The sequence below is a fragment of the Callorhinus ursinus genome, unplaced genomic scaffold (assembly GCF_003265705.2).
Source record: "Callorhinus ursinus isolate GAN/ISIS: 27379988/994484 unplaced genomic scaffold, GSC_fseal_2.0 scaffold11, whole genome shotgun sequence".
Taxonomy (NCBI): Eukaryota; Metazoa; Chordata; class Mammalia; order Carnivora; family Otariidae; genus Callorhinus; species Callorhinus ursinus.
In genome coordinates, this window is record NW_027397073.1 from 50,225,800 (window position 1) to 50,297,888 (window position 72,089).

At 40.2% G+C, this 72,089-nt stretch overlaps 1 protein-coding gene and 1 non-coding gene across 4 annotated transcripts; one reads left to right on the top strand and one right to left on the bottom strand.

The window, feature by feature from the left end:
* The first annotated feature begins 28,285 nt into the window (after positions 1-28,285).
* Positions 28,286-38,982, top strand: ADCYAP1 (adenylate cyclase activating polypeptide 1). Of its 3 annotated transcripts, XM_073897982.1 has the most exons (6): positions 28,286-28,893; positions 31,595-31,798; positions 32,132-32,242; positions 34,465-34,596; positions 35,053-35,151; positions 36,302-38,982. In XM_073897982.1, the coding sequence occupies exons 3-6, from the start codon at positions 32,133-32,135 to the stop codon at positions 36,489-36,491; spliced, it is 531 nt and encodes a 176-aa protein (XP_073754083.1). In that variant the 5' UTR covers positions 28,286-28,893; positions 31,595-31,798; position 32,132; the 3' UTR covers positions 36,492-38,982. The 3 variants fall into 3 exon arrangements, with proteins under 3 accessions (XP_073754083.1, XP_073754084.1, XP_025742689.1); XM_073897983.1 differs by lacking the exon at positions 28,286-28,893 and having other exon boundaries at positions 31,191-31,812; XM_025886904.2 differs by lacking the exon at positions 28,286-28,893 and having other exon boundaries at positions 31,191-31,798.
* A 9,284-nt stretch (positions 38,983-48,266) lies between these two features.
* LOC112835405 (U6 spliceosomal RNA) lies at positions 48,267-48,370 on the bottom strand. Its single transcript, XR_003211213.1, has one exon. It is a non-coding gene; the product is annotated as a U6 spliceosomal RNA (small nuclear RNA).
* Positions 48,371-72,089: the final 23,719 nt, after the last annotated feature.

Sequence of the window (72,089 nt, forward strand, 5' to 3'; positions counted from 1 at the left end):
TTGGATGGTCTGGGAACTCTGGACCTTATAGCTGGTGTCTGAAGTGAAGATGCTCTTGAGGAGGATTGTGATCTCAACCTGTGAAGTCTGTACTAACTGCAGGTTGTTGGGTTGTTAGCATCACAATTGCATTGCAGAAGGAGTTTAGGTGGATGTAAGAAGAACATCCCTTGCCTGGTAAGGTAATAGACACTGGAATTTGCTACACACTGAATAGGCAATCATCTGTCTTATTCAAAGTTTTGTCTTGACTAGATCTAAGAGATATGGGCTAAATATAGTTTATTACGAATTTTTACCCAGTTACATGGTTCTGATAACTTATAGCCAGCTTTTTCTGGAGGGGGGCTAACACAGTTAAAAATTTACCATTTTGGGGAGGTGCCTGGGTGGCTCAGTAGGTTAAGCATCTGCCTTTGGCTCAGGTCATGATCTCTGGGTCCTGGGATTGAGGGCACTGGGCTCCCTGTTAGGCAAGGAGTCTGCTTCTCCCTCTCTGTCTGTCCGTCCCCCTGCTCATGCTTTCTCTCTCTTTCAAATAAATAAAATCTTTAAAAAATTTACCATTTTTTGTTGTTAATTAAGGATTTTAATAAAAATTCAGTATCTAAGATTGGTAATACATTTATGAAATTATGTTGAATGTTCAGAATGAACATCTGAAGATCTCTACAGTAGAAAGAGGTCTCTACAATGATTTTGAAAGGATCAGAAAGGTTGATGAAGCACTTATTAGCACTCTGTGTAAAGTAGAAATCTGGTTCCTGATCTTAAATATGACAAAGTTGCCATAGAGCTACTATTTACATACAATTTCCCTGATATTTGTCAGTAGTTCTTATAATGGAAAATGTTGCCCTTTAAACATACAGACCTTGTAACAAAAAAATTTAAAGAAATCTCATGATTTGAGTATTTGGACATTTAGATAAGAAAACAAATAATTCAGTTATTTTAGACTGAAAATAAAGTACTAAGAGCAGCTTATTAAATTCACTGGTAGCTAATATTTTCTCCACATAACAAGTATGGATAAGGAAATTACCACAGATGTTTTCCAGTTCCTGAACCCCTAATGTTGGGCTACAAATCACCACAAATCTCCAACATGGAGTATTTGTTTGGTATGCTTAAGTAATGGGTAAATACAAAGCACTAAAGAACCACAGGAACCATTGAAAACACAGAATCTCTAGAGATTGCCATGAGTGCTAAACCAGATCTAGACAAATACATGAAGTAAGTGAAGTTTGTCTTCAGTGCCATTTAAGCATCCTCTCTTCTCTCAATGCATCTCCCACCTCTTTTTGGTTTCCAAATGCTATTATGCTAGGTAGACCATATTTCCATCTCCAGAACACTCTCTGTCCCTTTCCCCATCAAGAATAGTTCTCATTTACCACATTGGGAAGTTCTGATAAATTTATTCTGCCTCAGTTGTTACTGATAAGTGTAAAACATTATTCCTCTGTAAGGGTGTTCCCTCAGCCTCATATGGTGTGAGTTGAGCTGTGGCAGGAAAATTTTCCTTCTTCACCACATGGTATGTTTCCTCAATCACACCATTAACCCGGTTCTTAGAGTCTTAAAGTTTTTTGGTCTTTAATAGATCTCTAATAAGGGGCGCCTGGGTGGCTCAGTTGGTTAAACAACTGCCTTCAGCTCAGGTCATGATCCTGGAATCCCGGGATCGAGTCCCACATCGGGCTTCCTGCTCAGCAGGGAGTCTGCTTCTCCCTCTGACCCTCTTCCCTCCCATGCTTTCTATCTCTCATTCTCTCTCTCTCAAATAAATAAAAAAAAAATCTTTAATAGATCTCTAATAAAATATACTTTAAAATGTGACCAGCCAAAGTCAGCTAGTTGAAGAGGTGGAGACAGAGTGAGCGGTAAGCCTGAAGGTTGGGGTTTGGGGAGGTTATAAGAAAGTGAGTTTCTGTTTAGCTGTAGGGTCTTGGAAGAGCTCTGGAAGAAGAGACAGAGGCTGCTTGGGGTGGGATTAATTTATAAAACTTTAATTTTAGGATTTAGATATGGCTATGTGAAAGGACATCTAGAGAAAAATATACACATAAGTATGTGACTGCCTCATCCACCTTGAAGAAGGTAGTCTTGGTCAAAATCCTAGAAATGGAAAAACAGATCAAGTCAATGTGTGATTCAGGAGGCAATGAGACACAAGAGGAAAAAGCACAGACTGGTTCTAATCTCACCTTTGCCATGGGGCAGCTTTTTAAACTTGGTCCAGTCATTAACATTCCTGGGTCAGTATCTTTCAGGGTGACATAAGGGGGTCAGACTAAATGATTGATTTCTAAGGCATATTCTGGCTCACATTTTCATCTAGAAACCCACTTGTTGATAATTTTGAATATTAAATGTGATTCACATCTTCTTTGTAAGAAGAAAGAACAACACAACACAATAAGTTTTGAGCCCCTACTCTACTGAAATCTCCCATTTCTTCTTTTTTTTATGTTATGTTAATCAACATACATTACATTATTAGTTTTTGATATAGTGTTCCATGATTCATTGTTTCCATGTAACACCCAGTGCTCCATTCAATACATGCTCTCTTTAATACCCATCACCAGGCTAACCCATCCCCCCACCCCCTCCCCTATAGAACCCTCAGTCTGTTTCTCAGAGTCCATAGTCTCTCATGGTTCGTCTCCCCCTCTGATTCCCCCCCTTCATTTTTCCCTTCCTACTACTTTTTTTTTAAACATATAATGTATTATTTGTTTCAGAGGTACAGGTCTGTGATTCAACAGTCTTACACAATTCACAGCGCTCACCATAGCACATACCCTCCCCAATGTCTATCACCCAGCCACCCCATCCCTCCCCGCCAACTCCAGCAACCCTCAGTTTGTTTCCTGAGATTAAGAATTCCTCATATCAGTGAGGTCATATGATACATGTCTTTCTCTGATTGACTTATTTCGCTCAGCATAATACCCTCTGGTTCCATCCACGTCGTTGCAAGTGGCAAGATTTCATTCCTTTTGATGGCTGCATAATATTCCATGGTATATATATACCACTTGTTCTTTTTCCATTCATCTGTCTATGGACATCTTGGCTCTTTCCAGAGTTTGGCTATTGTGGACATTGCTGCTATAAACATTGGGGTGCACATATCCCTTCGGATCACTACATTTGTATCTTTGGGTTAAATACCCAGGAGTGCAATTGCTGGGTCATATGGTAACTCTACTTTCAACTTTTTGAGGAACCTCCATACTGTTTTCCAGAGTGGTTGCACCAGCTTGCATTCCCAAAAACAGTGTAGGAGGGTTCCCCTTTCTCCACATTGCCGCCAACATCTGTCATTTCCAGATTTTGAGGGTGGAATTAATTTATAAAACTTTAATAAACCAGCCATTCTCACTGGTGTGAGGTGGTATCTCATTGAGGTTTTGATTTGGATTTCCCTGATGCCGAGCAATGTTGAGCACTTTTTCATGTTGTTGTTTTTGTGTCTGTTGGCCATTTGGATGTCTTCTTTGGAAAAATGTCTGTTCATGTCTTCTGCCCATTTCTTGATTGGATCATTTGCTCTTTGGGTGTTGAGTTTGATAAGTTCTTTATAGATTTTGGATACTAGCCCTTTATCTGATGTCATTTGCAAATATCTTCTCCCATTCTGTCGGTTGTCTTTTGGTTTTGTTGACTGTTTCTTTTGCTGTGCAAAAACTTTTTATCTTGATGAAGTCCCAGCAGTTCCCATTTTGCCCTTGCTTCCCTTGCCTTTGGCGATGTTTCTAGGAAGAAGTTTCTGCGGCTGAGGTCAAAGAGGTAGCTGCCTTTGTTCTCCTTTAGGATTTTGATGGACTCCTGTCTCACATTTAGGTCTTTCAAGCATTTTTGAGTCTTTTTTTGTGTGTGGTATAAGGAAATGGTCCAGTTTCATTCTTCTGCATGTGGCTGTGCAATTTTCCCAACATCATTTGTTGAAGAGACTGTCTTTTTTCCACTGGACATTCTTTCCTGTTTTGTTGAAGATGAGTTGACCATAGAGTTGAGGGTCCATTTCTGGGCTCTCTATTCTGTTCCACTGATCTATATGTCTGTTTTTGTGCCAGTACCATACTGTCTTGATGATGACAGCTTTGTAATAGAGCTTGAAGTCCAGAATTGTGATGCCACCAGCTTTGCTTTTCTTTTTCAACATTCCTCTGGCTATTCGGGGTCTTTTCTGGTTCTGTACAAATTTTAGGATTATTTGTTCCATTTCTTTGAAAAAAAGTGGATGGTATTTTGATAGGGATTGCATGAATGTGTAGATTGCTCTAGGTAGCATTGACATCTTCATAATATTTGTTCTTCCAATCCATGAACATGGAATGTTTTTCCATTACGTTGTGTCTTCTACAATTTCTTTAATGAGTATTTTATAGTTCTCTGAGTACAGATTCTTTGCCTCTTTGGTTAGATTTATTCCTAGGTATCTTATGGTTTTGAGTGCAATTGTAAATGGGATCAACTCTTTAATTTCTCTTTCTTCTGTCTTGTTGTTGGTGCATAGGAATGCCACTGATTTCTGTGCATTGATTTTATATCCTGCCACTTGCCTGAATTCCTGTATGAGTTCTAGCAGTTTTGGGGGGGAGGCTTTTGGGTTTTCCACATAAAGTATCATATCATCTGCAAAGAGTGAGAGTTTGACTTCGTCTTTGCCAATTTGGATGCCTTTGATTTCTTTTTGTTGTCTGATTGCTGTGGTTAGGACTTCTAGTAATATGTTGAATAGCAGTGGTGATAGTGGACATCCCTGCCATGTTCCTTACCTTAGGGGGAAAGCTTTGTTTTTCCCCACTGAGAATGATATTCGCTGTGGGTTTTTCATAGATGGCTTTTATGATATTGAGGTATGTACCCTCTATCCCTATACTCTGAAGAGTTTTGATCAAGAAGGGATGCTGTACTTTGTCAAATACTTTTTCTGCATCTATTGAGAGGATCATATGGTTCTTATTCTTTCTTTTATTAATGTATCACATTGATCGATTTGTGGATGTTGAACCAAACTTGCAGCCCAGGAATAAATCCCACTTGGTTGTGGTGAATAATCCTTTTAATGTACTGTTGGATCCTATTGGCTAGTATTTCGGTGAGAATTTTTGCATCCATGTTCATCAAGGATATTGGTCTGTAATTCTCCTTTTTGATGGAGTCTTTGTCTGGTTTTGGGATCAAGGTAATGGTGGCCTCATAAAATGAGTTTGGAAGTTTTCCTTCCATTTCTATTTTTTGAAACAGTTTCAGAAGAATGGGTATTAATTCTTCTTTAAATGTTTGGTAGAATTCCCCTGGGAAGCCATCTGGCCCTGGGCTCTTGTTTGTTGGGAGATTTTTGATGACTGCTTCAATTTCCTTTGTGGTTATGGGTTGTTCAGGTTTTCTATTTCTTCCTGGTTCAGTTTTGGTAGTTGATACATCTCTAGGAATGCATCCATTTCTTCCAGATTATCTAATTTGCTGGCATAGAGTTGCTCATAATATGTTCTTATAATTGTTTGTATTTCTTTGGTGTTGGTTGTGATCTCTCCTCTTTCATTCATGATTTTGTTAATTTGGGTCCTTTCTCTTTTCTTTTTGATTAAGTCTGGCCAGGGGTTTATCAATCTTGTTAATTCTTTCAAAGAACCAGCTCCTAGTTTTGTTGATCTGTTCTACTGTTCTTTTGGTTTCTAGTTCATTGATTTCTGCTCTGATCCTTATTATTTCTCTTCTCCTGCTGGGTTTAGGCTTCATTTTCTCTTCTTTCTCCAGTTCCTTTAGGTGTAGGGTTAGGTTGTGTATTTGAGACCTTTCTTGTTTCTTGAGAAAGGCTTGTATTGCTATATACTTTCCTCTTAGGACCGCCTTTGCTGCATGCCAAAGATTTTGAACAGTTGTGTTTTCATTTTCATTTGTTTCCAAGAAATTTTTAATTCTTCTTTAATTTCCTGGTTGACCCATTCATTCTTTAGTAGGATGCTCTTTAGCCTCCATGTATTTGAGTTCTTTCTGACTTCCCTCTTGTGATTGAGTTCTAGTTTCAAAGCATTGTGGTCCGAAAATATACAGGGAATGATCCCAATCTTTTGGTACTGGTTGAGACCTGATTTGTGACCTAGTATGTGATCTATTCTGGAGAATCTTCCATGGGCACTAGAGAAGAATGTGTGTTCTGTTGCTTTGGGATGGAATGTTCTGAATATATCTGTGAAGTCCATTTGGTCCAATGTGTCATTTAAAGTCTTTATTTCCTTGTTGATCTTATGCTTAGATGATCTATCCATTCAGTAAGAGGGGTGTTAAAGTCGTCTACTATTACTGTATTGCTGTTGATGTGTTTCTTTGCTTTTGTTATTAATTGGCTTATAATTGGCTGCTCCCATGTTAGGGGCATAGATATTTAAAATTGTTAGATCTTCTTGTTGGATAGACCCTTTAAGTATGACATAGTGTCCTTCCTCATCTCTTATTATAGTCTTTGGTTTGTAATCTAATTTGTCTGATATAAGGGTTGCCACCCCAGTGTTCTTTTGGTGTCCGTTAGCATGGTAAATTGTTTTCCATCCCCTCACTTTCAATCTGAAGGTGTTTTGGGGTCTAAAATGAGTCTCCTGCAGACAGCATATTGATGGGTCTTGTTTTTTTATACAATCTGATACCCTGTGTCTTTTGATTGGGGCATTTAACCCATTTACATTCAGGGTAACTATTGAAAGGTATGAATCTAGTGCCATTGTATTGCCTGTAAGGTGACTATTACTGTATATTGTCTCTGTCCTTTCTGGTCTATGTTACTTTTAGGCTCTCTCTTTGCTTAGAGGACCCTTTTCAATATTTCTTGGAGGGCTGGTTTTGTGTTTCCAAATTCCTTTAGTTTTTGTTTGTCCTGGAAGCTTTCTATCTCTCCTTCTATTTTCAATGACAGCCTAGCTGGATATAATATTCTTGGCTGCATATTTTTCTCGTTTAGTGCTCTGAAGATATCATGCCAGTCCTTTCTGGTCTGCCAGGTCTCTGTGGATAGGTCTGTTGCCAATCTAATGTTTCTACCATTGTAGGTTGCAGATCTCTTCTCCTGAGCTGCTTTCAGGATTTTCTCTTTGTCTCTGAGACTCATAATTTTTACTATTAAATGTCAGGGTATTGACCTATTTTTATTGATTTTGAGGGAGGTTCTCTGTGCCTCTTGGATTTTGATGCCTGTTTCCTTCCCCAAATTAGGGAAGTTCTCTGCTATAATTTGCTCCAATATACCTTCTGCTCCTCTCTCTTTCTTCTTCTTCTGGGATCCCAATTATTATAATATTGTTTTGTCTTATGGTATCATTTATCTCTCGAATTCTGTCCTCATGACCCAGTAGCTGTTTATCTCTCTTTTTCTCAGCTTCTTTATTTTCCATCATTTGGTCTTCGATATCACTAATTTTCTCTTCTGCCTCATTTATCCTAGCAGTTAGAGCTTCCATTGTTTATTACACCTCATTAACAGCCTTTCTGATTTTGACTCGGTTAGATTTTAGTTCTTTTATTTCTCCAGAAAGGGTTTCTCTAATACCTCCCATGCTTTTTTCAAGCCCAGTTAGTATCTTTAAAATCATTCTGAGCTCTAGTTCTGACATCTTACTAATATCCGTATTTTATTTAACAATAAAAATTGTTAAAAACTAACCATACAGGAATATTTATTAATATACTTAAAAAGTTTGTTCCCTGTGTTGAAGGAAAATACTTTAGCAACATCTTCCAGACACCATCTTTATAAAAGTGAAACTTCTAGATGCTGAAATGTACTATAGTAGATTCTATAGTTTACACTTTTAATCACAGGATTGAAAATCATTCTCCCTACTCCCCGTCCCCCCGAATGTGGCAGTTCTTAGACTTAATTAATGACATTCAATCATCTTATGTACTACCACAGATCCTTAAATAGAGTACACACTGCATGGTTACTAACGGAGCAAGTCTTCTCTATTTGTTGTCAAGAGGCAGTCGGTACTGCCTCTTGTTCTTTTTTTTGAGGTGTTTTTTTCCATCTTGTCATTTTGTCCAGAGTTGAATAGATGAATGAGAGAACAAAATGCTAACAGGGTAACAACATCCCCAGAAAATATACACCAAACAAATCAGAAGAGACCTGAAACCAGGGGAAAAGAAAGGGAAAGAAAGAAAAAAGAAAAAGAAAAAAATAAAAGCAAACAAACAAACAAACAAAAAAACAGAATGTGATCAAATATGATCAATGTGGTGCATAGATCAGTGCCGGTGTATTTTGGTCTGTTAGAAGAAAGTGCCTCCCAAAATTTTAAAGAAAGAAAAGCTTATATATGTACAAAAATAAGGGTTAATATGATTAAGGGTTGGAATATGATTGTAAAGATGAAAATTATAAAAGATTTTATAAAAGGAATTGATAAGATAAGAAGTTGGTTGAAAAAAGAAAGAAGAGAAATTAAAAAACAAAAACAAAAAAAAATGGAGAGAATGTGATCAAGCAGGAGACTAGAACAAAGCCATACACTAGAGATTTAGGGTATATTTTGGTCTGTTAGAAGAAACTGTATCCAAAAATTTCAGAGAGAACAAATTACATATATACCAAAAATAAGGTTAACTACTATGAAGGGATAGACTATGACTCTAAAAATGAAAAATAAAAAAAGATTTTTAAAAAAGGGATTCATAAGATGTTGGTTGCAAAAGGGAAAAGGAACATTCAAAAAAAGAAAAAGAGAAAAGAAAATTAAAAAAATTAACTTTGAAAGACTAAAGAATCATGGGAAAAAAACATGAATTCTATGTGCAGTATTCCCCTAGCACTGGAGTTCTGCCGTTCTCATTGATTGGTAAACTTGGTCTTGGTGTGCTGTTCTTGCTGATCTTCTGGGGGAGGGGCCTGTTGCCATGGTTCCCAAATGTCTTTGCTGGAGGTGGAATTGCCCCACCCTTGTCGGTCAGGGCTAAGTAATCTGCTCAGATTTGCTTTTAGGAACTTTTGTTCCCTTCAAGGTTTCCCTTCAGCTTTGGAGGACGAGAGTGAAAATGGTGGCCTCCCAATCTCTGCCTGGGAGGAGCGGAGAACTCTGGGCCCCACTCCTTAGTGCGCCCCCAGAAAAAAGCAGTCAATCACTTCCGTCTACCCGGTCTCCAGCCGCACTCCATGCTTACCAGGCCTGTGACGGAGTGTTTTTATCTCTGGCACACGACCCTGTGTGGAGTCTCCAAACCCAGCAGATCCCTGCGGCGCGCTCCCTCAGGGCTCCTCCCAGGGGAGGAAGGGGAGTCTCCCTGGATCTGCCGCTTGTTGGGTCCCTGCTGGAAGAGCAATGGCCTGACTGTGCTGCGGATCACAGTTTATGGCAACCCTGAGCTGAGAGCCCACTCCTTGGCTTGTTTCTGCAGCCGGCTTCCCCACTTTGATACCTGGGAGCTCTGCCGCACTCAGGCACCCCTGGTCTTTCTGTGACCCTGAGGGTCCTGAGACCACACTGTCCCAGCGATGGTTCCACCCCCCACCTAGCCCTGGAGCGACGTGCCTCAGTGGAGCTGACTTCTAAAAGTTCTGATTTTGGGGCGCCTGAGTGGCTCAGTTGGTTAAGCAACTGCCTTTGGCCCAGGTCATGATCCTGGAGTCCTGGGATCGAGTCCCGCATCGGGCTCCCTGCTCAGCAGGGAGTCTGCTTCTCCCTCGGACCCTCCCCCATCTCATGCTCTCTCTCTATCTCATTCTCTCTCTAAAATAAATAAATAAAATCTTACAAAAAAATTTTTAAAGTTCTGATTTTGTGCTTTGCTGCTCTATCACTTGCCAGTAGTGCTGACGGAGGCCCCCTTACCCCCCCCATCTGTCTTCCCATATATCACCTTGGATTCACTTCTCCACTTGTCCTACCTTCCAGAAAGTTGTTGCTTTTCTCTGAAATCTCTCATTTCTTAAAAAAAAAAAAACCTATCTCTGCCTTGTTATTAGTTAACATCCTCTTCAAGGGTCACCATACTTAGCACATACCATCTTTCTCTTCTATCTCAGTGATAAATTTCTTCTTAAACCTTTCAAATTCCACTTGTTATTTTGGTTTTAAATTCAGGAGTACAGCTTCCATAGGACTTTGGTCTGAGGCCATCTCCCCAGATAGGGAGATTGTGGGCAACCGTGGATCCTGGCAACAAGGTCAGAAGCAAGACTGAAATACAAAGGTGAGTCCTGGATTTAGTTTGAGAATAGATCAAGTGATAATCTTGTCTTAGAAGTCAAGAGCAAATACCAACTCAGGAGCAAGCACAGAGTCAGAAGAGCAGAAGCAGAAACAATATCTGTAGATCAAGAAACCTCTAAACCACAGAAAACTTCTTATATAATCCCAGATGCAATAGGACCCAGAGTTTTCCCTTTCCAGGGCATGGCCAAGACAATGTTTAAAGGTTGCTGTTATGTAGAAACTCATCACTATCACTAGATTTTGCGTCACTGAACTTGAAGTAGAATTTGTTTGTGTGAGAAGGGACAATGAGTGGTGAGTGTTGGCATAGAGGTCAACCAGTGCTGAATACTTAGATATTAAAATATCTTCATAATCATCTTGGATAGGTGATTATTTTATCATGACTATCTTACACTATTTAATCTTCAAAGAAACTTAGCTTTTATATAACAGTTTATGTTAAGATTGTGTCACCTGAGACTTTTAAATTTTGCATGATTTGATTAGGGAACCAACATTATCAGTTGTTATTAACTCTCACAATAATCCCATGAGATAGATATGGGGAATGAGGAAAATGAGTTTCAAAGAGGTTAACTAACTTGTCTAAGACCAATTATAGAGAACATAATGGGCCTGGAATTCAAATATAAACCTGTTAGATATTATAAAACCCCAGGAAGCCTCACAACTGCGTGTACCAGAGTCAACATGGAATAATAGTGGTTTATCTGTTAGAATATTCTCGCTATAGTGGCATGAAAGCCAGAGCCAAATTTCCTTCCACCTTCACTTTTTTTTGCCAAAACTCTCAATTCATTATATTGGTGAAACTTTGTTACTTTTGGGCAAAGGGTGATACAGCCAAAATAAAAATAATCTTTATAAAAATATCCTTACAGTTGTCCTTATAGAGACAGTAGATTAGCAAGAAAAGTCTCTGAATACTGAGGCAAGGGTCTGTGCATGTACTATTCCCACATCCAAGTGGATGAGCTAGTGGAAAAAAATAAATTTTCCAGTGATAGCTAAGAATAGAATTAATTACTGGTGAAAAGGCTCCCAGTGTCCTGTCTCCTTTCCCTGGGTTGTGTGTGTGTGTGTGTGCATATACATGTAATGACATTATACTCCAGGTAGGCTAGGAGTATGTGAGTGCATCCCTTCTCAAGTTAGGCCTGGGGAGAAATCTAAGCTTGATAAAGAAGCACCTCCCAACATATGGTTTAGCAGTGGCACATGCCTGGGGGGAACGTCTGGGCAGAGAGTGCTTGAGGCTGCCTCCAGAGTCACCTGAGGACCCAGAGGAGTGCAGAAGAGCCTTAGAAAGTTTCCCATGCTCTCCAGAGAGGGTTATGATTAGCTGAGAAAAGCCTGATGGATCAGAAGTGGTCTCAAGACATGAATGAAGGCACAACATGATGAAAGAAAGCAGTCGGCAGTTGCAGCATGGACCATTTGGATGAGAAGCCATAGCCGGAACAGATGCTCACCACTGAAGACCCAACAAGATAAGTTATATCTCTGCGGATACCCATGGAAGACAGAGAACCATTAAGAACCAGATACTTTGATTCAAAGTCCCAAAAGTTCATTTTCGCCTTTGTTTCCCTTGCCTTCGGGGACATGTCTTGAAAGAAGTTGCTGTGGCCAATGTTGAAGAGGTTACTGCCTATGTTCTCCTCTAGGATTTTGATGGATTCTTGTCTCACATTGAGGTCTTTCATCCATTTTAAGTTTATCTTTGTGTGTGGTGTAAGAGAATGGTCAAGTTTCATTCTACTGTATATAGCTGTCCAATTTTCCCAGCACTATTTATTGAAGAGACTGTTTTTACCATTGGATATTTTTTCCTGCTTTGTTGAAGATTAGTTGACCATAGAGTTGAAGGTCCGTATCTGGGCTCTCTATTCTGTTCCATTGGTCTCTGTGTCTGTTTTTGTGCCAGTACCGTGCTGTCTTGGTGATCACGGCTTTGTAATATAGCTTGAAATCAGGCAATGTGATGCTCCCAGCTTTTTCTTTTTCAACATTTCCTTGGTGGTTCAGGGTCTTTTCTGGTTCCATACAAACTTTAGGATTGTTTGTTCCAGTACTTTGAAAAATGTCATTGGTATTTTGATCAGAATGGCTTTGAAAGTATAGATTGCTCTGGGCAGCATAGATATTTTAACAATGTTTATTCTTTCGATCATGAACATGGAATGTTTTCCGTTCTTTTTGTGTCTTCTTCGATTTCTTTCATTAGTGTTCTGTAGTTCCTAGAGTATAGATCATAGGCAGTAACCTCTTTGACATCAGCCACAGCAACTTCTTTCAAGACATGTCTCCAAAGGCAAGGGAAACAAAAGTGAAAATGAACTTTTGGGACTTCATCAAGATAAAAAGCTTCTGCACAGCAAAGCAAACAGTCAACAAGGCAAAGAGGCAGCCCACGGAATGGGAGAAGATATTTGCAAATGACACTACAGACAAAGGGTTGATATCCAAGCTCTATAAAGAACCTCTCAAACTCAACACCCCAAAAAACCCAAATAATCAAGTCAAAAAAGGGGTGGAAGACATGAACAGACACGTCTTCAAAGAAGACATATTAATGGCTAACAGACACATGAAAAAATGTTCATCACCATTGGCCATCAGGGAAATACAAATCAAAACCACATTGAGATATCACCTTACACCAGTTAGAATGGCAAAAATTGACGAGGCAAGAAACAAATGTTGGAGAGGTTGTGGAGAAAGGGGAACCCTCTTACACTGTTGGTGGGAATGCAAGTTGGTACAGCCACTTTGGAAAACAGTGTGGAGGTTCCTCAAAAATTTAAAAATAGAGCTACCCTATGACCCAGCAATTGCACTCCTGGGTATTTACCCCAAAGACACAGATGTAGTGAAAAGAAGGGCCATATGCACCCCAATGTTCATAGCAGCAATGTCCGCAATAGCCAAACTGTGGAAAGAGCCGAGAGGCCCTTCAACAGATGAATGGATAAAGAAGATGTGGTCCATATATACAATGGAATATCACTCAGCCATCAGAAAGGATGAATACCCAACTTTTACATCGACATGGATGGGACTGGAGGAGAGTATGCTAGGTGAAATAAGTCAAGCAGAGAAAGTCAATTATCATATGGTTTCACTTATTTGTGGAACATAAGGAATAGCATGGAGGACATTAGGAGAAGGAAGGGAAAAATGAAGGGGGGGAATCAGAGGGGGAGACGAACCATGAAACTTTGGACTCAGAGAAACAAACTGAGGGTTTTAGGGGGGATGGGGGATGGAATAGCACGATGATGGGTATCAAGGAGGGCACGTATTGCATGGAGCACTGGGTGTTATATGCAAACAATGAATCATGGAACACTACACCAAAAACTAATGATGTACTGTATGGTGACTAACATAGTAAAATAAAATAAAAAATAGATAAAAAGAAAAGAAAAGAAAAAGAACCAGATACCTTACCTGCTGAAGCACAGGTACTTCCGTAAGTTCTCTGGCACTTAAGCCCTTGGGAAATGTCATTGGATTTTACTGGAAAAAAAAAATCCTGAATTGACTGACTGAAAACATAGAATGATTGAGTAATCATTCACTTGACTGAGTTTACCTAGAAATTATTCTATTTAACTTTCTGCTCTTAGGTAATATGGAAGCCCTGAGCTTTCATACTGCCTAGTAGCAGTAAATGAAGTAAATGAAATTTACTTCATTATAGGAAATTAACTATCAAAACCACATTGAGATATCACCTTACACCAGTTAGAATGGCAAAAATTGACAAGGCAAGAAACAAATGTTGGAGAGGTTGTGGAGAAAGTTATAGTTATATATATTTATATATGTATTTAAGTTCCTATAACTTCAGTTATAGGAAATTAAAATATAGTTTTGCATATTTGGGTTTATGATTAAAAATCCATTCCCTTCGATGGAATCAGAGTATTTTCTACCTGCCTCTATGTTTTTCATTGATTTCTCTTTTATTTCCTCCCACACAATCTGAATTGCCAGGCTATCCCCGTCAGCTTTCTTGGATTTAGGGGCCAGGAGCTCCAGGGAACTTGAAAGATGTCAGGTTGTTAGTTATTATTGTAATAACTGCTCAGTTAAATAAGAGCTCCATGAATTTGTGTGTTGAAAAATTTCAGACAGTTTCTACTTATTTTAGCTTTGTTCCTTTTGCAATAAAATCTTTCTATTTAATTATTAATTTGGCTGTTATTTCTGGCAATTCTTAGTTATAAATAAATGTCTTCAGAACATTATCTGCAAACCACTAATGGTTTTTTCCTGGTGGTAGAGCTGTTATATATGAAATTGGTGACTCTGTAAGTAGTGTTTAATCATGAATAAATACTATAATGTAAATTAAATGTAAGTGATAATTTCTTCATGATTTTGGAAGAACTGGAAGCAAAACATAGTTTAGACAAAATTTGCAATGTCTTAATTGTGATTGGATGACCAAAGGGATTGTGTAATTTGCTAATTATAATGAGAATAGAAGATGCTATTACAGATTGTGATAGTTTTATGGGTCTAGGCTATGGTTCCCAGTTATTCAATCAAACATTTAAGTCTTTGCTGTGAAGGTATTTTGTAAATGTGGTTAACATCTACAATTAGTTCACTTTAAGTAAGGGAGATTATCTTTAGTAATGTGGGTGGGCCTCATTCAATCAGGTAAAGGCCTTAAGAACAAGACTGCAGTTTCTCTGAGAAAAAAGTAATTCTGCTTTAAGACTGAAGCATCAGGGGCACATGAGTGGCTTAGTAGATTAAGCATCTGACTCTTGATTTTGGTTCAGGTCACTATCTCAGAGTCTTAAGATTGAGCCCTGTGTCAGGCTCTGTGCTCAGCAGGGAGTTGGCTTAAGTTTTTTTTTCTCTCTCTCTGCCCCTCACCCACTTACGTGCACTCTCTCTCAAAATAAATAAATAAATCTTAAAAAAAAAAAAAAAAAGACTGCAGCCTCAGCTCTTGCCTGAGAGTTTTCAGCCTACCCTATGGATTTCAGACTTGCCAGTCTCCACAGTCCCACAAGCCCATTCCTTGGAATCTCTGTCTCTCTATTTCTTTTATAATATATAATATATGTATCTACTATACATACATATATATGTACATATATATAAAAGATTGTTTCTGTTTTCCTTGACTGATACAGATTTCATACCCAGAGTAATTAGAGGAACAGAGTCTCAAGGATGAGTTTTCTGAATTTGTTTTGGGTTTTCTAGAATTAGTTCTGTAATATAATTGGATTTAAAGGCATGAATGACTCTATTTCCAGTGGCAAAGAGGCTACTGATAGTCCATGGCATGATGCAGCAATAAAGATATGCAAACTATTACCACTGGATACTCTTAATCAAATAGTTATAAGAAGTAAGATTCTGGGTGACCATATACTTGAAACCTTAGAATGTTGTCAAACTAACAAGCATAATGAGATTGGCTGGTTACTCCTAATTGCACTGGAGAAAGTGGGTAAAGAAAAAGGTGAGTTTGGGGTTTCAAGTTTCCAGCTCAAACTCTGCATAAATGACCTGAAAATTTCTGTGTCTGCTCTGTAACTGATGAATCACTAAAGTCTACCTCTGAAACTAATAACACACTATATGTTAATTTATTTTAAATAAATAAATAAAAAACTAAGCTGCCGCTGAATTCTGTATTCAGGCTATAAGGGAGGAAAATTTCTTCTTCCTTTCTAGGTTCTTTGGCTCATCTAATAATTCATCTGCCATAAAACAGATTAACAGAAAAACAAGTTTAATTTCATATGAACAGGAGCTCATAGAAATATGAGACTGAAAGTAGTGACCAAAGCAAACAGTTTTTACATTTTTTAGACAAAGAAACAATACATTTTTGAAGAATTGACAAGACGAAGTTTGGGCTTGGGGTAGTAAATTAGTGAAGAAGTGACAAGGTGTGTTTATACAGGCTTCTCAACCCTAAAGTCCCTACCTCTGGTGATAAGGATGCTTCTCTTTCTCCTGGTCTGTACCAGGAAGTACCTTCCACGTGGGAGATTCCTCCCTCATTTTCAGGGGGACGAAGGAGGTCAGTGTGTCCTTCTTGCACCAATTGTTTTTTAAAAATAAGTTTAATTCAGAATAATCAATATGCCAAAGTGGCATATTGTTGGGCAGCCTACCCTGAACCCCATCAAGGCCTCGAACAGGACTGAGAAACTGTAATCAGTTTTCAGCAGCTGCAGCATGACTGTCTGTGGGTCTCAGATTCCCAGGGCTAGACTCTAGAGATGAAAAAATTCTGGCATTCAACAGCAGTGGCCTTGGTCTACCTGTGTTCATTGTGTTATGTAACTGAAAAGAGTTAACTTTTAGTAAACAATTTTTTTTTTACCCTGTTGGTCCTTCAAATTCAACTACTGCCAACAAATAATTAGCTTTGGTTTTATGGATAATCCATATTCATGGCCATGTGGTGTATATTTAACAATTATATACATGCTTCAAGGAATTTCATGACTTTAAAAATGCAATAACTTTATTAGTTCTTGTTAATTTATTCATCTATAAATTATTATTTTATAACAACATATTACTGATTTTGATATTTGATATTTGATAAATTTGATATTACTAATTTTGAACATGATATGAATACACCTAACAGGTAGAAACAAAACAGATTATTGGGATGTCACTTGTAAAGTGCACAGATCTTAAATTCACAGCTTGTTAATTTTTACTGAAGTATAGATCCACGTAACTATCACCCAGATTAAGGGATAGTACATTTCCAGAAGGCTCCCCCCTGCCCCCACCTGGTCAATATCTTCCTCTAAAAGTAACCCCTGCATCTCTGTCATAATGGGGTGCTAACAGGTACAATTTTTGTGACCTTTAAGTATATAGATTTCTCTGTATCTTGCCACTTGTATGTTTTTATGTCAGAGTGATGTGGCGTTCATAAAAAACCATTGAAAACAAAGAAGTAGTCATAAAAATTTTCTTTAATATATGTGCTCATGTCCTATAAGACCTTGGAGCAAATCTAAAAGAAATCAAGTTGTAAGTATGATGACATTTAATTTCTGCCTCTTCTTTTTATTCTAATTTAATTGTTCATCTACTGGGCAGAATCTGCTATGTGCTATGAGAGCAATGTAAATGAGGAGGGTGTGTGTATGTGTGTGTATTGTATGATGTTTGTAACAGATATATCTGTTTTGTTGTCTCTATTGTGGGATAGGAAGAGAGAATGGTCTAGGTAAATCTGTCTTAGGACAGTATAAATTTTGTAGGTCAAGTAGTCTTTGTAAATATACCTTTTTTTTATACAATGCCATTTAATTAGAGTAGCTTGAAAGTGCAAAAATCATTCTTGAACAGTAACAGATAATTTTAACATTTTAAAAGAACATTTTAACACTCTAAAACTTCTTTTGTTCAGACACTGGGGACACTCCCTTTGGTTGGCTGTGGTGAATATGACCTGAATAAGAATCCCATGGATTAAAATTTTCAGACTCGGGGTGCTGTGAACTAAACCCCTGTAACTCCTTCACATCCATTCAGACATGCCCATTTTCTAGAACTTCAAAACCAACAGCTAAAAACAACTCTTTATTCAAATGAGTTTGGAGTGAGCTTACACATATTATGACTTAAAATAAAATAGAGTTTAAATTCTCCTTATAGACTTCCTACACTTTGCCAGGTCTAACTGATTTGAAACCAATGCACTAGTGACCAATGGTTCTCAACATTCTCTTCCCATTTTTAAATTTTTAGTTAATTTTTTTTGTTAGAACAGGTAAACATAGTGATTTTTAATAACGATTTGCAAAGTTGCTGTACCTTACATTCATGCCTACACAGCAGTTAATCTTGTGAGTGGCAATGCCTTACCTGCTAAGCCCATCTCCTTTAACTGAGATATTTGCTGGAGATTTCGAACAAATCGTATTTGTAGCAGTTGTGTGCTTCTGTAGATATTTTCTGACAGAGAGCAGTAGTGGAGAAGTAGAGAGCATCAAATTTCAGGAGCTGTCTTAGTTCAGGCTGCTCTATAACAGAACACTGTAAACTATGTAGCTTAAAAAACAGACATTTATTTCTCACAATTCTGAAGACTGGGGAGTCCAAGATTAAGGCACTGGCAGATTCAGTGTCTGGTGAGGGTTTTCTTCTTGGCGGGTTTGCAGATGGCTCCCTTCTCGCTGTGTCCTCACATGGCAGAGTGAGAGATCATCTCTCTTGTGTCTCTTCTTATAAGGGCACTAATTCCATTCATGAGGGCTCCACTTTCATGACCTAATTACCTCCTAAATGTTTCACCTCCAAATATCAGCACATTGGGGATTTGGGCTTCAACATATGAATTTTGGGGGGACACATTCTGTCCATGCCAGCAACTCAATAGACAACTTACAAAAATGCATTTTGATTCCAGTTATTTTGATTGTAAACTTCTCAGTGGCAGAGAGTTTACATGTCTTCGGCTTCTCTAGCCCTTTCCGTACATGACATTAATTGACGAATACTTGGTAATTTAAAAAAATTATTAAGTGGAGTCAGTGTGGAGACCAACGAGGGGCTTGAAGTCACGACCCTGAGATTAAGACCTGAGCTGAGATCAAGATCAGATGCTTAATGGACTGAACCATCCAGGTGCCCAGATTGGCGGTGTTTTTATTTTGATTTGGTTTTAGTAGATATGGTAGAGGTCTACTGACCATGACTGCACATACTGGGCTAAACTGTGGCCATCAAACTCCTGTTGCTTTATCTGCAGCTCTATGTAGTACTACATATTTAGAGTTTTATATAATTCTGAATTCCTTTAGCTCAAGAGTTGGGATATTTGCATCATATTTTAGGAGGGCTTGCTTCTAAATAAAAAAGTTCACTCAACATTAGGCTACAGTAAAAGAGAACACATAAAAATCTTTCCCACTCTAAAATATGTGTTTATCCCTATAGTAGAGGCATTTGGAGAGGGAAGATGAATGCCTTCAGAGTGAAGCTGACTTTATAGAGGAGTGCCTTTCACTGAATTGAGAACCCGTGTGTTTCAGGGTCTCCGGTGCTCTGTTTGAAAGGTCCTGTGGCCTCCTTCTTTTGTCCTCTGCCTATTACTCTGAGTTATGCAGTTTTTCTAAAGAGATTTTATTTATATAGTAAAACACTTGTCTTCCTGGCACAGTCTTACTTCTGAAGTGTCTGTTGTATGGATCTTTAGGGAGTGACCATCACGCCCTGTTGCCCTAGTGTGTGTAAACCACACAGACAGCTCTACACAGATTACCCTATCTGCATATCATGGATTAAGGTGGCACAGTAACTTGTTGTTTTAACACACTAAGGGAAGTATCATAAAATTGCAAGCCATTTATAAAGCATTAGATGGAGTTAACAATTGGCTTAATCTCTTAGGCCCTGTAGCCACTTCTGTTCAGCAAGTTTATTATGGTTGTCACTTTACCTGGTTCTGTTGTATCTATGTACTTCCTTTCTTCTCAAAGTGCTCTTAAGTACGCTTTAATATATTAATTCTGTGCAGTAATCCTGTGAGGGAGACCAGAATTTCATCCCAATTTAAAGATGGAAAATGATTGCAAAATGGAAGTTGAAGGTGAGGGTATACACATAAAACAGGCAGAGGTTTTTGCCTGCATACGCAGGAAGGACCAGATCCTCCATTCTTTGTGATTAGCTTTACCCGCTGTTCATTAAAGGGCTCTTCCATATTTTCCAGTGTCCTCTGGGAATTACTGCATTTTTTTTCTTTTTGGGAAAGGGAATTATACCTCCTGTATTAGTTTCCTAGGGCTGCAGTAACAAAGTACCATAAACTGGGTGGCTCAGAACAACAGAAATTTATTGTCTCACTGTTCCATAAGTTAGAAGTCCAAGTCAAGGTGTTGGCAGGGCTATCTTCCTGCTGAAACCTTCAGCAGAAGGAGCCTTCCTTGACTTTTCCAGCTTCTGGTAATCCTAGACATTCCTTGGTTTGTGATGGTATCACTCCAGTCTTCACATGGCATTCTCCTCATGTCTCTTCACATAATCTTCTCTTTGTGCAAATGTGTGTCCATATCCAAATCTCTCCATATTATAAGGATATCAATTCTGTTAAATTAGAGACCACCATAATGACCCCATCTTAACTTGACAACATCTGCAAACACCCTATTTTCAAATAAGATTACATTCTGGGGTACTGGGAGGTTAGAACTTCAACAGGTATTTTTTGGAGGACATAATTCAATCCATAACACCACCTCTTGAAAATTCTGACTAATGGTGCCCCAAACATGGCACCTGACCAATCCTGCTTGCTAGATGTTGTTCAGCCCTGATAATAACCAGAAACCTGGCATGGAAAGGGTATACTTTATAAAAAGGGGGAAGGTCAGAAGACACTTAATAAAATGTCTGAGCCTCCTTGGTCTCACAAAATATGACGATAGACTTGGAGCATAAAGGAGCCAAATTCTGAGTAACACACAAACTAGATGATCCACCTCTGAATAATGTAGGATAAACTATACTTCCAAGATACAGTTCACCCCCATTGTGCACAAATTTGATTTAAAACATTCAATTAATCTTATCAGTAATGACTTAACATGAGAAAATTTGATACGTATATAGGACATGGCCACTGTTGACGACTGCATTGCTTGGCTTTCCCCTCTGCTATGTTTCTTCTCCCACCTGCCTTTGTGCCACTTACTTCTTTAATGTGTTGTCTTGGTTCTATGCTTCCTTCTGCCCTGATTTGCTTTAACTTTCTAGTGGAGGTCATAGATCAGACCTCCATGATGAGAAGCATCAAATGGATGCTTAGCTCTGTATAAGACAAAAGAAATTTTAACAAAGAGGAAATGCACATGTATTGGAAATGTAATAAAGAAAAGCCAAGCATTATATTTAAAAATAAATCTCATACTTATTTTTCTTATTTTATATATATGTAAGACATGTATATATTACATATATATATATTCATTTAAAATGCTTTTAAGAAAAAAATGGATAAGCACAAAAAGAAAATAAAAAGAATCCATGATCCCCTTCATAATTCTAACCCTGGTGATGAACATTGTTAATGCTTTAGTATATGTCCTTCCAGATGCACACGTATAAGTGTTTTTTACAAAATTGGTATTGTATTATACAGGTGGATTTATAATCTGCTCTTGCTCTCTTTTTAACAACATATTGTGAGCATCTTTTCATGCGATTGAAGATTTTTCTACAGCATCACTGCATTTCATCATTTACAACAGAAATGATGTTCCATTGTAGGGATGTACTAAAGGAAATTTAATCAGTCCCTTATTACGGGACATTTTATGGTTGTTTTAAAATGCTCCTTATCATAGTCAATGGTGCTGTAAATAGGGTTGCAGTTAATCTTTGGCTAGATCCATGCTTATTTTCTCAGAATAAATTCATAGAAGTAAAATCAGTGGGTCAAATTTATGCATAATTGATAAACTACTCTCTGGAAAAGTTGGATCAATTTATACTCCTGCCAGTACTGCTTGAGAGCACATATTTCCTGGCATATTTGACAATACAGCATAGTAGAATATAAAAAAATCATTCCAATTTGGGTAAATTAAAAAATGACATTTTAATTTGTGTTTGTAGGACCATTTGTGTTACATAGAATAGGTTGAAGGAATAAACATAAAGTACATAAATGTAAGGAAATAAACAGTATTAAGTAATTTTCAATGGAAAGTATAGGATACTGGGACAACTATCCATTTGCAAAAAGAAAAATTTTGTGCAAATTTGTTGGCCATTCATATTTCTAACTTTGCAAAATTGCCTTTTTTATATCCCTTACCAACTTTGCATGTAGATGTGATTGTCTTTTCTTTATGGATTTGTAAGTTCTTTAAATAGATATATTTTTTATGTTCCAATAAAACTTTATTATGGACACTGAAATTTATTTTCATATAATTTTCACATGTCACAAAAAATTCTTCTATTGATTTTTTTCCTCAATCATTTAAAAATATAAAAACTATTCTTAGTGCCCAGGCCATACAAAAACAGTCAGTGGGTTTGATTTGGCACAGGGACTCTAGTTTGCTGATCCATGAATTATTAGAAGGGATAAAGAAACCAGAAATAATAATTATGTATAAAAATAAATGACTATACATATTTCCTTTTCTTTTCTTTTTTTTTTTAAAGATTTTATTTATTCATTTGAGAGAGAGAGAATGAGAGATAGAGAGCACGAGAGGGAAGAGGGTCAGAGGGAGAAGCAGACTCCCCGCCGAGCAGGGAGCCCAATGCGGGACTCGATCCTGGGACTCCAGGATCACGACCTGAGCCGAAGGCAGTCTCTTAACCAACTGAGCCACCCAGGCGCCCTCCTTTTCTTTTCTTAATTTCTTTTCAAAAGATACATGACTATTTAAAGTAAAAATTATGACATTATTTTGATGGTTTAAAATGTGTCCACAAATTCTTTGATACTCCTACCTTCAAAAGACATATGCTGTACTTAATGACTCATTTCTTTTTTTTTATATGTGATTTTTTTTTAGTGTAAGTGTAACTTTATTATTATTTTTTTACAGTGTTATATTAGTTTCAGGTGTATAAACTCAACACCCAAAACCAAATAATCCAATTAAAAAATGGGCAGAAGACATGAACAGACATTTCTCCAAAGAAGACATACAGATAACCAACAGACACATGAAAAGATGTTCATCTTTACTTACCATCAGGGAATTGCAAATCAAAACCACAATGAGATATCACCTCACACCTGTGAGAATGGCTAAAATCAATAACACAAGAAAAGACAGGTGTTGGGAAGGATGTGGAGAAAAAGGAACCCTTTGCACTGTTAGTGGGAATGTAAATTGGGGCAGCCACTCTGGAAATCAATACGGAGGTATCTCAAAAAGTTAAAAATAGAACTACCCCATGATCCAGCAATTGCACAGCTGGGTATTTACCCAAAGAATACAAAAACACTACTTCAAAGGGATACATGCACCCCTATGTTTATAGCAGCATTATTTACAATAGCCAAGATATGGAAGCAGCCCAAGTCTCCATCAACAGCTGAATGCATAAAGAAGTGTTATATATATAGAATGGAATGTTATTCAGCCATAAAAAAGAATGAGAGCTTGCCATTTGCAATGATGTGGATGGAGCTAGAGAGTATTATGCTAAGCGAAATAAGTCAGAGAAAAACAAATACCATATGACTTCACTCATATGTGGAATTTAAGAAACAAAACAAGGAAAAAAAGAGAGAGAGGCAAACCAAGAAACAGACTCTTAACTACAGAGAACAAATTGATGGTTACAGGGGGACTGAGGTGGGATGGATTAAATAGGTGATCAGGATTAAGGGGTATACTTGTCCAGATGAGCACTGGGTGATGTAAATTCTTTATATTTTGAAAAATTGAATTCCTTATTTTTCATAAACAATGGCAACATTTCCCCCAAGTTTTCATGTGCCATTTAATTTTATTTGTACTTTTTCTTTAATACAGAGAAATTTAAACAATATTTTAGTCAATTTCTCAATCTCTTCCTTTTTGGTTTCTTCCAAATTGTCAGTCTTTCCAATCCTAAAATTATTTATATATTTTTCTACTATTTTTGTGATTTATATTAAAAAATTTAGTCCATATCAAATATGTTTGAGATTGTTGTAGGATAGGAAATAGCAATCTAATTTTTCTTTTTTGTGCAAGTGGATAGTCAGTTGTCCCAGTATTCTTTCTACTAGGAATTACATAATAGTGTTTATTTCTTCATACAATTGATACTTATTCTTTTGATCTACTATTTCACCAGCACCACACTGTTTTGTTTGTTTTTTTTTTTTAGCACCACACTGTTTTAATTGCTGCAACTTTATCACATTTTTAATACCTGTGGTACAACCTTATTCATTATTTAATCCTTTAAAATGTTCTTTAAAATGATACACATAACCTCTTCACTTATTTGAAAATTTCAAGAAAAATCAAGAAAAATTGTTCAAACTACTGCCTTAAAGCTCATGTTTTGGGGGTTCCCTGGGTGGCTCAGTTGTTTAGTGTCTGCCTTTGGCTCAGGTCATGGTCCCAGGGTCCTGGGATCGAGCCCCACATTGGGCTCCCTGCTCAGCGGGAAGCCTGCTTCTCCCTCTCCCACTCCCCCTGCTTGTGTTCCCTCTCTCGCTGTGTCTCTTTCTGTCAAATAAATAAATAAAATCTTAAAAAAAAAGCTCATGTTTTGTTAAATAATCATATGCTTTTATGAAAGCTGATGCTTCTTTTCCCTTTAATAATAATGGTAATTATACAGTAATAACAAGGGGGCCAAATGGTAGAAAGCACAGTAACTTTGGAAACAGCTAGCCCTGGGCTAGAAAGCCTACTTTGTCCTTTGTTAGCTGTGTGCCTTGGCAAGTTAATTCACTTTTAACGGTCTTGGTTTACCCATTAGTAAAAATAGGAATAATAGTCCCTTATCTACTTCCCAGGGCAATAAAAGGATTAAATGGGACACTGTTTGCTAACAGAACCTGTCACTGCTATCAAAGAAGGAGGATCTATTGTTTGTAAAACATTTTTATATATATCATCGCATTTGACTAACAAAACACTTGACTCACTGGCAATCATAAAGTTTCTGTGGTATTGAATTATGTGATGATTTAATAAGATATGATGATGATGTTATAGCTACTAAATGGTGATCTTACAAAGTAATACTCTTTTTTTTTTTTACTTAAACAAATCACTGAAACTTTTGCTACATTCTTAGCTATGAAATCATTTTTAAATAATGATTTAGGATGGCAATATTTTTTACCTTTTCTTTCTTTCTTTCTTTTTTTTAAAGATTTTATTTATTTGACAGAGAGAGACACAGTGAGAGAGGGAACACAAGCAGGGGGAGTGGGAGAGGGAGAAACAGCCTTCCCGCGGAGCAGGGAGCCTGATGTGGGGCTCAATTCCAGGACCCTGAGATCATGACCTGAGCCGAAGGCAGACGCTTAATGACTGAGCCACCCAGGCACCCCATTTTTTACCTTTTCAATAATTTGATATGTATAAATGAGGATACATGCACTATTAATGTACATATTTTTAGAAGCCTATCTATTCTGTAAAGCAAAGTTGGTAGTCTAGCTTAACCAGTTTGTATTGTGTTAAAAGCATTTGATTCCTATTATATGAAACATAATTTTTAATTTGAAAATTAATAAGAAATCCATTTTCTTCTTAGTTGAGTCAAGTCACAGATTAAAGCTCATATTAAACAAGTAGTTCGTATTATAACAACTCTAGAGAAAATAAATGTGTAAACCAATATAATTTACTAAATCATTAAGACTGTCTGAGAATTGAATTTGAATCTGCATTACAGAGATTCAAGCTATGTGACTTTGTATGTTACCTAACCACTTGACCCTCAGCTTCTCATCTGTAAAATGGAATAATAATAGTGTCTAGAAAAAAGATTGTTTAAAGGTAAAGGAAGTAACTCTATCAAGTATTTAGCACACAGTATGTGTTCACTAAATAGTTATTATTGTTATTAACTGGTGAGTAGCAAAATCATGCAGCCTCATTGGAAGGAAGAATTTAAAAGTATGTAAAGCAATAATAATTGAAGTTTTAAAATAGTAAACTCATGGCAAATATGATCATATTCCAAACAGATGATAACTTAAAACAAAATCATGCCTGTGTATATTTGGGTAGAGAGAAGGATTAATTAAAAAGTCTTTGCAGAGTTATGATCATTACCACAAAGTGCTTAGTAAGAAGGATAATGAAAAATAAAGGCTCCAAAATTATTACAAAGAAACCTATATTCACAGATAGATAAGGCTGAGTCTAAACCAAGAGGACAGAGGTTTGATGCTATGAACTCATAGAACATTATCCTTTTTTGATTTACACATAAAAACCTTGTTTTATTTTGTACACAGATCTTCCTTCCAACATTTTCAGAAGCTGTCACAAAAAACTAGTTTAGGATATTGGGTTTCCTGGATCCTCTCCAAGCTTTTCTTCCTGCAATTAAGCCTTATGTGATCAGAAGATTTAGACTGAAGTAGAGAAAAGACTTTCTTGTTTTTGTCTTTTAAGAGGACATGTTCTGGAAATCTCAGGAGAATATGGCAGATGCTGCACAGTGAAGTCTGGGGTATATATTTTTGGTACCCCATAAACAAACATTCAGAGAATAAGGTCTTAGAAGAGCCATATATGTGAGAGAGTTGAAATCATCCAAACCTGAAGCAAAGATTAGATCCTAGTTTTTGCTTCTTGAATGTCTGCTTTATCTTAAAGCAACCAACAAAATTTCTTGGCCCTGGGAACCTGCAATTCTGTTCTTGAATTAGAGAGAGATGCTTTTGCTCATGTGGCTTGGAAAGGCTTCTTGGTTGTTTTCAAGTGTGTGAAGAACTGAATTTTGAAGGTCAGAGAAGTCGTGACACATTATTGGTAAGCTCATCAGCTTCTTACTTCATAGTGTGTTCAGAGGGGCATGATGCAGGCAGTCCAGTAAGTGATGGTCATGATGTTCTGCTGCAGAACATTTGGGCTTCCTACAGGTGTAATTGGTATGAAATGAGTCATTAGTCATCACATTTTTCTGGAAGAGTCAGAAGAGAAAAAGTTTAGAGTGAAATTGAATACAGTTTGTAATTTACTTTTGTCACTGATATGAGGGAATGATGTTTTGCATCAAGCTTGTTCACTGAAAAAAGCTTACTATAGGCTGGTTCTTATGCTAAGTAGTGGCTAGAAATGAGTAGAATGAGAATATAAGACTTTTGTAATCAGATTTATTATTATTTATAGTAGGAATTCATGAAGATGCTGTGTGCAAACATGTCCTTTCATATGGTTAAAAAAAATCAGTGAGAGTAGGGAATGGGGATAGAAGAGGTGTAGGGCAATGGGGGAGGGCTACACAGCCATAAAAGGAAAAGTGAACTCATGAAAACTACATGTAGGATGCGTAGCTGGGCCAGAAGGAAAGTGATGGAAATATCCTTACCCTAGGGAATTGAGTCCTGTCTATGCCAGGTATTTGCTAATGTTGTGAAACCATCTGCAAATTCGAACTCTTAGTAAATATACTAGACATATTCTTCCTGTTTGGATACAAAACTCACCTTTTCAAGGGCCAAAGCATTCTTTGAGTGTTGATTGAGGTTTCAAGGCTTGCAACTTCAGCAAGGACAGATGTGTTGAGTGACCAGAAAAAACAATTCAGGCAAGTATTAGTTTGACTTGTAGCTAGGATTCACCATTTCAGACCAAAAGTTATGTTTTCTTATCTTAAGGACAAACAGGACAAAAAGCAGTTAATACATTAGGAGATTGAAATTCAGGGTCTGATCATTTTCAACAAATATTTTCAAATAGCCTGTGCTGGGTAGGTGGAGGCATAGCTCCAGAATGATGCCTTCTGTCCCTCCCGCTCTCAGAGGACATAGGAGAAATCTACCACTGGGAAGATTTCCGTGGTTGCATTAGCTTTTCTAACTAGATGTGATTCCAATCTAGTCTAGTCTACGCCAGTCTTCGCTTCCACAGCCGGGAAAGAAACTTTGCTGCCTAAGAATTCTACTAGGTCTGGTGAACGTTGTGGGGACAGGGTGGGGTTGCCTGAAAGGGTACTTGAAATTCCTTTGTGTTATCTGTTAATTGAAAGGAAGTTCTAACTTTTGGGTCCCTTCATTCCCTCCCTTTTCTCTCCTGTCGTTTTCTGTTATATACAGGATATCTGAAGGTTTCTCTCGCTCTTAACCTCAGTCGCCTTAGGAGGATGTAAACATCTCTTTGGGAGAGAACCAGGGTGAGATCAGGATGAAACTGGAAGGCTCTCCCCCTTGTCGTGCCCTGCTCTGTCCTGCCCCGTTCTCCTTTCACTCTCCCTCCTCTTTCCCCTTCTCCCAGAAAGGATACGTTGGGTGAGGGTCCTTCGGACACTCCTCAAAGGCCCCAGGCCTCGCTTTAAGCCAGATCGTGTCTGCATTTGCAATTAACTAGTCCGTACCAGACGCGGTTTTCTAAGTGGCCTCCGGATACCTCGTCAGTGCTGGTCAGGGTGGCTCCGGGCCTTTCCAGCTCCACATTTTTACTTGAAGCACCCCTCTTCTTCGCCTCTCCCCAGACACAAAGGCTCCCCGAAAGCAGCGGCAGTTAATATTTCGAGTTAGAATGTTCCTCCACATTAACAGCAAATTACTACTCTCAGGGAGGACTTGGGGGTGGTTTTGGTCTTTGAGACATCGGTTGCCCGGTATTTGCGTCCATCCAATAGAAAGCGGGAGGAGCCTACGCTCACGCGGGAGGATTTGGCGAGGTGGGGATGCAACCACAGACTCTTGCAGTTTTGTTGGAGTCCAGTCCTCAGCTTCTAGTTCCTCCCCTTCCGCAGCCTTCCCGGTATCCCCCCGGGCTCAAGGGCCCAGGGCCAGAACTTTTGAGAATAGGAAAGCTTCTTTGCTCTAAGGACGCCAAAGTCGCCTAACCAGAGACCGTCAGTGGCTCGAAAGATCCGTGGGACCGTCCTTCCCTGACTTGATTCCCCCGGGCAGCTGTGGGTCCCGGCTGGGCAGGTATTTAGATCGTGCCCAGCAACGGCTGGGTGTTGGAAGCTTGATTTTCTGGAGGTCAGGGACTAAGAATCTCCAAATGATTTCTTTCTTAGTCTTTCACTTTTGTGAATGGGTTCAGGCCTCAAGGCCCTCAGTTTTGGAGTGATGGGCCCCAAGTTCCGCGCCGAGTTAGGTCCTGAGTGCCTAAGCTGAACAGAGTGGAAGTGGCACAACCTTTGCAAACTAGGGCACAGTTAAGATTCTGGCGGGCCACGAAGCCAGTAGTTCCGTCACCCACCCCACAAAGTTAATGTTGTTTGTGGTTTTCTTTCCGATAGGCCGTGAAGTCAACATTCTCCCCACATGGTGGCTCCCTTTACTAAAGTTGAGTAGTGAATTTGTACAGGGAGTCTTGGAAATTTTCAAATATTTCTACAGATTGAACTCATTTCAGAATTCGCGTGGGAGGGAAGAGTAAGGATTTTTTAATCGGGTTCACCTTTGACGCGAAGCAAGGCGGAAGACAGGAAAGTCACAGTCGGTAATAGCTTTGGGCGCTTTAGTAAGAAAGAAGTCTCTGCTTGATTATCCGGTTGGTCGTGTTCACCGCAGGCTCTTTGTGTGCTAATTTACTCCAGAGGCAGAGCTGAACACGGAACACATGCATGTAAATACTTCAACAAAAAATGTGCAAACATATGCACTGGAGACAAAGAGATACATCCCCACATAGATGTGGTTCATAGTTTTATTGCAGGCAGGCAATCTGGAGCATCCCCAGGAATAAACTAAGAAGCAGCGAGTAGCTTCTGGTCATTAATGGCCAGGAATGAGCAAAACTTTGTCTTCTTGAAAGAAATATTAGACCTTAAAAAAGAAAGTAGGAAAGGCATTCTGAATGAGAAACATTATAATTTTGTCTTGGAAAAAGCATGCAGAACTAACATAGCTTATTTAAATGTTAGCTCCAAATTATAATAGGAAATATTCCCACTAAATTGCCATTTCCTCTAAGTTTTGTTTAAGGTCCAAATAATTAAAATGCACACTAATGGTTATTGATGGTTCTATTTCCTTTGAGCAATAAAAAGAAATAGACTTGATTTTCTCTTCTGGAGTAGAAATTTAGGAATCTTCTTAAATTGCCCAGGGGCTTGAAAGCCTCCGGGTGGCTGTAGTCTTCTCTTACTGCTTTCCCACGTCATTTTCAGCTAAAAAAAATTTTTTAAGGGTTCCCAATGGAGGGATTCCCGTTAGAAACCCTCAGCAAGTGAACTTGTACTGGGAATCCTCACTCTTTCCCAGTCTGTCTGTATTTCCCCAAACAGAACTCAAGTTGTAAATAAAGGGAAATAATGTATTTTTCACTACCAATTCTTAAAATTTCAAGTTTTGTGGAAAATACAATTTCACAGTTTCAATCTTTGAAATCAGTAAGAGCCACAGAAAGTGTGAAGGTGTTCAAATAGGCCATCTAGAGATCTAAAAACCAGAACAGGAAACAGAATGCTCTTTACTCAAATGTAGGCAGGGTCTGGCTCTTCTCAGCATTAAGGGTATTCATGGACACTGCAAAGGGGGAATGTATCTGAACAGCGGGGAGACTTGGACAATGAATTGCCACATTAATAGTATCAGTGCCAATTCTTCAGATTTAGAGGCTCTGGTGAAAATTTAAACCAACGGCAATTTTCAATGTTTGTAGCATCTGCGACCAGAATTCAGCACTCAGAGCTTGGACAGCTCCACAGGCCGCGATCGGGCCGCAGCTTTAACTCTAATCAATCTACTCATAGCCAGACTGTCAACGACAGCCAGACTCATTAGCGATTTACTGAAAATCCTCCAAGACTTCCCTTTAAAAACAAAACGACTTCCACATTTAATTGTCTATCTAAAAGAACATACGCAAGAAATTAGGAGATCTAAATTAAATTTATTAATAGGAGAGCTTGATGGTGCTTAATTCCAGAGACCAGAGCTCTGATTGCTGGGGCTTGATGAAAAGTAAAGAGAAATCGTAGGGACATAATTAAAAACATGACTTTTACCATCCTTGAAATTCTATGAATTCTTTACCCATCTTGAGAAATGGGTAAAATTGAAAACCATCAAAATAATTGCACTTTTTAAAAATTGGATTGTATGAGTGAAAGGTGTTTATGAGAAGTCGATGACTCCGGATCTTATCATCCAAGAGGACAGCACAGAATAGTTAATATGTTCCTTGAGGGACTAGGATGCTGACGTCTTTTTCTGATACCCGATCATTACGTGACTGAAAAAAAAAAAAAGGAAGTCATTCCATGAATAAAAATCGGAGCGCAACAGTGCAACAAAATATTCTGTACTTAAAGGCCATAGGCAGACTGATGTTGACAAGGAAGGCTCTTCTAAAACCACATTCAGATAGATTTCTGCTAACTGCACATATAAATAGGAGCAGAGGGCCGGTCACCTCTGTAACCACCGGCAGCAGCAGCAGCAGAAGCCGCAGCTTCAGACGCAGCCAGAGGGACCTCAGAGCAGAGAAGGCGCTGCCGACTTGCACAACCGCCTGAGCAGGAGGGTCCAGCAGACCCCGGCTGCGCCCCGGCCCTCCCTCTTCCTTCTTCTACTTCTTTGACTTTCCCTCTTTTCCTTAATCACTTACTCCTTTCTCCTGGTGGACTTAGGCCACTTTGTCTCCCACCCCCACTTGAGCTCCTCGCCTCCTCTTTCTTCCTTCTCCATCTCTCTCCTCGCCCCCTTCTCTCGGTGTCACGCTTCCTCCTAGTTCTGTGCGTCTGCAAACTTTTGAACAGAATACTGGCCTCAGCAAACAAGTCCTCCAGCTCCTCCTGCTGCTCCTGCTCATTCCTGCGGCTTCTCAGACACTAACGCCAGACGGTGATGCCTCTTGGGTTGTGACTCCAGCGCAGAAACTTGGAGGAGCCCTTTGCCCGCCGTCCTACTTGGCAACAAACCTCTCCTAGCAGCGGTAAGAGTTGAATGGTAAGGGGAAAAATATCTCATCAAACCAAACGACTCCTTTGTTGATTCTTTCACCCCTCAGCATCAGGGTACGAGTTAGCGTTCCTTCGCACCAGGTTTGGCGAGTTATCGGGCACTAGGTATATACATACATATTTTTTTCTAACTATAGCGAGAAGGAAGTGGCAGGGTGCGCACAGGCTGTCATTAAGCGGTATTCAACACTGGGAGCCGGAGCTTTGCTCTGTCCCTCCCCCAGCTCGGGGAGTTTCCTTGGGTTGGCGGGTGAAAGGCCAGGGGCGTTCTGACAGCTGTGTGCCCTCTTTTCCCTTCTGCGCAGAATGACCATGTGTAGCGGAGCGAGGCTGGCCCTCCTGGTCTACGGGATAATAATGCACAGCAGCGTCTACTGCTCACCTGCCGCCGCAGGACTCCGGTTTCCTGGAATCAGGTAGGTGCTGGCCGCCCTGGCTGAGCTGAGGCTTGGTTTCCCCTAACACTTCCTCCTGGTCGTCCTCCTGCAGTTGCGCGGTCCCGGCTATGACCATCTCCCCACCGGCTCCCAGTACGCCGCTGTCAGCCTGGGTCCGGCCTCGGGTCCCTGACCCGGGACCCGGCTCAGCACAAGGTCCGGGGCAGGCTCCACTGCAGCTCAGCGCCCCTCCCCCAGCTCAGCCCGCCGCAGCAAAGGGGTCGGGGTAAAGCAAGGGAGCTTCAGCGGGCTAGATAAACCTCCCCTCCCCCAGCCCCGCCCGCGGTAGGGGGCAGGGCCGGGCCCCGAGCTTGACTTCTTTTCCCTATTCTTAGCTTGAGTTAGGAGAACTTCTAATCTGGTGCCGCAGCGAGGTTGGAGGGTTGAGCGTGAAGCTCCCGTGGACTTTGCTTTGTTACAGCTTGTTCTGGACTATCGGGGCGGGGTCTCCCTCTCTCTCCTCTGATCTCCCTTTCACTTCATTCGAATTCTTTCCCCTAGAAGAGCTTTCTCTCAAGTGACACATTTTCCAACTGCAATTTGAATCTCAGACTGTCTTGGGGAAGGGGAGTGTTGGCCGGGTATGGTTGAGGAAAAGCGATTTGAGAGAAGGAAGAACAAGAATGAGTCTGAAAGGAAGGGGGAGCTTGTTTGGAGGTCTTGAAAGGAAGGGGGAGGAACGGATGAAACGGATGCAAGGCAGGAGGAAGAGAAAGCAGGCAGGCAGGCAGGACCAGGACGACCCTGCCCGCCTGAAGCTGGAGTAATCCTGGCTTTTTTCTTAACCCCTGGTTTCTAATCGGTTGGCACTGCCAGGTTCCTTACGCAGCCCCAAAGTCCCGGGGCGGTCAGCCTGAGAGTGGAAGCTCCCTTTGCAACGCAGCTTCCGCGCTCCGCCGGGCTCCCGGCCCTGCAGCTAGGAGCGCGCCTTCTGCCGGCAAAGCTGCTTCTCGGAGCCGCGCCCAAGAAAGGTCGCCTTTAAGGGCCGCTGATCATTGATTTGGCCGGAGAGATGGGTTCTGACTTCAATATTAGGATTCCAGCATCTGGGCACCGGGCAGGGATGAAAGTGTCCAGAAAGACCCGGGGACTCTGGGAAGCTGGGTTATAGAGGAGGCGCGTCGCCGAGGAAGGGCTGGGTGTGGGGCGGACGGAGGCATGTGCCTGCCTTGTCCTTACCTCTCCACGGATGAAGGAAAGGCGAGCAGAATAACGAAGTACGACTCTAAACCCTACTAGAGAGCGCTACTTGCCCTGGCGGCGTTCCGAGTCTCTCCAGCGGCCCAAAGCGAGGGGGTTTTGCGTTTTAGCCCATCACAACCCGTCCTTATAGCAAGGATAGAGGCGCTAGGCAAGGGCGACTTCGAGACCGCGGCGCTCCTGTTGGCTCTCCGTCCCTTGTTGACCCTTTCCCTTTCCGCCGCCCCAACATCCCTAACAGATTAGCGCGAACTATTTATTTAGCGGACTTAGAAGTCCTATTTCACTCCTAGCAATTTTCAAAGTCCCGAGTGCCTGGCACTTTCCTCAGGCGAGGAGCACCAGAGTGCGCGGACATGCCACAGAATGAGCCACGGCCAAACAGGCTAAGTTTAGGGGCATCTATTATTCATGTTCCTGCCAGATCCTCTCCCGCCCAAAATAGAAGTCGGAGGTTCTCCGTGACCTACATCTGCGCGGGGAAGGGCTCCCCTGGGCTCAGAGGCTGGTGGGGGTGGCTGGCGGAGTCGGCCGCCGCACACCCCACCCATCTACCCTCCCTCTGTTTCTCTCTGGGCCTCCCTATCAGGTCTTCGCCTTGGCCAGCGTCTTGTCTCTCAGGACCTTTCCCGTCCCCGCCCGTGGCTGCTTGTTTGAGGTGGCTCAGGCGCCAGGCCCGTAGGGAGGTAGATACTTTTCGATGGCCAGGTGTACCGGGTCGGCACAGACGTCTCGGCTTCCCAGGGCCCTGCAAGGGCGACCCTTTATCCGCGAGAGGACAGGTCGGAGAGCCACTTGGAGGGATGGGGAATTTCTCTTGGGTGTACTTTCTTTCGCCTTCCCTCTACCCCCTCCTCCGTCCCGGAAGAAGTGGCAATTCTCCGTTGGGGGGACCTTCAGAAAGAAGGAAATCAGTCGCGAGCCCGCTTCTCTGGGTCCTTGCAGAGCCGGGGAGGGACTTGTACTGACCACTCCTTCTGCCTCCCCGGCTACCCCCGCAGGCCGGAGGACGAGGCGTACTACGAGGACGGAAACCCGCTGCAGTACTTCTACGACTCTGACCCTCCCGGCGTGGGGAGCCCCGCCTCCGCGCTGCGCGACGCCTACGCGCTCTACTACCCAGCAGAGAAGAGGTACCACCCGCGCGGCCTCCGCTACGGCCCGGGACTGAGGTGGAGGGAGGGGCAGGGTGGTGGCCCACCGAATAGGTTATTTTTCATAAAACCCCTCAAGCCTCTCTTCTCTCTGGCTGGTACCCATGAGAGCGACAGAAAGTTAGTAGCGGGCCGGTCTGTGTGGCCATAAGGGTCGCGTAGGACCAAAAGGTCTGTGGCCCAAGGAATGGTCGGGAGTGCGCGCCCCAACCAGACTCCATGCCTGCCATCCCTGGAGGGCAGCAGGAACTCCCGTTCCTAGCAGTCAGTCGCGGGAACATCTCGAAAGAGTAATTCGCTAGTTCTGTGCCTCCGGAGGGGTTTCCCCTTAGCCTCCCGGAGCGCCGAGGCGCGTGAGTGCCCAGCTGGGGGCCTGGGGCGACTTCTTGGGGACAGAGTCAGTGACCTTGGGCACTCACTTTGCCTCCCCGTTAGAGATGTCACCCAAGGGATCCTTAACAAGGCCTACCGCAAAGTACTGGACCAGCTGTCCGCCAGGAAATACCTGCAGACACTCGTGGCCAAGGGCCTAGGGTAAGAGTTTGCGAAAGAGTTAAGCGGCGCAGCTCGGCGCGCGCGCTCCGGGGTGGGTGTCCGTGCGAGCGCGCGCGGGGTGGGCGGTGCCGCTTCTGCGTTCGTGCGTGCGCGTGGGCCCGAGGGTGCGTCTGCGACGCAGGGCCTTCGGGGCCAGCCGGCGGTCACAGGCGAAGGTTTTGATGCCGCGCTTTAAGTTTGGCGAGACAGTTCTGAGAGGCAAGAGGCAAGGAGAGGGCAAAGAAACCGGGGAGTTTGATCATTTTGAATTAAAAAAACAAAGAAAAACCAAATAGCCTCCTTCCCTCCCCTCTCACCTCCCAGTCATTGAAAACCTTCGAGCTTCGCGGGACGATTTGCTATAATTTCTTCTAAGCATGATTGTTTATTTTTTTTAAACATTCTTTTACTGTAAATTCAAATCGAAACCCAACAAATCCTCAAATTTGGGCAGTTAGGGAAACAAACAGTTCTTGCGCGTGCCAGACAAACCCAGAGCACAGGGCTTGCGTGGAGCATCTCTCAGCAGAAGGCAACATTTTAATAAAGCCCATGGGGAAACAGATTACATTTTTCGCAATGAATAATTCATGTGATGAAAAATATTGCCTACAGCCTGTCGACTTATATTATTATCATCACGTTTTTCAACTTAGCGTGCGGAAGGAGAGGAGTGCTCATGTCTGACTAGGAATTGCAGAGTCGATGTAAAACTCTCAGGAAGCAGCCAACGTGGCACTTGGGGCTCTTTGGTTATTTTTTTCTGTACCGGGGAAGGGGGGGCGGTGGTGTTGGGAAGGGTGAGAGGAACAGTCAAGTTAGCGCAAAAGCGCGATGGTCAAATCTCAAAGGGCAGCATTTGGAGGCAGGTTGGGCGTGACTCGCGCGTGCCCCTGGCCCGGACCTTATTTCGGGTCCTTTCCGTAAGGATTTAGTGCCAGGAAAGCCTCGGTGGGGAGGGAGGAATGAGGGGTTTCCATCACAGTCCTCCCCTCCAGCTGCTTATTGGCCGAGGAAGGCGGCGCGGTGGGCAATGAGAGCCGTGCCTTCCCTTGAAGGCTCCCGCGTGGGGTGGGGCCCACCTGCTCCCCGCAGCTATTGAATCTGTGTCTCCCGCCCCGCCACCTCTTCCCGACCCCTTTCCTTGCAGTGGGAACCTAGGCGGCGGCGCGGAGGACGACTCGGAGCCTCTCTCCAAGCGCCACTCAGACGGAATCTTCACCGACAGCTACAGTCGCTACCGGAAACAAATGGCTGTCAAGAAATACTTGGCCGCCGTCCTAGGGAAAAGGTATAAACAAAGGGTTAAAAACAAAGGACGCCGAATAGCGTATTTGTAGCGATGAGTTACCAGCTACCTTGTGTATACAATCCTGACACAATGACAAGTCACTTTCCCAACTGACTGAACAGTCATCGCTCATGTGTTCTATCCAAACATGTATTTATGTATGAAGTAAAGCCATTAAATGAATATTTTGATAATAATATTGTTTTTTCTTTTTACAAAGCACTAGAGAATGCACAGATATACTTTGTGGACCAATTATTGATATATATATATTACAAATATATATATTAAGAATATATATAGGTATAATAGACAGCAGTTCATACAGAGTGTGCACAAGGATTGAAAATTCGCCTGAGCTGTTTATGTTTTTATATAAAATAAATAGAAAAATAGACAATCATTGTTTTGAATATTACTCCTATTTTTGTAAAATGGAATTAAAAGGATAGTATTTTTATCCACGACAGGCCTGAAGATATTAATACTGACCATTTGCTACTGTACATAACAATGCCCTGCTCCAGGGAGATTTGGAGGTAATCATTTGGGAGAATTGCTGAAGGGCATTCTTTCCTAGCGAGTCTCTGGGGCAGGCTGCTACAGTCCCAGCTGAACTCAACTAGGACTGTCCCCTTTTGTCCCCCTCGCTGGGTGGCAATTCCAGTACTTCTGCTTTCTTTGATTCTACTTTTATGTGTACTTGTCTCTCTTCAGACTCTCAGCCCAGAGGAAATTCTCCTGATAAAAACAACAGCTCAATCCAAATTTTGCTTCTCCCCAGAATTCACACCACTCCCTGGGGGAAGTGTTGTTGGGTTGTACAGAGAAGGGAGACTTGGTAGAAAAATCTCCCTTTTTTGTACTTCCAGGAAACTCAATATCCCAAGGTTAGGGCAATTGGAACAGAGTGAAGGAAATGTAGGTATATTGGAAGAGGCAGAGCATAAAGCAGTCAGAGGAGGACCCTGGAGAGGGACTGGTTTGGAGCTGCCCCAGGTCTGGGACTCTGAGGGTAAGCTGAGTCCCACCATAGGTCCCCTGCCTGACTGACTTTGGGCGCTGGATATTGGAAATGGATGCAAAGTACAATGTGTTTTTCTCCAGTGCTGTCAATGCTTCTCATCTTGTGAAATGACCAGGATGCTCCCCTTTGGACCCGGCTCTGTAGGAGCCACACTTTTGTGATTTTCTGAAGACTCTTTCCCACCCTCTTGCACTGTTGAAGTACCGTTTACCATTTTTCATTCATTTCTCTTAAACTTGTGAATGCTTCTTACTTTTTTTGTTGTCTGATGCAAGCACTTATTGTAAAGTTTAGGAACCCCTGTATAGTTACCACTAAGTAATTATGCACTAAATATGAACCTTTTGTTTCTTGTTTATTGAGTTTGTAGGTAAAATGTATTTTTCTACATTATGGCTTATTGCTTAGTAAAATTTATTTCATAAAACCAACCTTTGTCATATTAGAATGTGTAGTGTTCACATGTTGCTCAGTTTTTCTAACTGATAAATCATTTAAACCTCATCTTCATATGTATGAGTACTATATTATATTTGTGGTCAAAAGTGAGTTAAACAAGCTCCAACAGACCTTGAGAACCTCCCCCTTGTATCCTTTCTTGGCTACAGAAATCATGTCTGTCTGTTTCCTATCAATTCCTTGAACATGTGAGTAATCTCTATAAACAAAAGAACCTTCACCCAGCAACCAGATCAAGCTACAACAGGCAAACCAGCCAAACTCCCAAAATTCAGGCACAGATTCTTTTGTGGAAAAAAAAAAAAAAGAGAGAAAGAGAACAAGAAAAGATTAAACACTAGCTTGTAAAGTTTAAAGGACCTTTCCTTTTCCTTTACGGATTTGATTCAGTATGAAGTCATAAATCAAAGAAAACAGAATTGGATTTGCATTCCCAGGCGGGATGGATGCTGCCAGGAGATCACATTGCAAACAGAGAAAGCACAGAGGCATTCGATCTATGCCTGAGTCCTGTGTATGGGATCAATCTTTCTTTAATTCTGCAGTCTCCTCAGGCAATGTGACACGGGATGCAGTTTGCAGCTTTAGTGCCTTTCTTCGCCTTTTAAATCGCCACGAATCACAGATGGCTATTTAGTGGCCCTACAATGCTGCAACACATCAGCTTGCGTTTTAGTCTTAATTATTTGTTTCTTGGATAATGGGCAGAGTTTTCTGTATTTGTGTCAGCTGTTAGTGGTGAAATAGGGCTCTAGTTAACCTTTTATTTATGAAGTCTAATTTAGTGTTCCCGTGGCTAGTTGCAAGCATTTACAGTGATCACCCAGTTTAATCTTTTGTATACTTTTTAGAAATGCCAAGAGCCTTACTAAGCTGGAGCAGATTTATGATATAGTGATAATTTAGGTAGATGTTAGTCTTGGAGCTCTTATTTTGTGTGCAACTGATTATAAAAACATCTTAACCAAGTATTATTACACACATGATATCTATAACTAGGACTTTGATAACTGTTATATAAAGTGTGTAAAATTTGTATGAATAAATTTTTGTAAACAATGCAACTTCGTCTAATGTTTGGAGAAAAAAAGACATTTAGGAAATAACTAAAATCTCTTAAAGAATTATATTTTCTTTAGCAATCATAAGATCTTTCATGTCTGGAATATATAAGCATCCATGTATTTTCATAAACTGTACTTTAATATATGCTTGATGTGTTAACTGAATTCAACTAAAAATTTAAAGTAGCTACTCAGATGGAGATGCCTAAGAAGTTACTAAGTTCATAAATAGGCATGGATGTTGGAACACTTCTCGGATACACCATTTAGATAAATTTCCATCCCCTAGTGTATATATACATTGCTCAATATTCAGAAAGTTACTATCCATTGGTGGGAGTTAGTACCTGGATATTAGTTATGCTTCTAAAATAACAATCTAACATGTTCTTTTACAAGTAACTCTTCAGACTAAATTGGTCTTGATGAAATTCTGCATAAAAATGACTTAAATAATTAATTTTGGAGGTTTTAAAATGTTCAGAGATCTACAAACTATTTTTGATTAATGTGCTTTGGGTGGAAGGAAAAAGAACATGAACAAGCAAAGAGTTAATTGAATACCTTTAAAAATGTATTTTGAAAGGACAAAATGTGAACAGTCATTTGTGGATTCTTTGTTTTATTAATTGATATTAACGAACTTTAAAGCAAAACCTTCATATGAAATTCCCATGAATAGGGAATTCAGTTGTGTTTCTTTTGGAGCCCTTGACGATTTCTGGGCTTAAAAAAATATATTGAAAGTGATTTATAATAAGTCAAATACCATTTAATTTAAATTGCCAGAATTTCATCTTAAAAATTAATGCATTCAATTAATAAATCAATAACTATGTCACAGTAATATTAAAGAATGAGCAAAAATCAGCAAGGATTCAAAAACTATCTTCAGAACTTGGCTCAGTATTTAAGGCCCAGAATCATTTAGGGAGGAGCTTATGATCTAGAGATCTCATTTGTAGTAAATTACAAAAAAAAAAAAAATACAGTACAATTCATATTTATATTGAATTTTATTTAATAAGTTTTTACTTCTCCATCTTTAACTGCCTACCCCATTGAGCTGCTGGTGTAGTAAATGGAAGAATGAAGAAAAATAATTTATTTGGTTGGGGGCTAATGACTTGTCAAGAAAGTAGAGATAAACCCCAGATTGGCTGACTTCAAGTGAAGTTCATGTATATAGCACCTTGCTATATTCTCTTATGTGGGATCAATCAAATGATAGTTTACCCTTGGAAGGCTTGATACATTTAGGTAGCCAAGAAGTGTGCCTTGTTGCTATTAGGTCTGGGAATACATTAATACAATACAGTAAATATTTATTGAACATCTAAAACCAGGCACACTGGTTGAGAGAGCTTAACTAACACCTGGGAGTTAAGGTAGTATTTTTCCAAAGAATATTCTTCTGCTACAAGATCCTTATTAATGTAGATTGCAGGTCTCCACCAGGACACGTGAATCTGTGTTTTAAGTGAAAACCTTAGATTAATGGGCCCTAAATTTGAGACCACCTAGATTTAGAATTTGGTGACATACATATGCATATATGCATGCTGAGACTGGGTGTTTTTTTTTTTCATGTTAAATAAGCAAGTCATGCTACCTATACACAGTAATAAATATATCAATAAGCTGTATTCTCCCAGGATGGACATTAGGTTCTTTGAAAAATTGCAGTATTTCCTGTAGGTTATTAAAGCTATAGTTAGCATTATTTTACTTATATATTCTGGTTGGACATCTCTGTCAAAAGGGCTTCTGGAAGGAGAGTGATCCTATAAGTAGAGTCCAAAAAATCCAATCACATGACCAAGAGATGAATGAAATTACTGAGAGAAACCGTGCAGCCATCTGGCAGTAAGTCTGCAGATCCAGAAGTCAACTTCGGATTGCATCATACCCAAATTTGGCTTGAATGTATCCCCACTACTGTTTACAAGAGGATTTCCGTTGGATGCCCCGCTATGACCTCAGACTCAACCCTACTGTTCACATGGTTACAAGATTGGGAACTAAGATCAAGTCCGAACTCTTCTCTTACATTGCAACCTTTTTTGATGAAGGGAGGTGCCTTCTCCTCTTGCTGCTGCCCATTGGTTTGTAACTGGGCAGCCCAGTGTAGTCATTCCCACTGTCCCCCAACTCAGTCCTTCCTCTTTGGGAGGATGGATTCATATCAGTCTTTGAAATGCTAATGCTCCTTTTAATCTCCGGACCATCCCTCTATGCCCCATTGTCTTTTCTCTGTCTACCCCATCTAAATATTCTGTAAGGTCCAGCTCAAGTCCTCTTTTTCTAGGGCTCTTCCTCAGCCTCTCAGAGTGACCATAGCTTCATTCCTCCCATGTCCACCCATGCACTGTTCTCCTGTGACCCTCACTCTCTGTAGTACTACTTTTTTTTTTTTAAAGATTTTATTTATTTATTTATTTGATAGAGAGAGCACAAGCAGTGGGAGTGGCTGGCCGAGGGAGAAGCAGGCTCCCGGCAGAGCAGGGGGAGCCTGATGTGGGACTCAATCCCAGGACCCTGGGATCATGATCTGAGCCGAAGGCAGTTGCTTAACCAACTGAGCCACCCAGGCACCCTGTAGTACTACTTCTGATCTCTAATTTCACACTGCTCTGCTTTGTTTCTTAACTGTTTTATAAGCTCATGGCTGTCTTCCCAGCTAGATGAACTCCTGGAGGCCATGGCCAGTGCATTGCACTTTAATGCCAACATATTTCTGGGAACATAGTAAATATCTCTTTGAGTGACTGAAACAACCAGAGGACTTAAGAATTCACCATGGCGGGCGCCTGGGTGGCTCAGTTGGTTAAGCGACTGCCTTCGGCTCAGGTCATGATCCTGGAGTCCCGGGATCGAGTCCCACATCGGGCTCCCTGCTCAGCGGGGAGTCTGCTTCTCCCTCTGACCCTCTTCCCTCTCGTGCTCTCTATCTCTCATTCTCTCTCTCTCAAATAAATAAAATCTTAAAAAAAAAAAAAAGAATTCACCATGGCATCTCCCCCTTACTCTAATAGGACAGCTACAAAGCATATATAGGAAGTGAAATTAACTTACTAATTAAGTGTTCATCGTAAATGAAACTAGATCTCCCTCCAGGAAGAGCTATATAGAAAAGAATGCCAAAGTAATTAGATGTGTTCCTGCCATAAGATAAAATGAACTTTAAATTCACATATAGGCAAAAGACTGCAAAAGACTCAAGCTCTAGGCATTTATTTTTTCATTCTGATAAAGAAAAGAAGGATTGTATTTTCATACCAAAAAGAATTTACCTTATGCCTCAAGACAGTAATACCTTTTCCTAGAATAAAAGAAAAGGGGATTTCTTGAGACACAGACTGGGAACTGGACTGCTCTTAAAAATGATAATTTACAGAGTAGTTTTCTGCAGCTGCCAAGGAAACTTCTCCCATCAACAGAGATGTGATTTGAACATGAGTTCATAGACAGGAAAGAGGATATAATGAAAAATATTTTTAACAACAATGGATGGTATTATCTGGTCTAAATTTATTTTCTTCTTGGCTATATCTTTGCTATACATTACAGAATCCTAATTCAGGGAGGAATATTACCTATAAACCTAAAAGAAAATAGACAATATGAAATGTGTCTGTGCACATTTCTCCTTCTCTTATTAACTACTCTGATTTTTGCTCTATTGATCACATGTCCCTCTTGGCTTTTATGGGACACTAACTCTAGATATAACTTCTAGATATAACTAATCAGGATAATTGTACTCCTGACCACAATTCAGGACTTGCCATGTGATCTATTTTAGGATAGTGAGATTAGAGAAGAATTTCTTTTTCCTGAAATTTTTGCTGGAAGTTTTTCTTCTGGGAAAGAAGTTTTACTTTCCTTCTGGGTGGTGTAGTATATAATGTAACACACCATATAAGAAGCCAGCCCTACAGTGGAGATGATACCAGGAAAGACAGAGAAGAGTGACGGAAGAAACATGTCCTTGACAACATCATTGAGCCCTTGAATCAAACCAACACTTAAGCCTGAACTACTACTGGACTGTTCTTGTGATATAAGCCAATAAATCCCCTTCTTGCTTAAGCCAGTTTTTGTTGTTGTTTGTTTGTTTTATTTTTTGTAATCTCAGTTAGGACCATGTTCCAAGTAATGGAAAATCCAACTCAAGCTGGTTCATTATCTTTTCTTCAGAGCTCAGAAGAGGGTATTAAAACTGGTCTGCAGAGGTTCCAGCCAACAGGAAGTGTTACAAATTCCGGTGCCTCAAGACTTCACATTCTCTGCTAAAATTCTACTCTAATGTTCTAATATTTAAAAATTATAAAATGCCTGGAAGTGAACCCTAATAACTTTTTTTTGACTACAGTAAGAACTATGCTTTGAGGAGACCTCCCCATCCTATGCTACCAACTATGCTACTTCTTTGAACCACTAGTGCCTTAGAAGTGCTCTACTCTGAAATTTTTAAAAAGCTCTGCTTTCTGAGTACAAACTACTATCCTATCATTCCTGCAATTGCCTACACCCATGAACCTTACAATAAAACACAGCAGAGAGCCACTTTGGAAGACAGTTTGGTTGTTTCTTACAAACTAAACATACTCTTACTGTAAGATCCAACAGTCAGGCTGGATTTAGATCTACACAGAAAGCTGTCCATGGATGTTTAGAGCAGCTTTGTTCATAATTGCCAAAATTTGGAAGAACCAAGATGTCCTTCAGTAGGTGAATGGATAAATAAACTATAGTACATCCATGCAATGGAATATTCAGTATTAAAAATAAATGAACTATCAAGCCATGAAGAGATATGGGCAAAATGTAAATGCATATTACTATGTGGAAGAAGCCAATCTGAGAAGGCTTCAAACTGCATGATTCCAACTATATGACATTTTAGAAAAGGCAAAACTTTGGAGACAGTAAAATGATCAGTAGTTGCCAGGGATGGCAGGTGGGGTTGCGAATGGGGTGGAATAGGGACAGGAGAGTTGAATAGGCAGAGCACAGGGGATTTTCAGGGTAGTGAAAAAACTCTGTATATTATAATATGGATAATAATGGGTATACCATTTTATTTTTGTCTAAACCCATAGAATGTACAACACCAAGAGTTGTCTTAAGGTAAACTATGGGCTTTGGGTGAGTCAAAGTAGATCCATTCTTGGTAAAAATTGTACCATTCTGGTGAGTAATGTTGATAATGGGAGAGGCTATGTGTGTATAGGAAATCTCTGTACCTTCCTCTCAGTTTTGTTGTAAATCTAAAACTGCTCTAAAAAACAAAGTCTTAAAAAAAAAAAGACAAAACTCAATAGAGACTCACTCCAGTTTTCTGACATTCTATCCTTCGTTTTCATAAGCTACCTGCCTCTTTCTCCCTTCACTATTTCCTCACCCACCTTGGATCAGTTTAACGACCCTCCCTGAGACCCTAAATGCTTTCATTCTCTGACCATTTCTTCTACACTCACCTTAACACTTCTCAAACTTGGATCAACTCAACCATGTGCTTTCTCCTGGTTGCTGAGGGCTGTTGGAAAAATCTTACGTCTGTTTTGATCCAGCCCTGCTTATAAATTTATGATTACCTATGTCTGTTGGATCTATAATGCATTCATTTCTAATCAGTTCTTTTTTCCATTTCCTGTACTTGTTCTTTTTATTCTTCAAGATCTTCAATTCATCTTGCCCTCTAACTTCATTGTTAACTTTGCCTCCCACTTTGTAGAAACAAAGAAAAACAAAACTACCTCAGTTTCTTTCCCTTTACCACTAAATGTTTTTTCACTTCAAGTTCCTATCTCAATTTCTTGCCATCTGTGTGTCCACCAAAATTTTACTGAAATTTCTTTGTATCAAATTGTCCCATATTTTCTGAAATACCTCTGCAGTCCCCATGTTATCTATCACCTCCTTCATTCATTAAAATTTCTTTTCACTTGGTTTCAAGGACTTGTATCTACTGGTTTTCCCTCCTGCTCCCATACCTTTCTGCTTCTTTTCCCAGTCTTTTTATGTTGCCTCTTCTTCCTTCTTAAATGTGGATGGCCTCAAGTTCTGTTCTTCCTCCTTTTTCCTATATTTTATACTTTTCACCTATACTATAGTATAGGTAAAATATACTTTTACCTTGCATGAGCTTATCTGTGATGGTTTGATGGCTCTCAATTGCACAGCTCTTGTGAGTGAACTCAGATGTCCAACTGACATATTCATTCGATGTCCAATGGGTACCTCAAGTTCAGTATATTCCCAATGAAATCATTATCCACATTTATTCCTCTTCTCTGTTTCTGGCATCGTTATCCACCATGCTACCCAGTCTAAATACCTCAGAGTATTCTTCTTCCCTTTCTTCCTCTTTACTCATTCATTTAATTGGCCTCTAAGTCTTAATGAATTTTCCAATCCTATTTTCTGCAAAGGTCCATATTCACACAATCTTTTGCTGTTTTTGCAATAGCCTCCTAACACTTTGGCTCTAATTACTCTTCCTAGTCATTCTTCTCTGCCTCCAAAATGATCTATCTAAAACAAGACTCTGGTCGTGTTACTTCCTTATGCTGGCTTAAAAAAATTTTTATGACTTCCTGTAACCTATTGGTTGGAGTCCAGAGACTTTGAAATGTCTTTAATAATTTCCTCCCCAATCTACCTTTCTCTTCTCATCTATCACCTTCTATTTATGGCTCCTTCTCCTTGGAATGCTCTTCTATTCTTTTTTTTTTTTCATGGTGAAATGCTACTGATCTTTCAAGGAAGGACCAGCTCCTTTCTCTGTTTTCTTGCTGCATTTTGTCATACTACTAGTTTAGTATTTAATTGCACATATGTCTTTTGCTGATAGGCTGAGAACCCAAGGACCATAATTATTCAACTTCCAATCCTTAGGGCTTGTAGTTTCTGGCATATAATGTAGTTTCAATCACTATTTGTTGACTTGGAATTAATCCTGTGGAAGTTGGTGAACAATTATTTTCCATATAGAAAACAGGAAAAAATAAGTTATAACATGAAGGATTTTTGTCAGATATTACGAAGGATTTGGGTAGCAACAAATGTCTTTTGAACGAAGAGTCAAAGCTTACTCCTTTGAATTCCCAAAGTGTCTCTGTCCTGAGGTTGTCTGAGTTCTGTAGGACTGTTTTCCCCTGTTTTTCTTGTCTTCTGATCCAAGTATGTGATAAATCTTATGCTCTCAGGCGACAGATGGGAACAGTAACACAGAACTTGCACATAGTAGGTGGTCACTAAAAGTTGTAGATTGGTTAAATGAATATGAACTTGTTTTCTAGGAAAACATAGGTCTCCAATTTAGAGTCCAGTTCTTTGTAGTTGCTCAAAGGCCCCAAGTATATTTGACCTTGTGCATTGACTTGTGTGTCTCCAAAATGTAAGCTTTGATGAGAAATGGGGGGAAAAAAAAGCATTCAAACAATAGACATGAGACTTTCTTAAGTGGTTGGGAATTTTCCATCTGGCCTGTAGATGCAGAAATTCTTGGATGATCCCCTGCTAAGATCTCTTCTGGCTATTTCACTTTGAGTGTAAAAAGGGATCATCAGAGGAAGGCAGTCTGACTTCTTTACTGTCATATCCTTTCTTGCCTGTGGAAACGAGATGCTTGGTCCTACAGTGAGCTGGGGAAATAAAGGATGCTTTTAGTATTAATTAGATGGAAGCTATCTTGGGATTGTGATTTTGCAAGGGGCACATCTTGCTCATATAACTTTCATAATTATGGAAGGAGCTGATGATCCCATTTGCAGATTCTATGTTCTGATCATGAGATTATTTATTGCACTTCAATTAGAGAGAGGGAAGGAGAAGAAACAAAAATGTGAACCAGTTCAATTTGCTGATTGCTAGACATCTTAGTAGAAAGGCTGTTGAAAAGGATATTGAAACTGCCAAAGCAAGGCTTCTAGATTCCCATAAATCTAATCAGTACATGTTTTTCTCTATTATTACTGGTAATGGGGAGAGGTCCTGCTTTTCTTACAAGGATCTTTGAGATGTAGTAAGGGAGAGTGCCTTTTTTAAAAAACAGTTTAAAGTTAACAAATCCATTTTAATGAGTCCATGACGTTACTGTGACAGGCATCCTACCATAGAAGGGAAAAAATAAACAAATTTATGAAGTAAGGGTTTGTCTGATTATACCCTGAGATAACTAATTTGTAGTCATTCTAAACAAATTATCTCTGTGTAGACTAGAGTCATTTAGACTTTAGGCTTACTTTTGCTTTTCATTCAAGTGATCTAAAAACTGTAGGCAACTTGATCACCCAATTGTTGCAAGAATATTCAAATCAAGTCTCTAAAAATATCTATTCTTTCTGGTTCCTTTAGATGACCCTGAAGAAATCCTTCAGAGAACTGGGCTGGAAACTTGGTGAAAATGAGCACTTGGACACCTACCATATTCTGTCATTACTGTGATAAGCAGAAAGGATCTCTTTTTAGCAAAGGATATCAGAAAATATCAGGCTGGAGGAGATTTGATGAGCATGATTCCCCAGGCCTTCCAGTTCCTTGGGAATGTGCTTGGGAGGGTAGCCTTGGTCAGTTGCCTGCTCAGGGGTAGGTCTTGTTAGGCAGAGGGAAGACCAAAGTCGTAGATTTCCAAATCTCTTTGACTCCCAACTAAAATACTCCATACCCCAGCTTAATTACTTATATGGTTACAGAAATTACCTTTAGCAAGCAAGCTACCTGTGTCTAATATCCTAATGTATTTTCTTATTTTATAACCCTTTGACCCTTGTGCATAATGACCGGACAACACCAGTTTCCAGGCACATGGAATGAAGTATGTGAGGATGGCCAGTCTGAACAGATACAATCAGTTCGGAGCAGGACCAGCTACATATTATGTGGGACCTAGACAAAATGAAAATGTGGAGCCCTTTCTAAAGAAAATCATTAAGAATTTCTAGGCAACAACAGCAGAGTATTAAACCAAGTGCAGGTCTGTTATGAGCTCAGGGTCCAATGTGACTGTATTGTTGTAAGGTCATAAACGTGGCCCTGGTTCTAGATCTAGGCAGGCTGAGTACGGTAGGCATCACTAGAGCCTACCCCAGAACCCTGTCTTTATTTGTTCTTAAATGCTCTATTCTTATTGTGTGTATGTGTGTTATTTTGATATGCATTTAATTTTATTGTCAATTCAGTTTGTCATTTACAGTGAAGTAGAGGGGAATAGATTTTTTTTTATTGTGGTAAAAAAGTATTGGATCTTCCCTCTTAATTTTATTTTTTTAATATGGACTGCACAAATTTGCGTGTCATCCTTGAGCAGGGGCCATGCTAATCTTCTCTGTATTGTTCCAATTTTAGTATATGTGCTGCCGAAGTGAGCACTACCCTCTTAAATTTTTAATTGCTTACTATAAACACAAAATTGTACAGCAGATCTCTAGAACCTTTTCACTTTGCATGTCTGAAACTCTATACCCATTGAACAGTGATTCCCCATTCGCCCCTTGCACCAGCCCCAGGGTAACCACCATTCTACTCTTTGATTTGGTGAGTTTGACTACTTTAGATACCTCATATAAGTGGAATCATGCAGTATTTATCCTTCCTTGACTGGCTTATTCGCTTAGTATAATGTCCTCAAGGTTCATACAGGTAGCATATGATAGGATTTCCTTCTTTTTTATGACTGAATAATAGTCCAGTGTGTATGTATGTACCCCATTTTCTTTATTTGTTTATCCATCAGTGGACATTTAGGTTGTTTCCATTTCTAGGCTATTTTGAATAATGTTGCATTGAACAGAGGAGTGCAAACACCCCTTATCTTCATTGTTTTAATTGGTCTGAATATCACTAATAAATAACACTGCATTTTTTTGGAAATAGAGTTCACCTATTAAAATGAATAGCATAGAATAATTTTACTGGTTTTACAGTCTACTCTCTATTGAAATGACCACCTTACCTTACCCAGCTGGCAATGCAGGCATCAATGCAGGCATTCCCGAGAACTGGACTCATTCTGGGAGAATGTGAAATGGTCCAGGCCCCATGCTGTATGCTCTGTGAGAGTAAGGGGCACATTGGTGCTGCCTCAGTCAGCCTCTATAGGGTTGCATGCCATCAATAGAGTAGAAAGATACCACTCTGAAAAGGATGCTGTGAGACTGAATAAATATTTGCCATAGGGCCTCAGCTCCTCCAGGCAGAGAGGCCTGGGGCATTCAGCTATGAGGACATCTCTGTTAAAAGTTAAAGCTTGAATTACATGTGCTAGCAATGTCTCTAGCAACATCAGTAGGCTCTTTGCTGACTCTGGAATCTGTTTTCTTGTTTGCCTGAATCTTAGTTGTTGATGAGATTCCTGATTAGAATGTTTCTGGGTCTTTTACTTACACAATCTTTGTTTTGCTTCAGGGAGAAAAATGGGAAAGTTCAGGTTGCAGCAGTTCCCCTTTGTGAGGAACAAATAGCTTGGTTAAATATGAAAGTGGAAAGGGAAAACAAGAGAGAAAACTGGCTAAGTGAATGCTAGTCCAACTGTGATAGATCTTCTAACAAGCTCTGGTTACTTCTGGCTTTCTCAATTTCGGTCACTTTGCTGATCAAACCTGTGAGCTGGTGAATGAGGATAATGCTTCCTTTTATATAGACAGACCTAAGTGTATAAATCACCTACAAATGCTGTTAGGCTATTTGTACCTGTAGAGGCTTCACTGAGCGCCTACATATACGATGAATTCTTTCTTTCTTGTGTGGTGGTGAACATTCCTTTTGTTCTAAAATTCTGTGACTTTCCAGTCATCTGTGATAATGAGGAGTGGCTGCTATTATCATATTTTAAACTTGTGAGCTGCTGTGGCTCTCTCCTCTCTAGCGGTGCTGCTCAGGAAGGGTCAGGATAGAGTAATGTGCAGGAGTACTCAACATGGACCACTGGGATACAGCTGAGGAGGGAGGGCATGGTCCCAGGGGAGTAGCAGCAAGTGGAATGCATGTTCAATGAATCAGCAAGGCAGTTCTGTTATTTATGTGATATTTGGGCATGAACATTACACTGGCTCTTATTTTGTGATCTTTCAGGAGCTAGGAAACCAGCCTTTTATTGGTCTATTCCTTAGAGTATTGCCTGCAAGGTACTGTGTTTTGGTCTTCACATCTTAAGGTGTGTGTGGTAAAATTGGAAAGGGACCACAGATGAGCAATGGAATTGATTAAAGGCATGAAAAATAGGACTTATGCTTTACAAAGAGCTATTAAAGGAGTTGTGGCTGTTTTACTGGAGAGGAAATACTGAAGGGATTCTTAGTAAGTTTTGAAGTATTAAATATATACTTAAATGGCACTGATAATCTCTTCTTGAACAGACCTAAGAAAGCTAGTGGAAAACATTTAAATTAGATACAAAAGAATGCTTTTTTAAAAGGAAAGATGACTGAACAAGGGAATGAGTCTCCTAAGAAAATTGAAGAATGCTTCTTTTTTCCTGTTCATGGACAGGCTAGATGATCACATGGGTTAGATAGTGGAGGCTTCTCCCAGAATCTGTATTCCCTGGTCTCAGATCTTCCTTTGACCCCACAAGATGATGTTAGCAACATTCACTCTTGGATTAGGGGGGTTGGGATACCTTCCTTACCTCGCTTAATATTTGCCTCCCTTTTAAGTTTCTTCTTTAGCCATTTGCCTTATGTTTGCAGGGACACTGGCTTCCCCGATATATTAGAGAAGCCTGTTGACTATTGCTAGGGAGCTCGGGCCAGTTCTGACCATAGTAAGTGGAAACCAAGTAATGCAGTATAACCACATCTGTGCATGTTGGAAGGGACAGAATCCCCCAGTGCTTGGCCTGACACAGGTAGGCAGAAAGATGTAACAAGACTGGCTGGATTTTAAAGACCATGGTTTGCAGCCTGGTTCTGCCATTTCCTAGTTGAGTGACTATGGGTGAGTGACTCAGTTACTAAATCTCACGTTCTTCCTCTATAAAACGAGGATGAACATAACAATACCTACTTCACTGGGATTTTATGAGATTCACATGACATGAGAAAGTTCTCTCTAAATTACAGCTTCTCATGCAGCAGTCAGTCTTGGCCACTAGTCAGGGTTAGCTTTTTGTTGATACTCACCTGATTTCTGGTGTCCCTGTTCCTCTTCTCTGCTCCCTGCTCCTTCATGCTGGACCCTCATGTAGCTGCTGGACTATTCAGGTTTCTGTCTTCCCCCTCCCAAGTAATATTTGGGGCTTCTCAAGTCTCCGTATGCAGCTTTCCTTTTCCTCATTCTTTCAGAATCCTAATCTCGAAGAGATGGCAACAGTGGGTGGTAGTGGGTTGGTCAGATAAACTAACTTCTCCAGTCACTCAGATTTTAAATGTGCATCCTTTATGAGATAACACATTGTCCTAATCCATGAAAACACCTTCATCTTTAAGAAGGCCCATTAAAGAATAAAGGTCATGCTGGTGATAACTGGAACCTCAGCCTTCTGACAAGCTTGTAGGGGTGTATTTCTGGTAGAGGGACCCCAGGAATCCCCAAGTTACACTATGAATGGCATTATCTGAGGAGCCAGGGACAGGGTCTCCCTCCCTAACATGCATACTTACACACTCACATAGCCTCTCTGAGAATACTCAATTCAGAGGTTAGGCTGGGGGCAAATCAGAGAACTAAATTCTGAACACTTGTCAGTGAAATAATGCTGCCTTTTAAAATAGCTCAAGGATGTTTCTGTGCAAGGTGCTTTCTGTGGATATTTGCATGTATATTGTATTAATATTATATATATAAATATAAAATCTATGTCTATGCATAAGGTGTATCTTTAGCTACAGCATGTATAAAAACATATATTTAAGCACATGCCCAAATATAAGTCATGAAACAAAAATGATTGAACTCACATAAGTTATAATATTTATGTCCTAAGGGTGGCTAAACTTAGCTACAACATCTAATTTGCAGTGACGTCTTTCTTTAACAAGTTTTATAAGAGGCATGATTTAAGTCAAGGAAGAACAGTGACTCATTCACATGGTGGGCCAGTGGCTGAGCTAAGTTTAGAATAGAAGGAATGCTAGGATCTTCTGGGGCTTAGAGTTTTACTGTGAAGTCATTTTGCTCTTCCACACTTTCTTTTATCATTCATTTAGGTAAAACTAGGAACTTGTAATGCAATAGCAAGATTCTCATTTTCCTTATTTAATTAGTTCACTTAATATAGCTCTCTGTTTTAGGTTCTATTTTGGGACGTCGTTTTAAACCGTTTGGGCTTGGTTTCGTTGTTTTGCAATTCATGGTAGATACTACTGAGTTGATTTTTACCTTTAAATTATGACAAAGGTAAAGGCTTCCAGCAATTAGATGTGGAAATGGGGAGACAATTGGGAAGTGTAAGAAATTTTTTTGCCTCCAAAGGGAGGAGTCAACGATTTGAATAATACATTACCTACATTCATTCAAAAACCTCTCATTTACTCTATGGACTAGGTACTAGGGCCAGAGGGAGAGAAATTACCCTCAAGGAGCTCATATTATTCTGGGAGGAAGATGGGAATGCAAATAATTGTCATGCAGGGAGATAAATATAATAAGAGAGGTATAGATAAAAACCTTACTGTGGAAACAGGAAGGAGGGATGAAGCTAGAGGGGTAGGGGTGGCTATTCCAGGCAGTCACTGACAGGTGCCGAGGCTTGGGGATGTGGTGTGTGTAGAGCAGTGTGTAGAACATGGTGTGTGTGCAGCAAGGCCTAAGTGAGTCTCTTTGGATTTTATAACTGGAGCCATTTAAATGCTGAAAGGTTGCCAACTGAAATTGCTCCATGGGATGCTGAATGGATGTTGCAAAGGGAGGGAATCTGGAGTCCATGACATTTTAAGATTCTTAAAGTTCTCTCTAAATGCTTCTTAAGATTTTCCAAAAGAGGATTCTGATACTCTTGTTTCTGGCAAGGTGAAGTATAGGTCAAGACTTGTGACCTGCATACCTTTTCACAATAAGTCTCATGCTGAAGGGGAGCAGAAGATGCCACCCTAAAATAGGCCACTTTGGCAAACTAATTATTTTGAATTAAATTTACTTAAGAAACAGCTACTACAAGAAAGATACTCTGATCTCCTTTGTCCCCCTGGAAGAAGGAAATAAATCTTCCATGTGAAAGATACCCTCCCTGTGCCAGAAGGGTAGAAGGCATTCTTATCACCAGAGATGGGGAATTCAGGGCTAAGAAGGCTGTATAAACAAACCTTGTTATTTCTTCACTAATCTGCTACCCTAAGCCCCAACTCCTTTGTCTTGTCAATTCTTCACCAATTTACTGTTTGTCTAAAAGGTATAAAAGCTGCCTGCTTTGGTCACTTCTTGGACTGTCATATTTTTATGGGCAAATTAAATTTGTTTTTCTCTTGTTACTCTGTCTTATGTCAATTTAATTATTAGACCAGCCAAAGAACTTAGAAGGGAAGAAGAGAAAAGTTTTCCTACCCTACAATATACCGTGGTGTAGGCCCCACCCATCTGTGTTTTAACAAGCTCTCCAGGTGAGCATGCTGGAGAATCACTCGTCTGAGGAGGGGGGTTGTTCCAGGAACTTCAATTCCTTAATTGACTCAGCAACTACATGCTTCACAGATTTTCTACCTGCAACTGACTGTTGCTACCTCACTTGACCACAAAAAGCTGCTCCTTTTCTTGGCTCCTTGGTCTGAACAGGAGTCAACGATTTCTCACTTGTTCAAGCCTGGTAAGATTGGAATTTTCAAAAGGACCTTTACTGAGGGAAAGCAAAAAGGGAACAAATAATATTCAGAAGCATAAAAGCCATTGATTAGTATAGGGATAACTAAAAGTTCAGTAAAGTCTATTCACTTATTTAACATCTGCATTGAATATCAGAGACACAAAGATAAATTAGAAATGGCTCTAACGTTAAGGGGAAAAGACAACTATGCAAATAAACGTGTATAATGAAGCATGAGAGATGCTGTCATAGAAATCTGGCCTTTTCATGGGACTCATCAACAGAAGTGGGGCCAGGTTTTGTGACCCAAAGAATACAAAATTACGAAAAAAAAATTAGGTGCAGGCCTTGAAATTCAGTCTGAAACTGCAGCTTCATTGGCTTGCAGGTAAACATGTCTCTCCTTATCACGGTTTAGGTGATAGCCCCTTCCGGCCAGGACCTGTCTGAATTTTTCTCAGTGACATATCTTTTAGATAGCACAGTGCCTGGCACTTAATACGGACTCAGTAACTATTTGTTGAAAGAAAGAATGAATCTATGAAATAAACTAGTTCTGTCTTTACCCAGCCTAAGAGACCCCCAACTGCAATGACTTTGGTTTGACCTTGGTCCTGTGGAAGGCCTGGAGCTAGCTCTGTCACACATAGCTTACCCTTTTCTCTAAGGGTTTCTGTGAAACCTGGACTGTCTCTATGGATGTTATTACCTGGTTCTCTCATTTCCCCCTAAAGCCTGGACATGTGTGTGAGAAAGGTCCATGCCATCCTAGCTTCAAGGAGCACTAGGTTTGGTTTGTTGGAATGTTACTGTTACATTACCTAGGCTTCTTTGCTCTGGCTTCTGAAACTATTCTACTTGTTCTTGGTCTGTATCTCATGCTCATGCTTAATTTAGCTGTGCTTAGTCATAAACCAGATGGTAATTGCTGGTTACACCAATTGGTTAAGCTTGGCTCTCTCATTAGGCTTTGGCTATAATCTGATTTGATGTTAATGTTCACTCTATGATTCAAAATGGTGAACTCCATCTTTTCTCAGCATAGAGGATTTATTTCCATATTTTCCATCCTCAGTGAGACTGTCACCCCTATCTGCTTCTCCCCTCTGTGATTACCTACTCACTTTCAGCATTTGGTTTAGATTGTATGTCAACTTAGACCTCATTTACAGAACCTTCAGGCAAGGCCTGACATGACCCAAGCAGAACTTTTACTCAGAGCCTTGGCTGTTGTGATTCTCCCGAGTATTCTTCATAAACACCACTTAGCACAATTTCCCATTGCCTTGGCCACACCACCATAATACAGCTCTTGCAAGTTTGTGACAGTGTCTACAGGGATCTTCATATTTACTGCTTTGTCTTGTTGCCTTTGGGATTTCTAGATGGCTTTGCTTAAATTGCTTAACATTTGCCTTGTTCATCCCATCTTAAGTTTTTCTCTATTGTTGGACATTAATTTATTTCTACTTTAAAATAATTCTATGTTCTGGGGTGGTGGTAATAGTCTGCTTCTTTTTTGGGTGATGGTTTCATCGGTAGGTTCAGTTTGTGAAATTTATTGAATTGTATTGTCCTCTATAAATATGTTAAGTTTAATAGAAGATAGACAACCTACTAAATGTTATCAAAAAAGTGCATATTTGTGTACAAAGCTTTTTATTTATTTCAGTTTTATATGCATAAATCTAGTGGATTACAAACTTTAACGGCTCCTGCTAAACTGTTTCAAAGGACTATATGAGTTTATATCCCCACCTTCAGCAATAACTCTTATTACTGAAAAAATACTTTGATAATATATAAGCAAAACTGTTACATTATTCTAATTTAAACTTCTTTAAGTGTCCATACATTTGAAATTGGTCCAGTTTAAAAAACTTCAACTTATAAAAGTAATCTTTCTCTTCATATGTTTGCACATACATATGTATATATTTATATATACACACAAAGCACATAAGGATATGCATATCCATATATACATATATGTAAAAATATCTTATATATATCCATATACCCATTGTGGAAAAACTGGAAATGTAGAACACTAGAAAGAAAAATAAGTCTAGATGAACTCTAAACTCTGAATGCTATGACCATAATATAAAAAATTTCAGATCTAAGACCATACAGCAAAAGTCATGACAAAGGATGCTAGTCCTCAAAATAATTTCCAATTAGAGCTGAATTTTTTTCTTAAATGAAAGCTTAGGTACATTTTAATCTAATGAAAAGCACCCTGAAATAGTGGACACCATTGTTGCATGACTACAAGTTACATATTTAGACAATTAAGCTCTAGGGATAAAGAGATTCTTTTAGATAGGATTCCATTAAACATTCAAATAGTGAGTATTTTACTCCTGCTAGTTGTATTTCACTTAAAAAGTTGCAATCTCTGTAATTTTGAGCATCCTTGCTTGTTCTGGCACATTCTGAATTTTGTTTAGGAAACATTTCATTTGGGAACAAGCAACAATGGAAAATCTGATGACTCTAACTCAGGAGTGATTGCTGCCCAGAAGGTGCATCTTGTTCCAAAATGCACCACTGTGTTTACACTTCTTGACTCTAATAGTCTTCTATCTTTCATACTGAAGGACAAAATGCCCATTGCTACTCTCTCCAGTTCTCAGAGAATACTAAAAGTTGTGTGTCAAGCCTTGCTAAGACTAAAACATTTCTTACTCGAGTGTTTTATTTCTAACTATGCTTTTAAAGTAGGTGCTTAAGCCAATTAACACTAGCCTGTCTTAGGTTGGTTTTTCAGAAGCAGACCTTAAGAAGAGGATATTTGTGAAAGCCATTTACTTAGTAGGATCCCCTGATAGGGGGTTGTGAAGTGTGATTTGAAAGGGGTAGAGTGTGTGTAGTATGAAGCAAAGTTCTACAAAGGAGAGCACTCATTCAAGTTATCTCCATCAGGCTGTAGAGAAGCAGAGTTTTATCCTTTTATCCTCTGCACGTGTCAGTCATGCATGGGATAGGGCTGTCCCCAGGGGGGCATAAATTTGGGTTCAGAGAGCTGGAGGGCAGATCACCAGAAGGAGTGCGCTAGGAGCCAGTGAGCGTGAATGGTGAAGGGATTTGAGGACATGGAAGTGGGTCATTGACAGCATTTGCTGCATCAGCTTATGGAGAACACAGGAGAGAAAGGAGCTGGGTCATTGTGGACAGAGGAAGTAGACATTTTCACCCAGTTGAGCTGATACTCCGTGGCTTTAGTTCCATAATCCCTAGAAGTCACCATTTCCCATTGTCATCACAGGCAACATCTGGGAGGACTTTCAGTTGTGGGTGGGAGGGGAAATAATGCCAATAATAATATAATTGAGAAAACTTGTATTTATGTTATATGCCAGGTTCAGCTACATGCTTTACACATATTTCTACATTTGGTGAGGCCCACAGAATTTTAAGTTGCTTGTCCCAGGTCATACAATTAGGTTGTAGCAGAGCTGGATCTCAAATGGTGGACTGAGAGTGAGTTCATATTCTCAGTCACTGTGCACAGCTGTTCCCTAGCCCATTAGGCTCTGCATTTGCTTTGCAAGGGAGAGGGCTCCAGAGGGCAGAATTTTTCATAAGGATGAGGTCATAATTCTTTCTTAGGGCATCATTTCCTTAACAACGCTTATCACAACTTATAATCATACATATATATTATATACAATCATGTATGTGTAATCATATATATTGTCTATGGTCTGAGTGCCTCAGTGCGCAAGCTACTTGGAGTAAGGACCAAGCTTTTGGTTCACTGATGATTAGTGTGTTGTGAGTCAGTGAGGGGGCTGCTCAGCATTTCCCCCACTTCCTGCACTGCAGCAGAACATAGGACGGGCTCCTCTTTTTACTTATGTGAATGTGAAGGTTAGACTTTCCTTGATGGCTCTGTGAATCTGGACAAGTTTTTTTTTTTTTTTTTAACTTCTTTGAGCATTGGTTTCCCTGGTGAAAAGTGGGGATAATTGCACCTATTTCAAAAAGATGTTGAGGTGGCTAGACCTAATAATTGTACAGAGGGTCGGGTATACAGTAGGATTCAGAAATATTGAATGGTATGAGGTGCAAAGCACAACTGCTGTGAGGGTGGCTGGGAGAGGGGCTTTGTTATTTTCCCTTCGAGTTATAACCAGGGATTCAGACTCTACAAAGGGCTCTTGGCTTTGTTTCCAACAAGCCTTGACTGTGGCCATTCCTAACACAGGCTGCGCACGTGTCTGAGTCCATACAGAATCACAGGCCTGTGTGTCTTGGGTCTGTTGAGAGTTGAAAGAGGGCTTTCTGTGAGCCCCACCTGCTGCCTTCCATCAGGTAGAAGAATTGGATCGAATGGGTTGTTCCTTAGCCACATAGCTTAGATCCTACAGAGAATCAGGTTCCTGAAGGCACTTCTATTAGACACTTAATATGTGAGGGAGAATAGAATATGCTGCCCCCAAATATGCCACTTTGGTATATTGATTATTTTGAATTAAACTTACTTAAGAAACAGCTGGTGCTATAGAATTTTTGAATCACTATAGAATTTTGTACACCTGGGACTAATATAACATTGTATGTCAACTATACTTCAATTAAAAAAAATAGGGAAGGAAACAGCTGGTGCAAGAAGGGCCCTCCTTTGTTTCCCTAAAAGCAGGAAATAAATCTCCCGTGTGAAATATACCCTCCTGATACAGGGAAGGCATCCTTATCACCAGAGATGGGGATGAGAAGGCTGTATAAACAAACCTTGTTACTTCTTCACTAATCTGCTACCCCAAGCTCCTCGTCTTGTCTTGTCAATTCTTCACAAATATTGTTTCCTTGTTTAAATGGTATAAAAGCTGCCTGCTTTGGTCACTTCTTTGAGTCTCATATTTTTATGGGCTCCCATTAGTATGAAATTGGATTTGTTTTTCTCCTATTACTCTGTCTTATGTCTTTACTTACTAGACCCGCCAAAGAACCTAGAAGGGAAGAAGGGAAAAGTTTTCTGTCCCTACATCTGCTTAGGAGCCAGTAACACTGGAAACTCGTGTTATCAACAAGGAAGTATTTCTCAAGGAGGTTGAAACGTATCTGTTTCCCTACCCTTCCCGTCCATTCAGAGCAGATTCCTGTTGTCATGGTAACGGAAACAAGAGCAAGTAAGAGTTTTTGAGTGCCCTAGACGCTTTTGTACCAAAGGGTGAGCTTGAACTGAAATGTGGATATAAAATGAAATATCATTTTCATCTCTCTCTCTCTCTCTCAAGAGGGCAGATGTCATGATTGGGCCTCAATCTAGTCCCCAAAAGTAAGCATATTCAGTCAGTGCATTTGAAGACAGAAAAGGGAGAAAGGGAGATGGAAGGAAAAGATGCTCCTCTCTTGTCCCCTTGCTCCCAAACTATTTCATCTGGTGACATGCCTCTGGGAACATTTTGCCTCTCTGTCTGGGCTCACGGACTGTATCCCAAACACATATCAGTTTTGAGGAAATTTATGGCTCACCCCTACCCCCATCTCTATATTTCAAAAACACATAGGTTAGATTCTGTTTTGTTTTGTTTTTTTTTAAATTGATTTAACTAAACAAACAAGAATGAATTTGGTGTGGAGTTTAATGAAGAAGGGTGAATTTTACTTACTCTTCTGTGTGATCCAAAGTGTGCCCCCTACCCTGGAGACTCTCCCTCAGTTGGGATGCCCTCTTCCTCGGCTGAGCACTGAGGCTCATGTTCGTACACCCTCTCAGTTCTGTGCGGCAGAGACGGCAGACCCTCAGAGCACACCTCAGGCACGAGGGTCTACTGCACGTGCCCCGCACTCCGACTTACCTGACTCCCTTTGGAACCTCCAGGACTCAGTTCCACTTCTGTCATCTCATCCCGGGGCATAGCCGGCCTGATTCATGGTACCCTTGCACTCCAGAGTGTGTGTTGAAGGGCATCAGTCACCCAAAGTAATCTCCATGTTCAATGCAGCGAGCAGTTATAACTAGAAATCTGAGTTGGAGGCCTGAGTTCTGGGTGGGACTGTGCAAAGGCGACCGGGAGAGGCCCAAAGGAAGAGAAGATGCAGAGATAGGGAGGGGATTGTGATGCTGATGCTGGAGGCAGTGGAATAAGGGGCAGAGAGCTGGCTCTCAGCAGGCGGTTTTGCCCAGGGGGCATCCAGGATGTTGTCCTTTCTGGTTGTGGAAACTCAGTCAAGCTGCTGAACTTGTCTATACTTTAGTTTCACCATTTGTAAAATAAAATAACATTAGCACCTACCATAGAGTTTTGAGGATCGAATAAAGTAATATATGCAAATTACTTCTTGCTATACTTTGGGAGGCTCAATGCTTGATAAACTTTATTATTATTTGTAAATACTATTACCGTTAGAGGTGAACTTTGTTGATCTTCATAGGCTGTCTCAAGAGAACTTACTCATTTGAACCAAGCACCTCTGTTGGTAAATTTGAGAACAAGAAACCTCAAAGGTTTAAACAGGCAGGATCTCATTTGTAATACTTCATCAAGCATATTCAGTACATTTGGATATTTGAATGCAAGAAAAGAATTTTAAGAAAGCACTCTTAACATTTGCCAAGCTGGGGGCACCAGTATAAATATCTACAAACCGTATGTCTAAATTCTGAAAAGTTATATATCAACTACCAAATTGTGTCTGTTTTTACTTTCCTTCTTGACACATACACTTCCTTTGTTTTTTGAAGATCTAATTGGCTTTATTAAGTGATTCATGAATCAGGCAGCATCCATCTAGCAAGTAAAGAGACGCTTCGGAAATACACTTTCACGGTGACCTGGAGGGCTGTTTTTGCTTTTCTTTTTTAAATACGGCTTTAAAATAGCATTTATTAGTTACAAAATTAGTATGTGTGTAATAAAAATGGTGGTTAAGCACTTATTCATTGTGCTTCAAGCTTTACAGGCACTATCTCATTTAGTCTTTTTTTTTTAAATTGTTTATTTATTTAACTGTTTTCTATACCCAACGTGGGGCTCAAACTCATGACCCTGAGATCAAGAGTCACATGCTCTCCGGACTGAGCCAGCCAGGTGCCCCTCTCATTTAGTTTTATAACAATTTGATGAGGAATATCCTATTATTTGTCTACTTTACAGCCATAAAAAATGAGGCAAAACAAATATAAAACACGTAGGAAAAAAATCACCTGTAATTCCACACTCAAAGCATGTTTTTCCAATAATTTTGAATTTAGAATTGTTGGCCTCCTTGGTGGTCTGTGACACAGGGAGGGCAAGCTCTGGTCCTTCGCCTGAGGCCAGTCCTCACTCTCTTCATCCTTGCCTCAATCCTGCATGCACTTGTGTGGGCACCCCTCTCTGCTAGGTACACCCCTGAGGCTGAGGGGGAGCACTCTAGGTGTGGTCCAGCCTCTAGAGGAGGGACTCTGGAAAGTGGTGTTTGCACAGGTTCTGGAAGTAGCTTGTGTCGTTTGACCTGGGAACTCTGGGGTCCTAGATACTCTGAGTGTGGTCTAGGAGTGGGGGTGTCGGCTCTGGGTGTGCATGTACCTTTGGCTCTGCAGATGCCCTCATTGGCAGGGGTGGGGGAGGTGCAGCTGGATAAAGGCCAGAGAGGGGATCCACGACAAAGCCCTTCTTGTTGGGTCCGAGGGAGTACTTCCTTACTGCTACTGAGAAATCTGGTAGCTTAAGCATTTAAACATTTCTGCACACCACTCTTCCCTGCAACTTTTCTTGGCACGGAAGGCACTAGAGTGAGCAGTGGGGAAAGAGTGGAGAGACCAGCTACCGAGGACCAAGTGTCAAGCGCCAGCGCGGTGGGGTCCAGGGAAGCCCACAGCCCACCCGAGTCCGCTCTCCTGGGCTGCAGCGCGCGGATGACTTCAACCCCGACGACTCCGCTCAGGAAGGAAAAACCGCCTCCCGACTCTAGCTCCAGTCCCCTGGTCATTGTCCCTGGAGTGGTGACGACTGTTTGGGGGAAGGTTAGGGTTAAAAGGGCGAAGCACATTCTAGGGGACGTAATAACTAAAACTGGAAAATAATTTATCTTGTTAGGAAAAGAACAGTGCTTGCTTACGTCAAAAAAAGATTTCTGCACAGTTTAGGAAGCTAATCAAAGCATATTAATAGTTTGTATTTAACAAATAAGTCTAGTAATGCATTACTATAATTATATTCTGGTAGCAAAATTACCTTTGTAGTATCACTATCTCAGTGCTTGCTTATAGTTTAATAAAAACACATTTAGAATCAATACCATATGTTGCTGAATTAATTAAAAACACCATTTGTATTTTGATGAGTAAAATATGAGTCACTGATTTCAACAGTTCATTCACTCATGCAATAAATATTTATTGAGTGCCTACTCCATAGATACTTGCCAGGTACTGTACTAGGCACACTAGGTACCATTAATAATTAAATAAAGAATGATTGGATTTGCATCTTTTAAACTGTCGATACAAAGAAGTAAACTGGAGATTCAGGCTCAGAGAGGGAAAAGTCTAGGTTTCCAGAGAGCATAGGGTAAGTATCTGGTTAGAAAATATTTCTCCATTCATAATAGCCTCTTTTTTCCAACACCACTACTTGATTTCTACTTGCTTAAAAAAATGTGAATTTTGGAATTTAGAAACATTCCTCTTAAAATTTGCTGTAATTTCCAAATCCTGCTTATTACTTATCTTGTGTCCCTCTGGAGTCATGTTCTAAACATATTGACCTGACTCTCCTATTTGCTTCTTGACGCTACTGTGTGACACTGGGGTCCAAGGGAGGATATTTGATGGCTGGGTCAAAGGCATTTAGACGCTGAATGCCAGTATCTCTCTGCAGGCATGCAAGAACTGAGATATGGCAGTAATTCCAAGAGTGAATTTCAATGCTTGACACCTAGTAGATGCTTAATAAAAATTGGCTGGGTGTTGTTTTTTTTTTTTTAAAGATTTTATTTATTTATTTGAGAGAGAGAGAATGAGATAGAGAGCACAAGAGGGAAGAGGGTCAGAGGGAGAAGCAGACTCCCCGCTGAGCAGGGAGCCCGATGCGGGACTCGATCCCTGGACTCCAGGATCATGACCTGAGCCGAAGGCAGTCGCTTAACCAACTGAGCCACCCAGGCGCCCCAAAATTGGCTGGGTTTTGTAATCCCACACTGTGCCAAAGATTTCATCATCAAGATTTAGACCCCTAGGTGACCAGTGGTACCAGGTCACCCGCATTTTGATGATCATAAATCTAGTTCCTGCTTCATTTTTCTTTGTGTTTATATATGTGTATATAAAACAATGGAAGTGGAAAGCAAGAAGCCGACTTAAAAAGAATGGGTATGTGGAGCTGAGAAGACTGAATAACAGATTCCTTTAGAGATCATGGCCATATATTTTAGCTAGTTAGAATTCTTTCACCGTTTATTTAAACATCAGCTTCCTGACAGCATTTCAGTATGATATTTGAAATATTATCTGCGTAACTATATGCCTGTAAGTTATTTGAATCTTGTCAATCTAGAAATAGGGAAAAATGCATTAGTGATCAGACCACTTAGGGATTAAGGAGTGTGACTAACGGCCATCATCCTTAAATCATCTTCTAAGTGCTGTAGGGAGTGAAACAGTGAAGCTCCTTGCATCATGGACAATAGCTTCCTTCTTCAAGAAGTGATAATAACGTCCCCCTTTTCCCCACAGTACTGGAATTCTTTAATTTCCTTGGGTACACAGGCTGGAATCATATTTCATCTGGTAGGATTTATGTGGATAAATAAGCTTTACTTTAAAAAAGTGACTACCTTGGAAAACTGATCTTAGAATTAATGCTGCTAGTCCTATTGCTTTCCTTCTATCACCTCACTGAAGTGAGCCACCCTGAGAGTTGGTGGGAGGAAGAGAAGAATATTGGTCTTCTTGGTGAAAGGGGAACAGGTTGGGAAGGTCCTGAGTGCAGGCTTCTGGACGGATTTTTCATTTTGTCTCAACCTGAATTATCTAAAAATGTTTAAATCCACTTAATACATTTCCCCCCCTGGTACAGGAAGCATATGAATTAAATAGAAGAATGTTATATATTGTCTGAAGCGATCAGACAACTCTGTGTAACTTTTTCTGACAGTAGGTTGCAGCGGTTTTGTTTTATTTATTTATTTATTTATTCATTCATTCATTCATTCATTCATTCATTTATTTTCTAGCTTTATTGAGATATAACTGACATATAACCTTGTGTACATTTAGGGTGTACAACATGATTACTTGATACCTGTGTATACGTATATACAGGAGTCCCCCGTCCGCTGCAGTTTCGGTTTTGCTTTCCGTGGTTTCAGTTATCCACGGTCCTTCTGACGAATCGTCAGAAGGTGAATAGTAACCTAATTGTACATTGCAGTGCCTACGTCATTCACCTGACTTCGTCTCATCCTGTAGGGTGAGTATGGTACAATAAGATACTTTTGTATATTGTTGTAATTGCTCCATTTTATTATTAGTTATTGTTGTTAATCTCTTACTGTGCTTAATTTACAAATCAAACTTTATCATAGGTATGTATGTGTAGGAAGAAACATAGTATATATGGGGTTTGGTACTATCCGTGGTTTCAGGCATCCCCGGGGAGTCTTGGAACATACCCCAGTGGATATTGGGGGACCCCTGTTTTGTGGAATGATTACCACAATAGGGCTAGTTGACATTTTCATCACCTCACCTAATCACCATTTGTGTGTGTGTGTGTGTGTGTGTGTGTGTGTGTGTGTGTGTGTTGAGAACATTTAAGATCTCTCTTAGCAACTTCAAATATATAATACAGTATTTTAACTATAATTCCCATGCTGTTCATTAGATTCTCAGAACTCTTAAGAACTTACTATCTTATAACTGGACGTTTATACCCTTTGACCACCATCTCCCCATTTTCCCTTGTTTCCAGCCCCAGGTAACCTCTGTTCCTGTGAGTTTGGCTTCTTTATGAGATTATGCAGTATTTGTCTTTCTCTGTGTGGCTTATTTAATGGCTCAGCATAATACCCTCAAGGTCCATCCCTATTGATGCAAATGTAAGGATTTCTTTCTTATGGCTGAATAATATTCCATTGTATTTATATACTACATCTTCTTTATTCATTTGCCAATGGATACTTAGGTTGTTTTTATGTCTTGGCTATTGTGAATAATTCTGCAGTGCACATGGGAATGCAGATATCTTTTCAATACCCTGTTTTCATTTGCTTTCGATATGTATACAGAAGTGAGATTGCTGGATCATATAGTAGCTCTATTTTAAATTTTTGAGGATCCTCCATATTGTTTTTTGTAGTGGCCATACCACTTTACATTTCCACCTACAGTGCACAAGGGTTCCTTTTTCTCCACATCCTCGCCAACAATTGTTATCTTTTGTCTTTTTGATAATAGCCATCCTAACAGGTGTGAGGTGATATCTCATTAGGTTTTGATTTGCATTTCCCTGATGATTAGTGATGTTGAGTATCTTTTCATATGTCTGTTGGCCATCTGTATGTCTTCTATAGAAAAATGTCTATTCAGGTCCTCTGCCCATTTTAAATCAGTTTTTTTGCCCCTGTTGGATTATATGAGTTCCTTATATATTTTGGAAATTAACTCCTTATCAGGAAGATGGTTTGCAAATATTTTCTCCCATTCTTTTTCATTTTGCTGACTGTTTTTTTCTTTGCAATTTAAATGGGTTTCCTGGAATGAATAAGGTCAGGGTTTACGAGTCTTGCATGTGTGTTTAAGGCAGTGGCTAATGTAGTCTCATACAGTTGAAGAGGATCTTTCAGACACTGAGAGCTTTTTTTAAATCTTCTAGAGGGAGTGGTTCATAAGAAAAGATTTTATTTTCAAGCATAGATTGTGTGATGAGCCAAGATTGGCCAAGTGCCTCTATTTACCTCCTTTTAAATGAGTAATTTCCAGGAACTGCTGCAAATATTTAACCTTGGACTGGGTTTTGACTTTTGGGAAAGTATTTTCTAGCTTTCCCAAACTCTTCTTGAGTGTGAAACCTCAGGACTAAAGATTTTTTATAAACCCCAAATTGCTGTGGTTTTCAGCAAGACATAATGGAAAGAGCATTACAGACCTAGGCAGACAGACCTGGGGTCCATTGCTTACTGCTGCATGAGTTTAGGCAAGTTCTGAGCCTCAGCTTCCTAATCTGTAAGTATGGATGGTAATAGATATCTCACAGCCTTGTTATAAGAATAGTGATGAGGTACATGTAGTTGACCGCACATTCATATCCTCCACTAAGTTCATATGTTGATATTCTAACCAATGTGTTGGTATGAGGAGGTGGGGCCTTTGGGAGATAGCTCATTTATAAGGGTGGAGTCCTCTTGAGTGGATTAGTGTCCTAATAAAAGAGCCCCCAGGGAATTTTCATGTCCTCTTCTGCCTTGTGATGTCACAACAAGATGTTGGCAGTCTGTGACCTGGTGGGAGAAGGCTCACAAGAACCCAATCATGCTAGCACCCTGATCTTGGACTTCTACAGTAAAGTAAGTAGCATATGGTAAGTACTCAACAGGTGTTCACTTACTCTTCTTCCTTTTCCCAGGCTGATGCAGCACAAAATAAAAGGGAGAGTTTTCCATTATTTCATGAATTTGAGAACTGCCCCATGGGTTGGAAGCACTATGCATTTTTTTTAAAAAACAACTTTTTAATCGAGCATAGCATATGTACAGAAAAGTGCACAAATCGTAAGTGTACCATTCAGTGAATTGTCACCAAGTATTCACACTCATTTAGACGGTATCAAGGTGGAGAAATTACCAGCACCTCAGAGGACTTTCCCTCACTGTCTTCTTGCAAAGGTAGCACTCCCTGCCTTCTAACAAAATATTCTGTCTGTTTTTAAAAATATAAGTAGAATTATACAAAATGTGCTCATCTGTGTTGTTTCCTTCAAGTGACGTTATAATTTTGTTTAATCTATGATGTTACATGTAAATGGTTTGTTCTGAATCACTGAATTTTCAAGTCAGGATCATGGGGATTCTTTCATCTACCTTACTCATTCATCAGAAAAGTGAAGTGAGGACCAGAGATGTTAAACGATTTGCCCAAATTTACAAAACTAGTTAATAACAGAGATGCAATTAGATCCCAAGTCTCCCAATAAAGTATCTGTAGCAGTAGCCTACACAATCAAATCCACAGCCCGCCCCCCCCCAAAAAAAACAAAGAGGTGCAGGAAAACCAACCTTAGCATGCGTGGATATGTCTGAATCCTAGACTTGGTGATTCTACCATCATCTTTGGATACGATCTGCTGAGAATGTCTAGATTGATCTTTATTTGCCTGGCTATTCTCATGGCATGAAACAAGTGGACATTTTAGAGTATCAGAGCCAGGAATAAACAGTCAGAAATATCTATACCTAAACTTTCCTGTATTGATGAGACATTATCCTAATTTCAGTTGTTTCTAGAGGAGATTCTATAATTTCTAGTACTTTTTATAGTCATGAATTGGATCTGCCCATCTAATTCTGAGTCCTCAGTGTACATTTTAAGGTTAGTTTACTTTTATTTAAGCGTAAAAGTTCATTGGTGTTACTTTATAATGCCATATATTTGCATATTTATAATACTGTACATTACATAGTCCACACATGTCAGTATCATTCGGAATGCTCCTAATTGGATGAATTCCTCTGGAGACTCACTGTTTTTAATGCAGCTCCCCAAACCTGCTACAGTGCCTGCAATTCTATAATTAAGAGTTGTCCCATTAGGTTTAAGTAGCATTTGTTTTTTTTTTTTTAAGATTTTATTTATTTATTTGAGAGAGAGAGGATGAGAGATAGAGAGCACGAGAGGGAAGAGGGTCAGAGGGAGAAGCAGACTCCCTGCTGAGCAGGGAGCCCGATGCGGGACTCGATCCAGGCACTCCAGGATCATGACCTGAGCCAAAGGCAGTTGCTTAACCAACTGAGCCACCCAGGCGCCCCTAAGTGGAATGATTTAAGCAAAGCATTTATCCCAGTTCCAGGCACATCCAGCACATTCTTAATGAATGGATGACATTTTCCTTTATGCATAAAGGAAAATGTCCATTCTGCAGAATTTGAATGTAACCTTATAATTTTCTGCAGAAAATGTCATCATCTGATGACAGTGTTATTGTAATAATTAGTCTTTTCAGTTCCTGGGATTTGGGTAGTCTGTTTGGTAACTTTGTGTTACTTTTAAGTCTATTACTATTACTGCAGAAACCACTCCCTTACCGAGTATTCATTGAGCTTAAACTACAAGCACAGGCTTGCTTCAACAAGGATTTTACTGATGATGTTGCACATATAAATATGTGGATGTCTTTAAAAGTTACACAGTTACATCTGTAGACATATGTAAACATATATTCTAGGTTTGAGGGCAGTTCTAATATTTACATATTCCTCCCCATTGTCTAACCCTGAAGCTTCTCTAATTTTAATCCAAATCCCATTTTATTGGGGTGCCTGGGTGGCTCAGATGGTTAAGCGTCTGCTTTCAGCTCAGGTCATGATCCCAGGGTCCTGGGATCGAGCCCCACGTCGGGCTCCCTGCTGAGCGGGGAACCTGTTTCTCCCTCTCTCTCTGTCTGCTGCTTCCCCTGCTTGTACACTCTCTGTCTCTGTCAAAAAAATAAAAAAAACCCCATTTTATCATATATGAATTGTTGCCTTATCAAATGACACCTATATGCTCCACTCAGGTAATTAACTCAGACTGTGCTGGGTACATCTTGAACTTCTGTAGATTGTGTTGGGAACAAGAGGCTATTGAGATAGCTATCCAGACTGTGGAAATGACCCCCGAAGAAATAGCAAGTAGAATATGTATACACATACACACACACACACCAACACTAAAGAATTATATAACTGTTTAGAGGAAAGAGCACTGGGGATATTCCAGCCCATCTGGAATTCACTTTATGGCTCTGGATAGTTCTAATGGTAGTCCTGGGGTTTAGTTCCCCACCTGTAATTCAGGGACAAGGATAGAATTGTTGACAGGATAAATTGGCAAAATAAGGGGAGTACTTTATGAACCCAGAGGGAAAAATTTGTACAACTCTGAGTCAGTTTAAAAAAATTACTAGAAAAAGTATTGGAGAATTTGGACTTTTAGGGTGCATTTTAGGAATTATCAAATAAACAGTAGGCTTGTTAAAACTAGAAACATTTTGTTACTTTAGACAGTAAGTGGGAAATCACATACTGCCTTGCTCTGCTTCCCAAGTGCCGATGGTTTCAGGAAAATTGTTAACACTGGGCCCAGTTCATGGGCTCCTGCTGTGCCACTGTGCAGTCCCTACGAAGGAAAGAGAGAAAGCCCCTTCAGTTAATAAGGCTAATACGGCGGGGACATCACCTTTAGTCAACCGCTTCCACAAACATGCAGGAGAGTGGTTTTGTCTTCCTTCTGTGATTTTGTCTTCCTTCCATCTATCCACTTTGGTCCTCTGCCTGGCTCCTTTGCTTCCAACAGGGGTAAAAAGGGATATTTTCAGAGCTGGGAACTCAGAGGCCTTTTCTGTTTCCTACATCAGCACCCCTGCATGCTTGTAATCCTGAGCTATAACCCACAGCATCCAGTTTTGTCTGCTTCTTAGATGGGCCCTGTATTAGTTTACTGCTGCTGCGTAACAAATCACTCCAAGCTTAATGGCTTAAAACAACACACATAATCTCAGTTTCTGTGGGTTAGGCATCTAGGCACTGCTTAGCTGGCCCCCTGCTGAGGACTTCATGAGGCTGTAATCAAGCTGTTGTATGGGCTATGTTTTTATCTGGAGGCTCTGAGTCCTCTTCTAGGCTCACTGGTTGTTAGCAGAATTCGGTTTCCTGTGGTTGCAGAGCTGAGGACTCCTAGAGACTGCCATCTTCTCTGCCACATGGTCCTCTCCACAACATGACAGTTTACTTCTTCAAGGCCAATTGGAGGTGTCTGTTGCTGCCTTGATTCTCTCTGATTTTTAGGAAAGGGTAACCTGATTAGGTCAGACCCACCTGAGATAATCTCTTAAATTTAAAGGAAGCTGTTAGGGAATTTAATAACATCTATAAAATCCCTTCATAAAAACACTTAGGAGGTGTATACCAGGGGGCAGGATCCTTGAGGCCACCTTAGAATTCTGTATACTATAGGCCCCTTGTTGAAAACTGCCCTGTCCATAATGACCCCTTTCTCTGAGAACTGTTTTGTCATCAACAGCCATCCTTGGTCTCTGATGATTGGATCCCAGATGGATCATAGTGAGACCTGCCCTTTGAGGCGGTAGGGGAAAGTTACAGGTCTTTACTTTTCCCCGATTGTTCCTGTTTTTCCTTACATGTTTACATATTTTTATTTAAAAGCATTTGACTCTCTGCATGTGAGCACTGATGTAGTTAATTTCATAGTTTGAAAAGATGGAGGAATCCTTTTAGGGTTGTTTTGTACTTAAAAGAAGCAGTTGGGTGCCTGGGTGGCTCAGATGGTTGAGCGTCTGCCTTCAGCTCGGGTCATGATCCCAGGGTCCTGGGATTGAGTCCCACATCGGGCTCCCTGCTCCTTGGAAGACTTCTTCTCCCTCTGCTTCTCTCTCTCTCTCTCTCCCCCTCTGTCTCTCATGAATAAATAAATAAAATCTTTAAAAAAAAAAAAAAGAAGCAGTTTACTACCAAGTGGCGCCCCAGTAACACAGAGCATTAACATCCTCTGTCCAATGGACTGCTTTAATCCTAGAAGTAGGTTATACATCAGGAAAATCTAGTGTACTCTTGAAGCAGCCCAAAGTGCTTTAAAGAAAGAGCTGAAGCATATGTTGTGGCCTCTCTCAATTTTTCTTCAAGGTCCAGGTGACTGGCGCAATTTGTAGTCTAGTGGCTAGGAGTATTGGCTCTGGAGTCAGCTGGCCTGTTTTGGCCCTGACTTCCCTACTTACTGGCTTATCCTTGGGCAAGTTTCCTTAATTTTCTGCCTCATGCCTATTGATTGGGGGTAATAATACTATTGTCACTAGATTATTTAATTAAATGAGATAACATACATAGAATTTAATTAACACCAGATAAGTGGTGGCCATATCTATTAGTTCATTGAGAAAGAGCTTTTCATTTTATAATGGGCTGTCAGGGGTTGGAAGTTTTCTATGTTATTGCCAGTATCAAATCAGAATGACTTTTTGTTTGTGAAGTTAATTTTGGTAGGAGCTTTTATCTAAGGTATAACAGCCATGTGGCTGAATCAGTAACATATTTGTCTCATGTCAAAGTCATCTCTTTTCAGAGGAACGAAATTGTTGGTTCTGGAAGATGAGACTGAGGTTCCTTTTATCCTTACATCTAGCTTTGGGATCCTTTTAAAAGAATATTGGGAATTCCCATTCCATGTTGTCAGGCAGAATTCCCAGGTATAAGAGAAGACTAGTTTTCATTCCTCCAAAAGGGGAAGGGCTGGATCCCCTACAGATGCCTGGATAAGTCACTGTTGTTCTGGAGGTTGTCTGAACTTGCCTATAGTCTACACCTTAGGTAAGTGAGCCCAAATAATTAATCATTCCCCATTAATCAATATGATGGTTTTTTTATTCGCTTTTTTGTTGAAAACTTCAAATGATTTTTGTGTGCTTGGTCCTGTCTTAAGATATTTCTTAAGAGTGAAGGAAAGGTAACAATAGAAAAAAAAGTCTGTTCGTCACCCAAGTAATGAACCTCAGGGGATACCAAAGGGACTTGATATAATGCCTGTTCATAGGCACATAAGTGATAGGGGTCACCATATTAGTAAGAGCCCCACTCATCTGGAGCAAAATGATCTTCTGGTAAAACCATGCACAAGGTGCAGGGCCTTGGGTTCTGGGGAAGAATCAATAGCCCTCTCTGCCACTCAGATGGAGTTTATTAGGAGACTTGTCCATGAGAGATAATATCTGTGTGGGGGTCACCAAGACCTACAGGCTCAATGATTCACCAGGAGGATGTGCAGGACTCAGTGTAGTAGCACTTATGGCGATGATTTATCGCAGTGAGAGGATTCAAAGCCAAATCAGCAAAGAGAAAAGGCTCATGGGGCAACCAGTCCTGGAGAGACCCGGTGCAATCTCCAAGGGTTCTCTCAAGTAGAGTCACACAGGATGTGTTTTAGTTTCCCTGGTAATGAGTTATGACAATGCATGTGAAAAATGCCAACTCTGGAAGCTCATTAGAAATTCAGCACCCAGGGTTTTTACTGGGTCATGTAGGCAGCCTCTGCTCGTCACATACCAAAATTCTAGACTCCAGAGGGAAAGCAGATGTTCAGCATAAACCATTTTGTTTGTGGAAACAATTTAGGCATAATAAGCCACTCTAAGTTCTGAGGGTGGTGGGAACCTT

Bases quoted from the DNA above. Each gene is read 5' to 3' on its own strand.
- ADCYAP1 (XM_073897982.1), top strand. From the start codon at position 32,133: ATGACCATGTGTAGCGGAGCGAGGCTGGCCCTCCTGGTCTACGGGATA. The intron at 32,243-34,464 runs GTAGGTGCTGGC...CTACCCCCGCAG, and splicing joins CTCCGGTTTCCTGGAATCAG to GCCGGAGGACGAGGCGTACT. The intron at 35,152-36,301 runs GTAAGAGTTTGC...CTTTCCTTGCAG, and splicing joins CTCGTGGCCAAGGGCCTAGG to TGGGAACCTAGGCGGCGGCG.